General features: G+C 44.6%; 4 protein-coding genes across 5 annotated transcripts; 1 reads left to right on the forward strand and 3 right to left on the reverse strand.

The window, feature by feature from the left end:
• Positions 1-612: 612 nt before the first annotated feature.
• CNGA4 (cyclic nucleotide gated channel subunit alpha 4) lies at positions 613-6,875 on the reverse strand. Its single transcript, XM_073883013.1, has 6 exons — positions 6,814-6,875; positions 6,570-6,671; positions 6,261-6,367; positions 5,301-5,946; positions 4,184-4,533; positions 613-2,488 (listed from the first exon to the last, which is right to left on the reverse strand). The coding sequence occupies exons 1-6, from the start codon at positions 6,873-6,875 to the stop codon at positions 2,028-2,030; spliced, it is 1,728 nt and encodes a 575-aa protein (XP_073739114.1). The 3' UTR covers positions 613-2,027.
• Positions 6,876-11,112: 4,237 nt separating this feature from the next.
• FHIP1B (FHF complex subunit HOOK interacting protein 1B) lies at positions 11,113-33,431 on the forward strand. Its single transcript, XM_025848474.2, is given in 15 exon segments — positions 11,113-11,222; positions 14,714-14,892; positions 15,243-15,406; positions 19,895-20,223; positions 20,351-20,989; positions 21,358-21,516; positions 21,691-21,777; positions 21,986-22,153; positions 25,896-25,975; positions 26,178-26,341; positions 26,787-27,566; positions 29,937-30,115; positions 30,272-30,434; positions 32,907-33,028; positions 33,030-33,431. Coding segments are annotated over 12 exon segments (2,919 nt in total). The 5' UTR covers positions 11,113-11,222; positions 14,714-14,892; positions 15,243-15,406; positions 19,895-20,085; the 3' UTR covers positions 33,270-33,431.
• A 138-nt stretch (positions 33,432-33,569) lies between these two features.
• CUNH11orf42 (chromosome unknown C11orf42 homolog) lies at positions 33,570-38,599 on the reverse strand. Of its 2 annotated transcripts, none has more exons than XM_073882997.1 (3): positions 38,470-38,599; positions 34,155-34,953; positions 33,570-33,784 (listed from the first exon to the last, which is right to left on the reverse strand). In XM_073882997.1, the coding sequence occupies exons 1-3, from the start codon at positions 38,539-38,541 to the stop codon at positions 33,570-33,572; spliced, it is 1,086 nt and encodes a 361-aa protein (XP_073739098.1). In that variant the 5' UTR covers positions 38,542-38,599. The 2 variants fall into 2 exon arrangements, with proteins under 2 accessions (XP_073739098.1, XP_025704267.1); XM_025848482.2 differs by having other exon boundaries at positions 33,659-33,882.
• A 4,876-nt stretch (positions 38,600-43,475) lies between these two features.
• Positions 43,476-44,441, reverse strand: OR52W1 (olfactory receptor family 52 subfamily W member 1). The gene has a single exon (XM_025848480.2). It carries the CDS (start codon positions 44,436-44,438, stop codon positions 43,476-43,478), a length of 963 nt encoding a protein of 320 aa, XP_025704265.1. The 5' UTR covers positions 44,439-44,441.
• Between the last annotated feature and the right edge of the window lie 25,913 nt (positions 44,442-70,354).

Below are 70,354 nucleotides of genomic sequence, written 5' to 3' on the forward strand. Positions count from 1 at the left end.
CCATGACTACACATCAGCAGATGCTCCCACTCATCCTGCCCTGACAGCACTGAGGGCCCAACACTTCATTTTCTTGTACTACCTGTAAGAATCATTCTTGATATTCGGTAATTGATGATTTAGCATCGTGAAATCATGGGCCAACCTGATCGCCAGAGTTGTTTACATCTCCTCTATGGTCTTGCTTTCATGGGTTCTTGAAAATCATATTACAAGCTCTCCAAGCACAAGCTCCCAAATCTTTGCTCCCTGCCCAGTAGGGGATGTCCCCACCTAAAACCTTTCCAGCACTTGTGTAGTAAGAGTTTTTTTGCCCATGTTTTTCCCTTGTTCCTTCTCCTTTCTTACCACCATGGTGCTTCCCTGTGTGGCCCTGCATGGGGAGGGGTGCCCCTTCCTCTTGGGGACTGTAAATTCTTTTTTTTTTTAAGATTTTATTTATTTATTTGACAGAGACAGTGAGGGGGGAACACAAGCAGGGCGAGTGGGAGAGGGAGAAGCAGGCTTCCCGCCGAGCAGGGAGCCCGATGCGGGGCTCGATCCCAGGACCCTGGGATCATGCCCTGAGCTGAAGGCAGACGCTTAAGGACTGAGCCACCCAGGTGCCCCAGTAATAAATTCTTCTTTCAATGACATTGACCTCTATGTGTCATCACTCAGTCATATTGATAAATTAAATCCAAGGTACATTTTAAAATGCCACCTGGCACAGCTTAGACCAAAGACTGGCCAGGCCCTGGAGGAGCTAAAGTTGTGACCAGGGTGAATGTGATTCGGAGATGATACCAGATTCCTCCCCAGAGACCCCACAATACTTTCTCTGCTCCAAGCCTGCAGGCCTCCCTCCAAGTATGCCAAAATTACTTAAAGACTCCCCAAACGCTAATCTCCAGTTGGTCCCAACCAGGATGTTCCACTCCACCTAGTCTCTATCTGCCCCTCTGTATTTTGAAATACCATATAGAGGGAGGGCTGGATTGCTGGCAGCACCAAAGCTAGCTTGAACAACTGACAGGATGGGGCAGGGCCAGGTGAGTGGCCCTATGAGCTCTTCTCCCCTTGAAATCAGTCCCGAACATGGGGTAGCCCTAGCCTCTGGCTCCAGGGCTGGGCCAGAGGAAGGAAGAAGGAGGAAAGGTGTCTGCTCTGGTCCACTAAGCTAGGTCAAATCACCCAGAGTTCACAAAGTTAAGGATACACACTCTGGAATGAAATATAATCATCAGTGTGTATATGTGAATATATCTATGAAAGCATGTGCACTCTTAACAACAGTGTGATGCATAACCTAGCTTTGCCTTGGCTCAGCACTGATTCTCAATTCATCATGTACCCCAGCCCCTTTGAGTCAAACCTACCAGCTACTAAACAGCCCATGCCCCTCGCCCCTGTGACTCAGAATTCAGACAGAATTCATCCTGGCCCACCACTGGCTTCGCCTTTTCCTGTCACTCCCAAAAATGCTTTTTGAGGAAGCAAATACTTTATTGAGGGGCAACTTGCAGGTTACATTTGTGAACTTCCCATATGGGAGGCATTTAAAGGCTATCTTGGAAGAAGAGGGCTCTGGGTGTGTTTCTGTGTGTTCACAAGTGTGTGCACACCTGTGGAGAGCATCTGTGCGTCTATGGTGTGTGAGTCTCAGTATATGGGTCTTTATGAGGTGCATGAATGCATGTGTATATATTACGTGGGTTTAAGACATACCTATGTTTGTGAGCAAGCATATGTGTTCTGAAAATGGAAACTGTGGAGTATTTTATATGGAATGCAGCCTTAGGTGCAGTATGTTTATATGCAACCGTGTGTGTGTGTGTGTGTGTGTGTGTGTGTGTGAGCACGCGCGTGCGCGTGCTCGCTGAGGAGTGGGGGATAAATGGGTGCTATACTCCTATACCTCTAGGTGAGCATCTACACCCCAATTCACTCCCATCTCTGTACCTAGCAGACAAGATGGCAGAGTTTCTGCAGGCAGGTTTTCCTACAACTCTGGATTCCCTTGGAGGAATCCTAGGGCTAGGAAGGGGTCACTCTGGGTCTGGGGGTCCCTCCTGGCCAGTCCTGCCCTCTCCACCCTGAGAAGTTCCCTCCCCAGACTCGCCCTCATCATCGGCTTCAGCCAGGTCCTCAGGCATTGGCCACTCTCGAGTCTGCCACTCGAGCCGTTCGATGCGGTAAGCGATCTTGAGTGCGCCGGACTCCAGCTCCGCCAGGAGGCGAGCGAACTTGGTCTGTAGATCATCGAGTTGCTGGTCAAGGCCTCGTAGCCGGGACTCTGTGGCTTCCTGCAGGGCAATCTCAGCTGCCTCGGCATTTGCGTCCAGCTTGTTCATTTTGAGCAGGATCTCACGGCCCTTTTCCTCCATGACGACCTGGGCCTGGGGATACTCACTCAGGACTTCCCGCAGGTCCTCCTTGCTCAGGCAAAACAGGTCTGAATACCCCAGACTCTTGATGTTGGCTGTGCGGCGGTTCCCAGACATGTTCCCTGTGGCCCATGGGCAGACACAGGGGAGGACAGTTAGGATAGGTGTGGGGGTTTTTCAGTCCTGAAAGTCCCCATCTCCGTATTTCTGCTTTTGGGCCTCTCTATTAATTCTTTCATTCAGTAATGTAACTGGGGACCAGGCCCTGTGCTGGGTGGGTAATAGTGATCTGCCTGCAAGAATTCACAGTTTAGAGGCAATAGGCATTTAACGGGTTAGTTACAAAACAGTGTAGCTGGTGCGGTGTAGACGTGTGCATCCAGTGTTGTGGGAAGATAGGTAAAGAGCCCTTCACAAGCTGGCAGAAACTTTTGACTAGCTTGGGGGAAGTGATGCCTGACGGAGCAGGAGGTCAGAAGGGAAGGGCAGGGGGAGGGGCAGGGTGGCCTCCCAGCAGAGGGATGCGGGCAGGAGCCAGTTAGGTGGGTGGAGCAAACTGTAAGCAGTCCAGAGTGGCTGAAGGACAGGGTGGGAGGAGAGTGGAAGGAGGAGGGGAGGACCGGGCAGGCTGGGTGTGGCAGGTGATGCCAGGGAGTTCAGACCTTATGCTGAGGGCAGTGGGAAAACACTGAAATATTTTAAGTGGTGGAGCTGTATGGTATCATTCACATTTTAGGAAGATATTGATGCGGGGTTGTGGGGAAGATTGATTAGGCTGAATGCTGCAAAGCTCAGAGCTAGAAGGACTCAGAAGGAGCATAGGAGCTGAACACTTGCTATGCACCAGACACCGCCCAGAGGCCTTCCCCACAGAGCTCCTCTGATCCTCACAGATAACTCTTTGGGTGCTTAAAATCACCCCTGTCGGAGAGATGAGAAAACTGAGGCCTCAAAAAGGGAAATGACTTGTCCAAAATCATGTAGACAGCAGCTGACCGCATCCAGGAAGTGGAGCTTGCAGGGTCCTTTGGAGGACAGATGTGAGGCCTTTGGAACTAGTTAGAGAGTGAGATCCCCAGGCTGACAGCCTATGTGGCTTCGGTCAGTGACAGTGCGCTACCCGCCCCCCCCCCACCCCCTTGCCATGTTCTTCCATCTCCTGGAGCCTCAGTGCCTTTGCCTGTGATGAGGCATGCCAACAACGCCTACTGCACAGGCGGATAAAAGAAATCAATGAGCCAGTGTGCAGCACCTGTCCTGGCCTGGAGTTGGTGGAGTGAATGGCAATGCCTTCCTCTACCCTCCTTTCCCCTTGGCTGTGAGAAAGTTCCTTTTACTGACTCCAAGTGTGTGTCCTTATTACCTCAATGCCCTTGGACAGTTTCCCAAACATCTCTGTCCCCCAATTTCCTCACCGTGAAAGTACAGATAATAGTACTGAGTTATGGTGAGAATTGAGTGAGTTGGTACGTGTGAAGCACTTTGAACGTGGCATGTAGTTAGTGTGCAATAAATGTTATCTATTCTTATTCTTATCATCTCTGTCACTTTCCACTGATCTGTTGGTATCTCGGGTTGACACCACAGAGCAGATCTACCTCCTCTTCCCAAGAAGCCACACTGTACACTAACCTTGGCTCAGCTTCTTCTCAGGGGACAGGCCCTCCATGTCCTGCTTCTCTTGTAAGCCCTCTAGTGACTCAGGTCAAGGCCAGGTTTCTGTAGCCTGTAGGCCCTGAAGTACCATTTGGTCTCAGTAGAGGGTTCTGCTGTCCCACCCACCAGCCCTGTCCTGGAACAAACGCTGAGGTGCCCACCTTTGATGTTGATGATGCTGATCTCCCCAAAGTAGAGCCCCGCACCGAGCACAGCATACTGTGTGACGCCATCATCTGCCACCACGGCCAACTGACCCTCACGGATGATGTACATCTCCCGGCCAACGTCCCCCTTGCGGCAGACGTATTCGCCTGGTGAATAGGTCTGGGGCTGCAGCTTCAGCACCAGCTCCTCCAGCAGGCTGGCCTCACAGTTCTGGAAGATCTGCACCCGGCTCAGAGTAGACAGGTGTACGGACACAGCCACTTCTGCCCGCAACCGCTCAGGCAAGTGCTGTAAGATGGCTACCTCGTTGGCCATCTCCTTGTTGATCTGTAGGTGCTGGTACCTGGGGGCAAGGGCAATAGTAGTTCCTCACCAGCCCCCTAATGCCTGCCTCTATTCCTTCCATCAGGGTTCAGCTAAGCTTCGGCCAAGGACCCAATCACCCTGAGATCTCACAGGGGTCATGGGAACACTGGATAGTTGGCTGATGAATATCTTCACTCCAGGATCACTTCACAGATATGTTTTGACCTCTTCTTCCCTACCCAGGGCCTGAAAGCCTCCACCAGTTTACAATGAATAAGACACCCTTTATCCACTGTCAGGTTTACCCCCCCCCCCCACCATTCAGCAACGCCTCATAGCATCCCGCTGATACCTACTTCAATCATTGAACCCTGTATCTAGAGGCCCTCTGCTTTAGCTCCTAACTTGCTGACATTTCCTTTTGTTCATCCTATTGTATGGACACGTATGACATAGTCAACCATCTTGTTGGCCATCCCATGGGAAGTATGGCTCTTCTCCCTTTACCCCTTCCAGGGCCTTCTGAGCCCCCCCAGGCAGTGGCAGTTTTTATTCCAGGTTATCCTTCCTTGGGTATGAGTTCCTCTCCCTATCAATCTCTTATCCAACCCAGCCCCCTAAGTCCAGATGCAACTGGTAGAAGACATTCTTTTCTAAGCCCCACCCAGCAACCCCCCCACCCCGATGAATGCCATGCCCTAGTTGCCCTGCCTGGTCCGCTAGGCAATAAGGACCCAGCCACCTTCCTCAGGCCTTATCCAGAGTACCTCTCCGTGTCCTGGTCTGGGGCCCCAGCATCCTCACCAGTCAATAACTCGCCGCTCCAGCTGGCGGTTGACATTCTGCTGCTTCATGTACTTCTTCACCAGTGCGTGGTCCGGGTAGAAAGCTGCATCTGCAGTGTTCATGTTGTAGATGACAGAGCTCATGCTCCCCATGATGGTGGCAAAACCCATGACAGCCAGCAGGAAGTCGCCCACCATGAAGAGGTACTCTTCCTCCCGCGCGGGCAGCGGTATATCGCCCACGGTGGTCAGGATCAGTGTGGAGAAGTAAAAGCTGTAGAGGTACTGGCGCCGCAGACGCTCAAAGCCAGGCTGCGCGGGGTCAGGGTACACCCAGGCGTCACGCCCGAAGCCCAGGTACCGGGACAGGGCAAAGTATAGGCAGCTGTTCCAATGGATAACAACAAAAATGTAGAGCATCAGCTTGGTGATGCGAAAGACGTTTGGGTAAGCTGTGCGGGTCTCTGTGCGGTCAAAGGCCTCAAAGAGGCGGGGCACACGCAGAAAGCGGTTCAGCCTCAGCATGGGGGTGTGTGGGCCCAGCCACACATAGGCCACATCTGTGGGCATGAGGGAAACCAGGTCCAAGAAGAAGCTCCAGGTGCAAACATAGTGACTTGAAATCCTGCCCTTGTCCTCCACCAGGATGCCCTGGTCCAAGAATCCTGGGGATGGGGAGGCGGAGACAGGCTGGGGTCAAGGATGAGAAGGGGTCAGGTATGGGGCTGAATCAGGCCACCTGCCTGCTGCTGTAATAAGGGTGAGGGTGGGCAGGCCAGGGTAGGACAGGGAGACAGACATGGGGACAGGGTGGGGGTGGGCATAACCTTGCTCCAGGGTTTCTGGAATGGGCACAGGGGTGTTGTGAAGCATGGAGACATGTGAAAGTGCTCTCAAGGAGAGAGTCACTTCCTTGTGACTAAGAGGCCCTCTTTAGGAAGGTAACATGGAACAAAGGGTCAGCCTTGGGCTCACTGACCTGTGTGGAAGTGTACCACGATATCCAGTAGGTATAGCAGGTCACTTGTGTAGTCCAGCACTAACCAGGCCACCAGATAACTGTGCTGCAAGTCAGGAAAGCAGGCTCTGTGTGGCGGGGACAGAAGAGATTGGCTCAAGAGCACCCTCTGTGCAAGGCAATCTCCCCAAGGCACTCAGCACTCTGCCCTGGGCCCTCTCTTCCGTGCTACCCCTCCTCCGGCCTGGCCCAAGGGCCTGCCCCTTTCCTTGGCCTGACCCTTGAGCCCTTATCTCTGCTTAAGGCCCTTCTTTCAGCATCCTTCCGAACCTGCACACGATGATGATGAGGTTATACATTACTGGGAAGACCATCGTGTTTAGCCACCAGTAGTAGTAATCCCCAGATGGGTCTAGGACAGGCAGTGACTTCCTGTGGAAGGAAGAGGAGAAGCAGGGTTTCACTTTTTTCACCAGACATTCATTGTTGAGTTTGTCACCGGGGACATCAAGAAGAATCAGGCTCCATCCAGTCAGGTGGACAGATTGGATGCAGGGGGACCAGGATCTCTCACCTGGTCTTGGTTGGGGCAGAGGGGCTGGACTCCGTCGTCTTCACTTTGCTGTCCTGGCTCATGCTTCCGTGGCCTGGTGCCTGGATGTGGAGTATCCAGGGCCTCTGCCTATGGTGCCTGCCTGCCTGCCTGTCTGGAAGAGGCTGCCCTTGGTCTCCCGCTGTGACTCCTCTGCCTCTGACTTCTGAAGCTCTTAGCAACACAACCAGGGCCAGCCCCTACTGAAGGCGCAGAGGCAGTGTGGCCCCAGCACCCCGCCCTGTCTCCCAGGGCCTGGGCTTACACCTGCCCAGCTAAACATCTCTAATGAGGTCCCTGGAGAAGGTGGGGGTGCATACCTCAGAAGTAAGGCTGGGCCTTGTTTCTTCCCCCACCCTGCCAAGCTGCACGACTTAGGGGTCCTCTAAGTCAGGAGAGGGGGCTGCCAGTATAGGCTCAGACAGTCATTCTGTTTTACTTTGTGCAAGTTCTCTGCTTGGGCCTCATTATTTATTCATTTAACAACTATTGACTGAATGGCTCATTTGTGTCAGGTGCTGAATTAGTCTCTAGGGACAAACAAAGCTTGTCACATCAAATGTGAGCTCTGTTTTCATTATCTGCACCCTTATCTACGTCCATGCCCACTTTACCTCATTTTTTTAAAAAAAGATTTATTTTAGAAAGAGAGAGTGTGTCGTGTGTGTGTGTGTGTCTGCGTGTGTGTGTGTGTGTGTGTGTGTGTGTGTGTACATGGGTGGGGGGAGGAGCAGAGGGAGAAGGAGAGAGAGAATCCCAAGCAGACTCTCTGAGCATGAAGCCCGTTGGGGGCTTGATCTCATGACCTCGAGATCCTGATCTTAGCCGAAATCAAGAGTCGGACTGCTTAACTGACTGAGTTACCCAGGCGCCCCCCTTACCTCATTCGTACTGGATGAGTGTGATGGGGGCCGTTATGTGGAGGTTTTGCCCCATTCCTTTCCTGTTACCTCTAGTACCTGATCCCGTCAGCTATTCAATGTGTTCTCTAGATCCCCAACCTCCTTCAGTTTTCCCTTTCTATGAACATGCTTAAATCTCTCCCACACTAAAACAAACAAAAAAATCCTGAAAATTCTCCCTCAACCTGCTGTCCCTTTCACTTCTATCATCTTTTCTCAGTCAACAGGTCATAGTCGGAACACAAGCCAATATTATGCTCAATATTGGGGATAAAAGATGAATGAAACCCACCCCCTGCCCTCTAGAAACTCAGAGTTTGGTAGGGGAAATAGTCGGGTAGCTAGGCCGTTACGTATCAGTTTGATGGGTACTCTATTAGGTGGATATACATAGGGCTGTTACACTATAAGAAGGGTCCCAGTTGAGCCTGGGTTCTGTAGGATGAATAGGAGTTAGGTCTAGGGAGGGGAGAATGAAGAGCAGCAGAGGCAAAGCGCACAGCGTGTGCAAAGGCGTAGAGACTTTAAAAAACCTGGGTGACGGGGAGACATCAACTGGTTTCTGTAGAGAACGTGAGGGGCTGGGGGTGCAGAAGGAGGCTGAATGGAGGACAAGAGGGCAGCCCAGGGAGAGCTTTCTCAGCCATTTTATAAAGTTGGGATTTATCTTAAAACAATGGAGGACCTGCAAAGTGTTTTGCATAGTTAAGTGGTATGGTCAGATATGTATTTTTGGAGAGTTTCATGGAAGAAATGTCTATAGTCCACAACATTTTATTTTATTTTTTTTGGAATCCTCTTTTCCCATGGCTTCTGTGACACCATAATTTCTTGGTTTTCTGTTTATTTTTTCTTAGTCTTTTCATAAGCTTGTCTGTCCATCCTTTCTGTGTTGGCGTTTTTAAGACCCTGACCTAGGCCTTCCTCTCTTTCCATGCTCCCCGCTCTCTCTGGCCAATCTTGATCGCCCACAGGATCTTCTTTCCCATCTACTGACTCCCTGAAACTCTGAGCTGCAGACCCATCTATACCACTAACTGCTCGCTGGATGTCCTTACTTGGATATACCACAGTCACCTTTAGCCCATTGGGTCTATAATTGAGCTCATTATCTTCCTTCATCTGTTCTTTCTCTTATAATCCCTCTTTCTGGTCTTTCAGGCCAAACATCTAGCACTAGTATTTGTTATTATTACTATCATTATTATTATTATTGTATGACATTATGGCAGTTTTTAAAAATGGTCACAAATTCTTTGACACTCCTGCCTTGTGACTGTTTCAACCAATAGAATATAGCAGGAGTGACTTCTGAGGCTGGATCATAAAAGGCTATGCAGCTTCCTTCTGGTTCACTTGGGAATGCTCGTTGTCTGGAAGCTCCCCATCAGGACACTCCTTCTTGGAACCTAGTTGCCACATTGTGAGAAGTGCAAGCCACAAAGACTAGTCATGTCTCTGTACTGTGTTTGACAGTCCCAGCTGAGCTCAGCCTTTGAGTTGTACCAGCCCAGGCATCAGACATGTGAAGAAGAGTGAAGAAGCCTCAGATTACACTAGCCACCAGCCTCAAGTCACCCCCCAGGCATTCGGGTATCTTATATGAGGCCCCAGGCATCATGGACTAGAGATACACCATTCTTGCTGTGTCTTGGTTGAACTCCCAGAATCTGTGAGCATAAAGAAATAGTCGTTGTTTTACACTACTAAGTTTGGGATGATTTGTTATGCAGTATGGTAGCCAGAACAAACATATATATTAAAAAAGTGCACATTTCCTAAGTATACAGCTTGATGAATTTCATAAAGTGAACACACCCATGTAACCAGCACTCATAAGAACCCCACTCTGCCCCCTTCCAGTCCTTGCTTTTCCAAGCATAATCACTAGCCTGACTTCTAATACCATAGTTGCGTTTTGCCTGTGAATGAACTTATATAAACTAAGCATCAGTTTTTAATCCTTTTATTTTCCTTTCATATGCATCCAGGCATCAAGCCCTGGTGCCCTGCCTTCTAATGTCCACATGTCCATTTCTCTGTAACTTTACTACTTCAGTTTCGGCCTTACCAATTTGACCATGTATAAAATTCTTTATAGTTCTCTGTTATCCCAAGGATAAAATCTAAACTCCTTCACATGGCATACAAATCGCCCATTCCTGACCTCTGTTCATGTCTTCAGCCTCATCGCTAGTGTTTCCTCTGCATGTTGCCTGGGCTCCAGACATGCTGTACTGATTGTAGTTCCCAAAGCACCTCCCCACCTGTTGTTCATTCTTCCTTGCCTTGGTATGGGCTGATCCAATTCTTTTTCTTTTTAAATACTTTTTATTTTAAGCGAATTTCAGGCTTACAGAATGTTGCAAAAAAGGTGCAGAAAGTTCCCGTAAACTTCTTAGCCACATTCCCCTGTTATCATCTTATATAACCAGAGTACAATGATCAAAACCAGGGAATTAACATTGGTAATAGTTCGAACTAAACCACCGACCTGATCTGAAACTTTCATTTCTCTTAGTTTACCATACTCTTGCTTGTTTCTCTGTTGAGACATCATTTACTCCTGAAGGTTTCCCTAAGCCCCTTTTGCCCTTCTTTCCCTTAAGGGCTGAGGTCTTGGAGGGCAGATATGGGTTCTAATTGATCTGGCTGGCATCCTGCCTGGTGTGGAGGTGCTTACTCCGTGTTCCTTGAGTTAATGAACAGACGGTGTCCAAGGCGGATCACGGGGCAGCAGGCGTTGGGGAAGCTAGGAAGGGGCGGTCATCGGCCGGGTACAGTCCAAGCCGTGCGCGCAGATGGGGCAAAAACGACCTAGTCTGCAGTCAGCCCTCTCATGGGCTCAGCTTTTCCACAGGCCCCGCGCACCTACTGACTCCTCCCCTCAGACCTACCTTCCGTGCTAGCTCCGCCCCGTCCAGCCCACTCTTCCACCCTAAGCACCGCCCAGGACCGCTGGCCCCGCCCCTCCACGCTAGTCTTTCAGCCTCTGTTCTCTCCTAAGCCCCGCCCTTGGCCTTTCCTTGCCTCCTAAAGTCGCGTCCCTCCTTAGGTCCCGCCTTCTGCCCTCTGGTTCGACCTTTCCTCCTCAGGCTCCGCCCCCGCCCTACGGGCCTCCGCCTCCCCAGAAGTCTTTCCCTATGACACGCTGGAGTCCTTCGGAGGGGCGGGGTTTACAGCAAGAAGGGGCGGGACCCGGGGAAGAGGCGGTACTCCTCGCTCGGAATGCCGTCGGCGACCCCGCCCCGGCGCTCGGCCGTTGCCAGGAAACAAGCATCGGCGCTCCGGCTCTGGCCGGGTCCAGCCAATGAGCTGGCACGCCACTGCCCAGCGGTGCGTCGCTGGGCGGTTACGTGGGGTGCGCGGGGGCGCGAGTTGCGTGTGGCGCGGGGCGGGGCGCGGCTGGTGCGCCTGAGGAGCGATGGCGGCGGCCTGAACTCACCTAGGAGGGCTGCGGCGCTCGGGCCTGGTCAGGATCGGGGTTCTGTGAGTGAACGGCAAGTATGGGCCGCAGGGCCCGGAGAGGCCTGTGAGGGGCTGAGGGACTGGGGAATGACGGCACCGGATTTGGTGACTGTACTGGTCATGAGGGGACAGGGTGAGGGGCTGGCATGTGGTAAGGGGCCGGGTGTGAGTGTCTAAGGTAGGGGAGCAGCTTAAGAGCCTAATAAGGGTGAGCGGGCAAGTGAGGAGCTGGGCAAGAAGAGGGGCTAGGGATGCTTTTCGAGGGGCCAAGGGAAAGGGACTTGTGAACACGGTTTAGTGAGGGGCTGAGGCACCTGTGGGCAGGGGTGAGGGCAACCCTGGGGCCAGAGTGGGGCCTCTGCGGGGAGGGGAGAGTGAAGGGCAAAGGCGGGAGCGTGCGGGCTGGTGGGGAATGGGTGAGGGTGTTGAGGCTAGGGCATGAGGGAAGGAATGAGGATTGTGAGGCTCGGATAAGGTTGAGGTTGGTTTTGGAGCCTACTTCGATGGACTGTCCTGCCCAGTGTCCTGCCTAGTTTCAGACCGAGTAGGACAGCTTGGGTGGAAATGTTGTGCACTTGGCTTTTGGAGGACAGAAAAATGAAGGCGTCATGGGCAGTAATAATTATGATAATGAAAATTATTTTTGAGGCTTAGTTTTCAACCAGAGTAATCACTGAAACTGCCGGTTTCTCAAGTTCCTCTTTGGGACTCCAAACTTGGAGATGGTCCCTCTCATGGAGGTTTTTTGGGGGGGGGGGGGGCTACGACCGCCTATGTTTGTTTTCTGTCCACTGCTTCTGGGCAGCCTTACTCCGATGCTGCTCCTCACCTGTGCTTAGCTGTGGGGCTCTTATGGTTGTCATCTAAATTGGCCTAACCATTTTCAGTTGCTAATTCTACTTTCATGAGAGTCACATGGTTTGTTACATACAACACTATATTTAGGCTCTCAAACAGAATGGCTTTGCTCTCAGTTTCTTAGTTTAAAAAAATTCCACTTTATTGAGGTAAATTCATATACAATAAACTGCTCATATTTAAAATGTGCGTAAGTTTCGCCATATGTTTACATCTGTGAAACCATCACCACTTTCAAGATACTGAACATTTCTACTGCCCCCAGAAGTTTTCTCCTATCCCTTTGCAACTCATTCCTCTGTCCATGACACATTTTTGGGTTTACTTTATTAGTATTTTGCAGGTCCCTTTCTCCCTGCCAACCCACACTCACACGAACATTTTAAAAGTTCTAGACAGTTGGGTTGGCACTCAGTTATAATGGACCCTTCACTTTCCCACCACTAAATTTTCCTCTCTAGTGACAGTCGACCACAGAGCCCAGATACTTTCCCCCAACCTCTGGGAGATTTAGGCCTTTCCTATCCAGACTGTTCTCTTGAGAATTAGGGGCAGCCCAAGCCCAAGTTGCCATTCTGTTCTAGAGGCTCAGCCTCAGGACCAACTGTTCGGACCCATGGTATGTTTTCATTGCTTCTCTCTGGAGGCCAAACATTTTCATGCTACTGGAACCTTGACCACCTACTCTGATGGGCAGAACCCTGTAGAACCGACATGTATCATAACAGGGTTTGGAGCAGTGATTCCTAAACACTGGGCCAAGGATAGTGCCAGTTCATGGTAAAGATTTCATCCATCCAAGGAGGAAGGAAAGATAACATATGAAACATGAGTTTTTCATAAAGATAAGTTCATTCTGAGATTATTCTTTTAGTGTTAAAGTGCTTTCTGACTGATGAAATAATGGTGACAGTAGATGGTGGGTTTTAAAGAAATGGTCTTATTTGCCAAAATAAGTAACAAGCCTATTTTTAAAATTTTTTAGAAATTATTTTTAATAGTTCCTGAAATGGAGAAATTTAGAGTGATGAAGGCGTGGCTGTTGTTATTATGGTTGAGAAAGCCTGTGTTTAGACTAATTCTGGATAACTTCTGACATTTGAACAGCATTCATTCAGTCTCACATTTCACTGGGTTTACATACTTTGTGAAGTATAGATGATGGATCAGATTCATAAATCAGAGGTCACATAGTGATAAAGTGGCAAAGCTGAACCCAAACTTTGGTTTCCTGAGAGTGGGTGACTTGGGGAAAGAAGGTTTGTAGCAGAGAGTGAGAGCCATGTGGACTAAATGGCACCTTAGGTATGGGAAGAGTTGTGATGATGACTTACTTGGAGGACATTATACTGGCAAAAAGCAATTTTTATGATTTGTAATTAATGTGGTTCCAAAAGAGTTAAAGAGACTTTGAGGGTGACATAGAGATGAAGGTTCTGTTTAATATTGTGTCAATGACACGGGAACAGGTATACTTAACACCTGGATCACACTGTGATAGTGGTAGGATGAGTCAAGTCGTCAGAGCATTCTTAGGGACTGTCCAAATTCTTGGGTGTTCTGGAGAAAGCACTGGGTTTGGTAAGCTACATTGAACTGTGTTGAAATAGTAGTGCAGGAAGTAAAATGGATTTTGACTTAGACATACAGCCCAGTGGTAGATCTCAGAAGAAGTAACATAGAGGGTAGTGATGTATAGATAGAAACATGTTTGGAGTGCTGTATGTAACCATTTTTTCCACATCTGCTATACACCAGGCACTCTGCTAAGTGCTGGGAGAGCAAGTTCATTCATTCATATATTAATTCATTTATTCATTCAGCACATACTTTTTCAGTATGTAGTCTGTCATTGTGAAGTTTACATTTTATGAGATAACAAGATAAATAAGACACGGTCCTCTGAGGTCTCAAGGAATTCTCAGTCCGGTTGGGAGAGGTAGATACATGGGAAGATGATTTCAATTTAGTGAGAGAGAGTGAAATGCAAAAGCATATCATGGGGATATAGTCTCTCCCTGTGTCATATATATTCCATGGTGTACCATATATCTGCACAGGTATTACAGATTTATACATCCAAAACAGCACTCAGTGTCTTTGCTCTGAGAGTGTGCTGTTGTATCACATGCCCTGTCTCAGTCCAGACAAGGACTTCAGTGTCCTCTTCATTCTTTCCACTCCTTAACCCCCTGTTATTTAATCACTCACCAAAATCTTAATATGTTTCCCTCTAAATTATTTTCCTCTTCATCTCCATGGCTACATCTTAACTGTTAAAGCTTTAGTTTACTTCTTCCTCCTCTCTCATCTGGATTCCCTCCCATCCCCCCAACAGTCTCCTGCCTTCAGACTTGCTCTTTTCTAGTCTGTCCCTAGAATGGCCTTTCTAAAAATACAAACGTAATCATGGAGCTCCTCTGCTTAAAAACTTTTGGCTCTTTGTGTTCTGTAGGACAACATCCAAATTCCTTAATATGGCATCATTTGGCCTCAACTCACCTCTCCAGCCTCATCCCCTGCCACTCCCTACTTTGTGTTCTAGCTTGAATAAATTGTTCACAGTTCCCTAACAAACATGTTACTTTTTTGAGCCTTGAGATCTTTGTAATAGCTGTTTCCCTTACTAAGAATACTTTTTCTTCTCTGCCCAGTGAACTTTCCTTGTTCTTTAGGATCTAGTTCATTCTCTCCTCCTCTTTTTGACATCTTCTTTGTCATCATCACCCAAGAGGGGTGGAGAAAGAGCCGTGTGTGACGTGGAGATTCACTGCTGTAAAGGGGAGTCACCGTGTTTGAGGTTCACGTTGTGTAAAGGCTGTGCTGGAGTCAGGTGAGATTCCCTGCAAGAAGCAGAGGTTCTTGAGGAGAGGGGAGGGAGTGAGTTGGGAATGTGTCTTATATGTGTAGGCTGATGGATGGACAAGCAGGGAGGATATGTGTAAGCTGAGCTCTAGGTTAGTAGGCTCCTGTGAGGTACCCCCCCCCCGCCCTTTTGTACTCCTATGAGGTTTTAATCAGATCTTTCTACCTGAGTATTTAAGGTAACGGCTCATTCATGCCTCTTATGTCGGTAATCAGTCATCTTGCCTAGGAAGAACCATTGTACAATGGGAGAGAAACCCCCAGACTTTACTGACCTGTTTTTGAAAGGTCATTTTGGTCTCTCCCTGTCTGCTGTAGGTGTTGCAGGTATATCCCTGCTCTCAGCTCCCTCCCTCTCTTGCCTCTCCCAGGGCAAAGGTTCATAAGGAAGGCTGAACCACTTCCTGCCCTGTGCCTGCTATTCTGAGGTTGGTGGATACCCTTGCTGAAAGTGCCTGTAAGGCTGTATTTTGTGCTGTAAGGTGAGTGACTGACCTTGGCTGTTTGTGGGTCTAAAGATCAGTTCTTTCTTCCCCCTTTTCCCCTGTGGCTGAGCCTGAAAATAAATCTGGGAAGAGGGGTCTACTCTTTTTTCTAGACTTTACAATGAGAGGAAAGGACACAGTAATAGGGTGGTGATTCCATTCTCTTTGTCTCGTTTTGAACTTTGCACAGTTAACAGGGAATGAGAGTCTTAAGTAGGTGACAGGAACACCAAGCTATGGTCTTCTTTTGTGTTTTTGCAGTATGTGAAGGGGGCCCAGGTTAAGTGTTAGCTTTTGTGTTCTGAGACACTGATTTCAGTGTCGCTCTTCTCTTTGAGGTCTTTGAGAGTTGGAGATGTGGGGATGAAGAAAGGTCCTGGAGGCTATCCCCTTTGGGTCTGTGAGCAGTGCCCTTTGTTGGTCAAGCAGTGAAGCAGAAGTGGGCACCCCAGTTATATTGCAAGGTAGGAGTTGGTTGTTATCTTTGGAATTGAGTTCTAGGAGCAGAAGGCAGTTTAGTTTTGGACATGTTAAGGCTTGCTGAGACTGGATGCTTGGTTCTTCTTCAGCTCATCAGAGTATGAGTGTGGGGTGGTAGGGATGGACATGTGAGAGCAGGTTAGATCTCCTCTCAGTCAAAGGTGAGAATACCTTGGTCAGATAGGATCAGGAGAGGGAAGGGAGAAAGGAAAATGTTATGTACCGAGCACCTGCTTTTTATGCCTTGTGTGTTACATAGGTTATTTTGTTTTTTAAAACCGTAACAGTACTTCATCAGGAATTTATAGATAAGGAAACTGAGGCTCCCATGTGTGAAGTGATTTATTTAAAGTCACACAGCTGGAAAATGGTGGACTGAGATTCAAACTGGAGCTCCTGTTTTACCTACTACTTTGTGTTACTCTTACTTGACCTTAGGGCCTCTATTTATTTTCAGTCCTCAAATGAGATATGATTGAAAAAGGATTCTCTAACCAGTAATGCTCTTGTATCAGTTAGGGTCCTTGCACGGGGCACATCGCACACATTTGGTTTGGGAAGAATTTAATAAAGGGATTATATTTACAAAGGCATGGGTAGAGTTTAAAGAAACCAGCAAGGGGGGGACGCAGTCTCCCAGGGCTACTAGCAGTGAGAGTGCTACTAACAGGGGACCTTTCTTACCAGTATTCTCAACTGTTGGCTTTGCTCTCCCCAGCTCGTGCTTAAGGACTTGGGCAGACAGAGAAGTACCTTTTCCAGTACAGCCCTGCTGCGGGTAGCTACTAGAGTGTACGACTGTTGGATGGTTTATAGGAAACCGTGTGTGAAAGACCGAGCATCCGTTCTGTGGCTCCACCGCCTTCTCACTCCTCTTCTTTGCCACCCCCACTCTCTTGGGCGAGTGAGTGAGGGGAGGTTCGGTGGGTGGGGGGTGGTAGGAGATGTTAGCGTCCCTGTTTCAGATTTCACATTTACCTGAACTGGCACCCATCCTTTATTACTACTTCCCTCCTTTCTCAGAGAGGGTTACCCTCTTTCTCAGACGAGTCCTGTGTCTGTCTGATTTCTCTGGCAGTTATCCCCATCTGATTTATCCACAGCCCGTTACTTTCTTCATACTTCTTTTCCTCACTTGACAGACATACTTGAGGCTCTCCATCCTGAAATAAAACAAAACTAAAGTATAAAAACTCTTTCTCTTGACTCCTTACCTCCGACCCCTCCTAGCTTCTTTAAGCTATTGCCCTATTTTCATCCTTTCCTATGTCACTCACTTCCCTGTATTGCATGTTACACTTCTTTGGCTCTTAGTCATTCTTTAACTAATTATTTTCCTAAGTTTATCTAAAACTTGATTGCTAAAACTGATCATTTTAATCTTCCTTCTGCTTAGTCTCTTTGTAGACCATACATTATGGCAATCTCCACTTTCTTGAAACTTCCTTACCTTGATTTCTAGGTTATCATTATTTCTTGGCTTTTCCTTCCATTTCTGGCTAGCTTCACAGTCCTCAAAGACACTCCTCCTTTGCTTTCCTAATTTCTGGTTTTCCCCAGGATGTCACCCTCAGCTCCCTTCAAGGTCTGCTGTTGTCCTTGGATGATTTCATCCATCTCCATAGTTCCATCTATCACCTATAAGCTGTTGACTCCTGGATATATATCTGTAGCCTTGATTTCACTCTTGAGCTCAAGTGGAATATTTCTATTTGCTTTCTGGACATCATGGATATCCTATAGGTGTCTCATAGCATAACGTGTCTCAAACCTTAACAAAGCTTATTCATCCTTTTTTCTAAAACACCTTTGTTGTGTGTTCCTCACCTATTAATGGCATTATCTTTTATTGAATCTCTTTACTTCATATTAGGGTCTTCTCTTATCCTCCATCCATTTGTCAGGTCTTGTTTGTTCAGGCTAAGTGAATGCAGATGATCTGCATTTGCATCCCAGCCTTGCTACTTACCAGTTGGCTAACTTTGACAGTATATTTAACCTTTGTAGGTTTTGACTTTCTCATGTGTAAAAAGGAGATACTAGTACATCTCGAGTTTTAATGGGGTTTAAATGAGCTACTACATATAGTGCTTAGAGTAGAGCCTGCCATGTAGTTAAGTGCTCAATATATGTTGGCTATAATTATTTCTCATTTAGCATTCAGTTCCACAAGCATTTTTGAATGCCAGGCACTGTTGGCACTGTAATTGCAAAGAAGAATGAATGGTATGGTCCCTTTTGAGGGAGCTTGCTATTATTGGCAGGGATATTACAGGTGTAAATAATTTCATTATCACCTGGGACATGCTAAGATAAAGGTGAATCTCATATTTATCTTTTCTAATCTTGCTCTTACCACCTTACTTGATCTGTCATCTGCCTCTCGCTGTTCTACCTTAGACTGCTATCTGACATCTTTTTAAAAGCGAATTTGATCTTGTCCTTTCCTGGTCTAAAAACCTCCTTTGTTTCCGGGGTGTCAGTAGATAAAACTTAAACTTTTTAACATGATACTCAGTGATAATTATAACCATCACACATATTTACTCTTCAACTCAGTAATGTTTCTTCCTTCTCTAAGTACTCTGTGATTAGGCCACCCCAAACTTGGAACGGATTTTCAAATTTGTCATGTTCTTTCACAGTGCCATATTTTTGTACATACTGTTTTTAATATGAAGGCCTTTCCCTCCGCTCTCTTTGTGGCCAGTATCTCATTGCTAAAGGCTTAAGTCAGATATCACCTCTTTTCTGGAATCCTGTTATAATGTCTCAGGCAGAATTAGTTGCTTTTTTTCATGTCCCTGTAACTCTTTTGTAAATACCTCTGTTTATAATAATCATTGGAGTTTTTGTTTATGCTCCCCCATCCAACTGTTTTTATCTGTCTTCATATTTCCATTGATTATTTAGCAGAGTACTCAGTACTTTATCAGTATGGATGTACTTGAGTTAATCGGTGAGTGAGCCCTGCCCGCTGTTTAGGATTGGCCCTGCCCTTTATTGTAAGACTGTCTCCTGTTCTATAGGTTTCCTTAAGCCTAGTTGCTACCTTCCTTTAGTTGTGAGTTGGTAATGGTGAGAGAGCCTATCTGGGTGGAAAGGGATTGTGTTAACATAACCCGAGGGCAAAGTATGGGGCTGGTGCCAGGTCTCTGGGTTCCTTCAGCCTTTGTTGAGCTTAAAGAGGAAGGACAACTGAACCACACCTTTCCTCTGAAATTTTTGTACTTGTGAGAGATAATAATGCTGAGGGGGTGAGGGGTGCGATGGAGAAGGAGCTGTGAGTTATTGTCTAGGCCAACAGCCGTTTTGGTACTTTTCCCCTTTCTCTAGTGAGGGTGTCCTGTCATGTCCCCAGGAATGAGTGTTGGATATATCTGGCAGGAGTTGGGTATATGTGTGTGAATGTGTCCCTGTGTTCTTTGCGGGAATGAAGATTGTTCTGCTCTTTTGGTTTGTTCTGGATTTCCGCCTTTTATGTGTGTATTCAGCTAGTTAAGGGTCTGTTGGGTTATTTCCTACTGGGTAGGCTTCTAGGGAGGGACAGTGATTGGTAGAAAAAAATTTCTTCCTCAGTATTCCGAGGTGGCTGGAGTCAGATCAAGACTGTGGAGGGGGGTGGGAGGCAAGACTGGAAGCATGGAGACCAGATTGGAAGCTATTACAATAGTAAGACATGCTTTGAGGGTATAGGTGATAGGGTTTGCTGATGAACTGGATATTGGAATTAAGGAAAAGAAGAAATAAGGATGATGCCCAAGTTTTTGGTCTGAGCATGTAGGTGAATGTTGGTATCATTTCTTGAGATGGAGAAGGCTGGAGGAGTAACAGGTTGGGTGGTAGAAGTGAGTTCTGTTTTAGACACATGACATTTAAGATGCTATGTGTGTGCATGTGTACGTGGAATTCTCAGTGGATTGGTGGCTCTGGGTTCTTCCTGTTGGGGAGTGGAGAGAGACAAACTCCTGTTGATCTCTTCCTTTCTCTCTCTCTTTGAATTAGATTTGCAGGTCTGGACTGGGCAGTGACCTCTGGGCTCACTTCTCCAGCCTGGTGTATCCTTTGGCTCCATGGCCAGCTACTGGCTCCTGCAGGCCGGATGAAGCAGACTAGAGACACAAGTGGAGAAAGCCTCCGGCTGGCAGACTCTCAGAGTGTGGCCCTCTGGCCGCTGGCCCTGCCCAGCCTGCCTCATGGAGAGGATGAACTGGCTGAGCAGACTGGCCTCCCGGGGCCCTGGGCACCGTGTCCCTCAGGGGGCCAGTCTGCAGACCCCCGTCATGGCTGACCCTGAGACCTGCCTCATGGTCTTCAAGAATCACTGGTCCCAGGTAGGAGATTCTATGCCAAATGGCCTGATCTACTGGCTGCCTGAGTCCTTCCAACCTTCCGTGTTCTCTCACCATCCCATTTAGTCATATCATCTTAGATTCCTGCTCTCTTGTCCTGTTCCTCTAGGCGGTGCGAATCCTGGAGCGGCAAGGTCCTCGGGCAGCTCCTGGGGGGGCAGATGATCTCAGTGCTGTGCGCAACCACACTTACCAGATGTTGACACTGCTGGTGGAAGATCGTGCTGTCCCCTCAGCCCCCACGGCCCCTGGGCCCTTGCTGGAGTTTGCTCTGCGTGAGGACCTGCTAACCCGTGTGTTGGTGTGGCAGCTTCAGTGGGATGAGCTTGGGGACGGGGTTGAGGAGCGGCGAGCTGAGCAACTGAAGCTGTTTGAGATGCTAGTGAGCGAAGCTCGCCAGCCGCTGTTGCGACATGGACCGGTTCGTGAGGCTCTGCTGACCTTGCTGGATGCCTGTGGCCGCCCTGTGCCCAGTAGCCCAGCACTAGATGAAGGCCTGGTGCTACTTCTCAGCCAGCTGTGTGTGTGTCTGGCCCGGGAGCCTTCATTGCTGGAGTTCTTCCTACAGCCACCTCCTGAGCCTGGAGCTGCCCCCCGTCTTCTCCTCTTTTCTCGCCTCGTTCCCTTTGTCCATCGAGAGGGCGCACTGGGCCAGCAGGCTCGTGACGCCCTACTCCTGCTCATGGCTCTGTCAGCTGGGAGTCCCACTGTGGGCCGCTACATTGCAGATCACTCTTACTTCTGCCCGGTCAGCACCTCCTGGGATGGGGGGGTGGGGTATCGTGTGTAGACATTGTCCAGCACCTTGCTATCCAGAAGATGTGGAGGGGCTATGTATGGGGTCCTCCTTTAGGTAGTAGCCCCCTAGGTTTGAAAGCAGCACCTGGAGTTGGGGTGGGGATGAAACATGGCTTAGGTGGATAGCATAGGTACTAAGGCTCTTCATGGGCCAGTGTTCCCAGGGCCAGTGTTTCCAGCACATTCGGTAACTAAATATCTGCTTTGGGAATAGCTCTTTTCCCACTCCTGTCAAAACTCTGGGTTAATAACTCCCCTGCTCCCCATTTTTTATATTGTCTGAGCTTTTGGTAACCTGTCCTTGGTGATGGCCCCCAGGTGCTGGCCACAGGGCTGAGTGCCCTGTATTCCTCACTGCCCCGAAAGATTGAGGTTCCAGGGGATGATTGGCACTGCCTGCGACGGGAGGACTGGCTAGGCGTGCCAGCCCTTGCGCTGTTCATGAGTTCCCTAGAATTCTGCAATGCAGTCATTCAGGTGGGACTCGGGTTCCCAGGAGGTCTGGTGTTTGGTCATTCTGGGCAGATGGGGGGAGGGGCACATTCCCTGGAATTCTGCTATTCTGCCATCGTGGGGGTAGGGTATTCTGCTACTCCCTTCCAGGCAGTGGCCACCTCACATTCCTCCTCCCTCTCTCTTGCACCCCTACAGGTGGCTCACCCTTTGGTGCAGAAGCAGCTAGTTGATTATATCCATAATGGGTTTCTGGTGCCTGTCATGGGCCCTGCCCTGCACAAGGTGAGAGTTATGGGTGGCAAGGCAGATTAGGGTATTAGGCTGAGGGGTGGTGACCTGAATGCCAGGACCAATGTGGGAGGCAGTGGGCTGGGTACCCCTCCCTTTTTCCCTGTCTGCTCCTGCTTCCTCCTTAGAACTCAGGGAAAAATGACTCAGTGTATGTGCAGGGAAGCCCTAAATCTCCAAACTTTCCCTTCCCTTCGTCCAGACCTCTGTGGAGGAGATGATCGCCAGTACCGCCTATCTGGAACTTTTCCTACGGAGTATCTCAGAGCCTGCTTTGCTCCGTACCTTCCTGCGATTCCTGCTGTTACACCGGCATGACACCCACACCATCCTTGACACCCTCGTTGCCCGTATTGGCAGCAACTCCCGGGTATGGCCCCTACCTCTGTCCTGGCTTACCTGGGTGAGCCATCTTCTCTCTCTGACCTTTGTTCTGGGAGGGTACGCCTGCCCTTCTTTGGCCTTTGTCTCCAGCAGTCACTTCAAAGTTAGGTGGCATTTCCTTTCCAGTATTAAACTTTTGACCATTTTGGGTACAGATTTTAGTCTGCTCCCTTGCTTTTGTAATATATGAATCTAGAACACAGTTACTTTTTCTGGATAGCTGGCTGCTCATCATGACTAGAGGTTTTGCCATTGTGCTATACTTGCAGCATTGGCCTGAGGTTCTCTTTAGCTGTGTATTGTTCTGTGGCCTGCTGTGGGTGACTCGAGATCAGTTCTCCAGGTTTTGTGTCTGTTTTGATAGGTGATCCTGCTGCTTCTGGTATGCTTAGCTTTTCTCCCCTGTGGATTTGCTGCATTTGAACTATAACTCGGGGCACCCATCCACCCACCTACCTACTTAAACATTCCCTTTTCCTGAACATTTATACTGAATGTTCACTACATGCCTTACTGTTTTCTCGTACAAAGGATAAATGGTAAACAGGGTAGACATGGTTGCTGACTTCATGGAGCTTTCTTTAGAGATATACAAACCCATTAATAAAATAATTAAAAATTGTGGTCGTTGTTATGAAAAAACTAAACAGCGTGCTTATAAAATAATAGGGTGGTCAGAAACCTCTCTGAGGAGGTGACATTGAGCTAAGACCTAAAGGTCATGAGGGAGTTGGCCTATTGAAGAACAAGTGGAAGAAGAGTCTGGGCAGGGGGAGCAACATGCAAAGGATATGAGATGGGGGTGAGCTGAATGTATTTGAGGACATGAAAGACCAGTATGAATGGAGGAGTAGTGAGCAAGGGGGAGAAGGAAATGAGATGAAAGTTGAGAGGCAGGTAAGATTCAGATCATGCATGGCCTTGTAGACCATGGTGGGAGGTTTGGATTTTAACCAGTAAAAATATATATGGAAATGGGAATGAGTAGTTTCCAAGTAATGAAGACCCAGAGTCTTTCTAGGGGAATAAAGCATTCGTTTAGTCATGGATTTTATGGCATTTGAAGGAAACAAAAATGGTTCCAAGGGGCGCCTGGGTGGCTCAGTCATTAAGCGTCTGCCTTCGGCTCAGGTCATGATCCCGGGGTCCTGGGATCGAGCCCCGCATCGGGCTCCCTGCTCCGCGGGAAGCCTGCTTCTCCCTTTCCCACTCCCCCTGCTTGTGTTCCTTCTCTCACTGTGTCTCTCTCTGTCAAATAAATAAATAAAATCTTTAAAAAAAATCAATAAAATAGAAGTTCTTGGATTACTAAAGATTATGGAAAACTGTTAAGATAATTGAGATACCTTGAGATACCTGTAGTCAGCCTCGTGGTAGGTGAGGTTTCAGGAGAGCTATGAATGACGGAAGGGTATAGAATAACTAAGGGTATCTGAAGGGTATCTGAATAACTAAGGGTATGGATGAGATATTCCACAGTGGATGAGACCAGTGTTTCTGAACCAAGTGCACGCTTCAGAATTTGAAAATGGCAACAAGGACAACATACTCTAGGCTCTGCCTTAGCTCTCTTGAATTGTAATACACGGGGCATATGAAACTTTACAACATGCCAAAAAATTATGGTACATGCCTGGATTAATTAAGTATTATTGGTAAAAACCCAATAGGGAATAGGTGTCAAAGCTTTAATCTTGTAAAGTTAGCCAAAAAGGTTTATTTCTCATTATGCTAAAGTTAAACCATGGTGTTATATCTGTTTGGCCTGATGGAATGTTCTGTTTGTGTTTTGCGACCATTGATTCCCTTCTTGAGGTTGATTTTTTTTTTTTCCCTATGCCAGGCTCTATCTGTCTTGCTTTTGTCTTAATCTTGTCCTCATTTCTTTGATTCTCTCTCATTGTCTTTAGTCTTTAGCATTTGTTTCTATTAGTCTTGCATTTGGTCCTCTGGTCTCAGGTCCTTCATGTTCTTGGGCTATTCCTTCTTGGTTCCTGCTTCTTGGAGGAACCAGATTGCTTCTTATTTCAGGATGCCTGTGTTAAACGTGCAATTGCTTTTCTTTCCATTGTTTGGCCTTTTTAGGCATGATTCTGTTGCCCTGACTTTGAACTTCTTTAAGCTTGTCTTTTGTGGCTTAAAGTGAATCATGCTAGGTTGTCTGTCTGCATACCTGTAATTTCCTATTGCTGTCATAACAAATTACCACAAACATAGTGGCTTAGAACAACACAAATTTATTATCTTGTAATTCTGTACATCATACGTATGACACGGATCTCATCAGGCTAAGATCAAAATGTTTGGTGGGGCTGTGTTCCTTTCTGGAGACTCTAGTAGTAGATCCATTTACTTGCTAGGTAGGGTTGTTGGTAGAATTTGTTTCTTGCAGTTGTAGGACTGAGATTCCCATTTTCTTGCCAGCCCCCAGCAGAGGACCATTCCCAGATTCTGAGGCCAACCAAATTCCTTGGTTCATGGCCCCCTTCCATCCTCAAAGCCATCAATGGTGGATCAAGTTTCTCTCATGCTTCAGATTTCTTTTCCTTTTTCTTTCTGACCCAGCTGGAAAAGGTTCTCTGTTTTTAAGGACTCATGTAATTTGATTGGGCCCACCTGGGTAATCCACCTGCTCTCCCCATCTCCGATTCCATAACCATAATCATATCTGCAAAGTACCTTTTGTCATGTAAGGTAAAATACTCACAGGTTCTGGAGATTAGGACCTGGACATCTTCGGGGGGCCATTTTTCTACCTACCACACAACATCAAGGAATGTTTTCCTTGCTAGTTAAAATGGTCAGTTAGGGTAAATCTGAACGTTTGTGCTGTCCAAAGTGTGAATTGCTATCTCATCTCTTTCCCATCGTAGTTGACTTTTAATCCTCCCACAGTCGTTTAGTAACTGATGAGCACCTAGACTGTGCAGTGGTGCCCTGGCCTAAGACTCAGTAGTTGGTCTTCAGGGAGCTCCAGGTATACTTGCCATGAGGGAAGTAGAGAGAAGGTGCTGTGGGGATTTAGAGGAGTGAGGGAGTGCTTACACATGTCTCTTCTCTTCCCCTCTCTTCGCCGAGCCACAGAAGAACCACCTTATTTTCTAAAACAAATGGTTTCCTCTATTCTGGACCCACCTATTTTTTTCCTTTTCCTGTCAGCTGTACTTGAGCTTCTCTTTCTTCTACCTTCAGAGATACACAGTGTTGGAGAGGTGACTCAGACTCCCTGTTCACATGCCTGCCCACTTCCCAGCTGGGATGCTTCCAGGTTCCCTCTGGCTTCTTGTTGGTAGGCATTTAGTTACTGTGCTGCTGTGGTCTCTGCCGACAGGCATTCACTCAGTTATCATATTGCTGTTGTCTCCTGGTAGTCATTCACTCAATCCCAGTATTTCTTAGGGTCTCTCTTCATGGGTTCTCATTCCATTAAGTACTGCTGGAACCTCTGCTGACTGGTGTATATAGCCAGTGTCTGCTGACGTGTGTAGTCTGTAGAAATACAGAATCTGACACATGGTTCATTCCTATCTGAACAGTGAAGTCTTGCCTATAAAGATCATATGAGTCTTTATTTAATAATTGAAGGATTATTATGTGCCAGGCCCTGTGTACATTGTTACTCTAGGAGTGGTTGGTTGGGCCTGGGGCTGGGGGTTCCCATTTGGTAAACATCTTGGAGGGTAGAGAGCTCTTATGGTGACTCCCTCCCTCCTCCCCCACCTCCCCAGCTCTGCATGGTCTCTCTGAGTCTCTTCAGGACCCTACTGAACCTCAGTTGTGAGGATGTCCTGCTGCAGCTGGTTCTCAGGTACCTGTGGGGGCAGGGCTGAGGGATGGCTGATCCTGAACCCTCCAGGCCTTGTGCACTGCTGGGTGATGGGTTGTATTGGGGTTGCTCATGTGTTTCCTCTTGGAGCCTGGCTTAGTCATGTAGTTCCATTGGCTTGATGTTCTCCCAGGTCCTGTCCTTCCTGATCTATCCTGTGTCCTTTTTCTGCTGTCTTTCCCAGGTATCTTGTCCCATGTAACCATGTGATGCTGAGCCAGAAGCCAGCTGTACGTGATGTGGACCTATATGGACGGGCAGCAGACAAGTTTCTCTCCCTAATCCCACGCTGTTGTCGGCATCGTGCCCCTAGCCCACCCCATCCAGAGCATGCCTCATGGGCACGAGGTGGGCCTAGCAGAGAGGCAGGGAGAAGGGAGGACACCACGGGTATGGCCTGGGTTCTGGGGAGCCAAGCAAGAAGGTGGGACTAGGGTGGGGGGAGGGAGGTTGTGGCCATGAGTGGCATTCCATCTTTGGGGAGGTCGATGAGGGGTCTTGCAGGGTGGATTCTTAACTCCACCAAAGAAATATAGCTTCTGAGTAAAGCTGCTCCTCTTCTTCATTCCTGTCCTGTATTGTTTCTATTTTTCATTGTTTCTTTGGTGTTGGGGGTAGTGAGAGGGGGTGGTGGATGCTGAAAAGCTTAATTAGGAGGGTGGAGAATCAGCTGCCTGAATAGGTCACATGTCTTTGTTGCTTCATTGCCTTCTCTATTAGTCTCCGTAGGTGTCTTATCCTTCCTCCTAGCCCTCTGTCTCTTTGATCGCTCTTATGTTTTTTCCCTCTGTAGGCCCTGGAAGCCCAAGTGTTGACTCCTCTTCTGTGGTGACAGTGTCCCGGCCCTCCACACCATCTCGACTGGCCTTCTTCCTGCGACAGCAGAGTCTGGGTGGCTCGGAATCCCCAGTTCCAGCCCCTCGCTCACCAGGGCTTGCTGCATCCCCAGCCTCCAGCCCTGGCCGAAGGCCCAGCCCTGTGGAGGAGCCTGGTGAGCTGGAAGACAATTACCTGGAGTATCTGCGTGAGGCACGCCGTGGTGTGGACCGGTGTGTCCGAGCCTGCTGTACCTGGTCTGCCCCCTATGATGGCGAGCGGCCCCCTCCTGAGCCCAGTCCTGTTGGCTCCCGGACTAAGAAACGCAGCCTACTGCCTGAGGAGGACAGGGACAATGTGGGGGAAGGGGAGGAGGAAGAGCTGGGGAGTGGGGGGCTTGCTGGGGGTGCAGGGGAGGGCCCTGGCCTCCTGCCCCCTCCCCAGCTCAATGGGGTGCCAGGACCATGGCCTGAGGGGGCCAAGAAGGTTCGTCGGGTGCCTCAGGAGGGAGCTGGGGAACTGCCAGAGGGCACTTCCGAGGGCATGGCAGGACTAGAGGGCTTTGGGCAGGAGCTCCGGGAACTTGAGGTGGCATTGAGCAATGGGGGGGCTGGCTCAGAACCCCTGCTAGAGCCTCCACTACCTCTTGAGGAGGAGGAGGCCTATGAGAGCTTCACCTGTCCCCCCGAGCCCCCTGGCCCCTTCCTCAGCAGCCCTTTGCGGACTCTCAACCAGCTGCCAAGCCAGCCCTTCACTGGTAAGCTACTTAGCCTAGGCCTTCTCCTTTGTGTACTCCTTGCATGTACTTGACATGTTTGTGCTAATATCTGAGACTTCTTGGCCATGTCGTTTCCGTGTACTTGCCTAGCTCCTCATCCATTTTGCTTGGGTCCATTCCAGATACATATTCTGTTGTACTTATGTCTCTGTGTTTGTGTATACGTCTTCCATGCTTGTGCTGGTTTGAGTATTGATTTATGTCTGAGCCTTGTATGTCTGTCCAATGTGCATGTTCCTCCTCTTCCCTAGTCTGGCCATTTCCTGGGATTGTGATCAGGATGTTTTGTGTTTGGTGTTTCCTGGTGAATCACAGCAATATATCTGAACAATATATATGGAGTCATACATGCTATTCTGTATGTGAGGCACCTGTAAGCCATGCTGTTCCATGCTGTTCCCGTGTTTGTCTTGGGTGTTGGGTCTCCTGTCAACTTTTCTGCCCAGGATCAGCTCTTCTGGTGTTTTTCCTGTACTCTGCCCTGGCCTCCTTTCTTCTCCCTGTCTTCTCAGAGAAGGACTCAATTTCAGGTTTTTCCGGTTCTCTGTCCTTGTACCTTGTTGGTTGCTATGACTACCCAGTAAGACTTTCTTCAAGTCTTACAGTTAATAGTAAGGACTGAAGCAGATAGAGTGAAATACCTCTTTGAGGGCAAATGACAAAAGTGTGGCCCTGAGCTCCCGAGCGGAGTTCTTTTGGTCTTTCCAAAGACCCTGGAGCTAGACCTGACCTGAGTGGCCGGGCTAACTCCTCTTTGGTTTTTGTTTGAGAGCCGGCTCAACCATTCCTGCTCTTACCTGGTTCTTATCCTTACTCTCCTTACTCTAGGGGCCAAAAAACCACTTCTAAGAAGCAACGTAGTGCTTTGGACTAGACATACCTTGAATTAGTGTCTGTTCATATCACTGCTGCATTTAAACAACTTACCGAGATGCTGGTGCATTGGGAGAACTCAGCACATGGTAGCTTTTTACTAGGATTATCATCTCTTGGGTGCATGGCAGATGTAAGTTGACCAAGGTATCCACCCTTCTTCTGGTTGTTTGCAGTCAAGTTATCATGCCTTGATCAGTCCATGTCCTAACTGGGCCTGGGATATTCTGCCATCCTTCTTGTACAACACCAAAGCTTCTGCTCGAGAGTCCTGACAGTTCCCTCTTGCAGGCTACAGAAAATGGCTTTCCATTTGTTTAGGCTTTGCTCCTTCCTGCTCAGTACCACCAGAAGGTGGTATGCAGGTTTTACCACATTGTTGAAGTGTCCCTTTTCTTCTTTGTAAACTCATCTGAGCTTTTTGAATTTTCTCTTGCAAGAGAGTCTCAGGAAATGAGAGAAACAGAAGGACAAAGTTATGGGGTATCTTAGGGACCCTGTTAAACTAGGGTTGTATGGAGCTAAGGCTAATCATGTGCATCTGGAGTGGAGAATGTTCTAGGATCTTTTTCAGAATTCACTGCCTCTTTCCCTTCATTGTTCTCCTGTCTTAGTTCATAGTGCAGTTCTTAGGTATAATCCCTTTTCCTCACAGATCCCTGGTCAGACAGACTGTGATGGTTCTAGTAGATCATTCTAATCCCTTCTGTTTTCCTCTTCCCAGCACTTTGCTTAATCAATTTTCTCTGGCTCTGAACTAAACTCTTTTACCTTCTTGGTTCTTAGTTCCTGAACAGAGCTGATTTCTTCTTTGGCCTTCCAGAGATTTCTCCCCCTATCTTGAAGTTGGCCTGTGTAGTAACCTTTGTCTTTGCTACAGTTCATTCTTGCTTTCTTCTGACCTAGGTGTAGTGCTGTCCTCTGTCTTGTGTGTAACCTGATTCTTCTTTTGGTCCCATTCACTTTCTTGTTCTTTTTCTTTTGTGCCTCTTGGGTGAAGCTTTTTTAAAAAACTGAGAGATGTTATGTAGCTTATAGTTATTACTGAATACGTATAATTTGCTAGATCTTGGGCTAACTGCTTTATAGGAATATCTTTTGATCCTTTTAGTAATACTGTGAGGTGGGTATATTTCATTTTGCCAAGTAGGAAACTATGCTTGGAGAATTTTGATTCATCCAGTAACCTGTCAAAGATAAACCTGGAATTTGAAACCAGGTCTTTCTGACTCCAGAGCCTATGATCTGGCTCTTCATCTGAAGTGTGTGTAAAGCTGGCATCTGGACTCTTGTGGGTCTATCTGGTGTCTGCCATTTCATCTCCAGAGTAGGTGATCACAGGATATTTAAACATACCCAGAGACTGACCTACAAGTAATTTTCATCTAGTGGTTGGGGTGGTCTCTTGGTTTTGGGAAGAATGAGCACGATGTGCATTGTGTTTAGGCCTTGTATCCTTGTACCCACCCCTCCCAGGCCCCTTCATGGCTGTGCTCTTTGCCAAACTCGAGAACATGCTGCAGAACTCCGTCTATGTCAACTTCCTGCTGACGGGGCTGGTGGCCCAGCTGGCCTGTCACCCCCAGCCCCTGCTCCGCTCTTTCCTGCTCAACACCAACATGGTCTTCCAGCCCAGTGTCAAGTCCCTGCTGCAGGTGTGCGATGCATGCATGCATGGGTGCGTCTAGGCTCCGTGGTGGGCCAGGCCCGCAGCTGGAGTGGCCCTGGGGGGCTGGGAACAGGCCCAGGGGGACTAGAAAGGACTGTCAGTCTAGAACTACACAGAAATGTCATGAAGTTGTGCTTCATAGGTGCTGGGTTCTGTGAAGAATAAAATTGAGAGCTTTGCGGCCTCCCAGGAGGACTTCCCAGCACTGCTATCCAAAGCCAAGAAGTACCTCATTGCCCGTGGCAAGTTGGACTGGGCCGAGGGCCCTGCAGCAGGACCTGCCCCCCGCCGCTCCGATCCCCTAGGTGAGGCCTATCCCACCACTCCACCCCTCTCCCTGCCTTCCCTAGACAGCTAATTAGTCCGGGTTAATTAGCTCTTACTAAGGGTGAAGTCTTGTGCCATGAACTGAGGAGTTGCAGAAAATTGAGTCTTGATGTTTGTCGTCTGGCTCTAGTCAGAGGGTAAAATACAGTTATGTCCACCAAGAGCCAAATTAGCACCAGCAAAAACTGTTCTAGGAGTTGAGGATAGGCAAGGGGACAGAGTGGTCTCTAGGTTGAGGTATGGTTACGGCTTGGGAAAGGACATGGTATTTGACATGGTCCTTGAGAGATAGGACTTGGGTAGGCAGAGGAGTGGGGTGGCTTTATTCTTTTGTCCAGGGGACCACATGAACTATTTAGCTGGAGCAGGGGATTTAGAAGGTGGTGGAATAGCTTATAGTAAGGCTGGAAAGATTTGGCCAGAGCATTAGGTGCTCAGATTAGAAGTTGGGCTGGGTAGAAGTTGTGATCTTTTAGGCAGTGAGAACCCATTGGAGGTTCTTAGATAGGAGAGTGGAGAGATAAGCATGTTAGTTCACGTGCACCCAGGAGAAAACAGAGTGCAGCTGTGACCAGCAAGGCTTGAATTAGAATAGTGGAAACAGAAAGGAAGAATTAGATAAGGTAGAAATGGGAAGAAAGTATTGGCAGAGTTTGATGAATGGTTGTGGGGTACAAGGAGGAAGGAAAAGTTAAGTATGACCATGCAGCTTTAAATCTAGATCTTCCATCAGCAAGTGTCTGAGTACTTGCCGTATTTGCTCTCCATTGTCTTTGGTACAGGGGACTCGGGGAGTGGTACAAGGACTCAGAGAGTAGGTACAAGATGAGACCTTTGCTTTCTAAGAGCTGACAGTCAGTCTAGAGGAGTGACTAGAGAAGTGTCATTAACTGAGAAAGGAAGGTCCCAAAATGTGGTGGATGTAGTGGGATCCAGTGTACCAGGACAGGATTAACTTTGGATGGGAAAGGTTTTTTTTTTCCCCCTTTGAGGCAAATGAGGGATAGATCAAAGGAGGAAGTGATATGTATCCATGGAGTTGTGAGGTGCAGAGGGGAAGGACAGGAATTGAAGTACTTTATTTGCTAATCAAAGTAGGAGGCAAAATAATATGCTAAGAGCAAGAGAGCAGGGGTGAGCTGGAGGATCTTGAGAAATGTGGGTTGGGAAGACAGTACCAGAATGGTTCTTGCACAGCTGCGAAAACCCAGCTGATGTTCCTTAGCATGATTTCCTCATGGTACAGCACTGTGAATGTATCTTATTTCCATAGTTCTGGTACTGTGTTCACTGTGGAGGTAGATAAGAGTCTGAGCCCTTGAGCTCACAGATTACTGTATGAGATAGAAGACCTATACACAAGCCATTACAATACAGTGTGATAAAGGCGGTGAAATGGGAAGGCAGTGGACGGCAAATCAGAGGAGGTTTCTCAGAGGGGTGGGGAGAATGAGATTAGGCCAAGGATGAAAACAGTGGGGAGAGTAGAATTAAGGCAGAGAGGGCTACAGAAGCATAAAAAGAGCCTGGAAGGTTTCAGGAAGAACAGATAGGTATGGGTACAAAAGCAGAGGAGGGTGTGAAGGGTTTGGAAGAAGGGTTGGAGGGGCATGTGAGCCTGGTTGTGAAGGGTTTTGAATGCCATATTTAGTAGATTTGTGTAGCATATTTCTGTAACCAGTGTTCGAGATAGAGAATGGGAACTGTAGCATGATCTAGAGACTAAATCCCTACAGTCTAGGCCCTATATATTGGGCAAAGATCCAGAACCAGTAATCTAGGAAGATAATTAGAGGAGAGAGGGCAACATTTTAAATGGTTCATTTGAGTCTAAGCTGAGGTGAAGTTGTCTGGCCACATGAAGTTGTCTAAGCTGACGTGAAGTAGGAGGTTGGCTTTGGTGGATATAGGAGGGGGGCTGGTGGTAGGCGAAGTGGTGGCGCAGGAGAACAGATTTTGGAAGGGTAGTAGAGTATGAGACAGGGGGTAAAGCCCCGGAACTGTGATTGCATTTATGCCCTGTGGGTGTGGAAGGAGCAGAGGATGTGGGTCATGTGTTATAGAGAGGCAGAGGGAAGCTGGAAGTGGTCGGCTCCAGTTCAGGAGCATAACGTGAGGGTGTGTTACAGACTGAGGAGACATAGCTTAGAGATGGTAGAATAGCGTTTGGAGAGGGAGGAGTATTAAGAGTCCCTCAGGGTGAGAGCGCGTGGAGAAGGGGTCTTGGTTGGGAATGAAGTGGCTGTGGTGTTGACTGACAGAAGACCGAGGGTGCTGGTTGACTGGGTGGGGAGGCTGGATAAAGGGAAGAGGGCTAGGCAGGCAGCATTTTGGTTTTCGAGTCCTAGTTGAGATGTCCCTGAACCCAGGGAGGGGGGCATCTCTCTCAGACCGAGGGAGTGTGCCTGACCCCCGCACCTTCATGATCCCCAATACCCATTTATTCCCAGTGAAGAGCCGGAGGCCGTCCTTGGGGGAGTTGCTCCTGCGGCACGCGCACAGTCCAACCAGGGCCCGGCAGGCGGCACAGGTGGTTCTTCAGCCTGGGAGAGACGGCGCAGGACTTGGCCTGGGGGGGGGGCTCCCCAGGGGCTTCAACTCCGGTTCTGCCCCCTCGGGGTGGGGCCCCTGAGCGCCAAGGTGAGGCTCTGCGAGTCAAGAATGCGGTCTACTGTGCAGTCATTTTCCCTGAGTTTCTCAAGGAGTTGGCTGCCATCTCCCAGGCCCATGCTGTCACCTCGCCTTTCTTGTTGGATGCTTCAGAGGAGGGATCTGGCCCTCCTTTCTCAGGCTTCGGGCCCCTCAATCCTTAACTTTCTTCCATGGACAATCAGGGCCTCATGTGGCTTGGGCCGGGGCCGCCGGTGTAGGCTCCTTTTTATGTTTGGAGGCAGTGGCAAGAGGACTTTTTAATTTATTTCTGATGAATGTTTTATGGAGAACTTGTTGCAATATGTATAAAAGGGAAATCTCTATTCTGTGCTCATTCTTCTTTCCCACCCTTTTTTCTGGGGCTGTGGTCCCAGGAAGGTTGTACATAAATGGGGAGGTCAGGGGTACTTTGTCTCTCGTGAGGACATTGGTGCCGAGGTTTCGAGGTGCTTCTCATGCCCTTAAAGGGTGAGGGGGTCATGGGGCCTAGGGGAAAAAAGTAGGGACTCTCCATCAGCCCCCAGAAGGAAGAAGCAGCATGGGCCAAGGATGGTTTTGGGGAGCAGCAGCTGATGTTTATTGGGGACCAGTATCCCTATGCCAGATATTGGGGGCCTCGCCCCCTGCATCTCTCGCTTCAGCTTCATTCGTCGCTGTCGAACTCTGAGGACAGACCCTGCAGCAGGGGCAGGGACATGGAGTGCCGGTCGGGGTCCCCGGGGCCCCCACCCTGGACTCCTGGTGGGGGGCTGCGGGGACTGAAGAGCCAGTTCTCTGCCAGGGTTGGGGATAGTCACAGCTTGACTCATGCCCTGGTCTTTCTGCCTCCCTGGTCCCTCCCTGGCCCTCTGCGCTGTGCCCACCCCCTCACCAGGACCATGCTTCCCCCTCGTTACCCCTGGCTCCCTCACTCCATCCCCCTCACTGGGATCCAGTGTGGAGTGAGGGGTGCCCCACACATTCCTGGGCACACACTCCTATATTCCCCATGCCCTCTCCCCTTTACCCGATCTCATCCCTCTCAGCTTCATATCCTCTAGCAGTACCTGACAACATCTGGGGCCCCCTGCGGAAGGGGTTTCGGCCCCTGTAGGAGAATCTGGTGGGCCTGCCCTCTGGCCCTTCCTGAGGAGGTGGTGTAGGTGGGGCTGGGACAGGCGGGGGTACATCAGTAGCTTCAGGGGTATCGGCAGCGACTGATGTGGGGGCCAGAGGTGGCATGATGCCGAGGTTGGGTCTGACCCAGTTGGCACCGTGGGGCAATGGATCTTTGGTCAGAGGCTTCTGTGGTCCCAGCACTCCTTTGGGGTGCAGTGAAAACTTGAGGCAGGAGAAGGCAACAGGCAGTGACCGTTGTAACCGGAGCAGCTGGGGCTCACGGGCTGTAGGCAACAGCTCCAGCTGTAGCCAGGAACAGGAGAAGACCTGGTAGATGACATAGATGCTGTGCGTACTTCGGAGCCAGGGAAGGTTTTGCTGTAGGCTCACCTGCCCTGGCGGCAGTAGCAGGAAGGCCACCTTCTTGCGCAGGCCACCCATGTGCAGGCGGATCCGGCAGGGCTGCCCATCCAACAGTCGCATTTCTTCATAGGGTATCTCTGCTCGGCCGTTTGGTGAGTATTCCCGAGTGCAGTGGGCAAAGGCACCCTCAGACCCTGCCTGCTCCAGGAGGTTTGGTAGTGGCCCCACTGGTTGTAGTGCCCGCCGACCCTGCCAACCTGGTAAAGCCAGGCGGATGTGGGCTGGGCGGGACTGCTTCACTAGCACACCCAGTAGGTCATAGCAGGCTGCATCCGACAGGAAAGGTACCGCCACTACATTGGGCCCAAAGCGCTCCTCGATAACCTGCAGATGGCCAGTTTACAGGTCAGGGACTGAGTTAGGGTCAGGAGTTACCTGGTAGCCTATTCTAGATTGACCCTCCCATTGTTCACTGTGCAATTACATCTCCACAACGTGCTCAGGCTGTTATGCTTTCTGCTTATTTTATAGTTCTGTCCTGTAGCAAAACCTTGAATGTCTACTATGTGTCAGACCCTGCTGGATACTGGGAGTACATAAAAGCATGAGGCTTTGACCATGTCTTATTATAGCTCAGTCTAATGGAGGAGATGAAGATGTAGACCGTAGTCAGCTAAGTAAAATAATAGAGAGCAAGGTTAAATCACCAGAAGTGATTTAACAGCCTTTGTCTTTGATAGAAGAGGATCAGAAGATTTCTAGTTTCTAGGTGGTAGTACTTGAGTTTTGAAGGAAGTAGTTAGGTAGGAGGATGGTCAATCCAGGGAGAGGATACAGCCAGTTAAAAAACCTGAACTTACAAACCAAGAAGGGCACATTCAGGAACACATCATTTCGTAGTACTTAAACATAGGGTCTGAAGAGCGACAGGCACACAGGAACTAGACGATGAAAGATCTAAAGTGTGCTAACTGACAGGAATTTGATCCTGAGGGCAGTGGAAAGCCATTTGAAGGGCTCTGGGTGAGAGGGACGGGATCAGAAAGGTGCTTTAGAAAGTTACTTTTGAATAGCAAGACAAAATAAGGAGAGGAAGATCGGGTAAGAGTATTGTATAACTGCAAGCAGAACATGGTGAGGCCTTCAACTGAAATAGAACTTTAGGTTATAGAATTAGTAGAACTTGGTCAGTTAAGGAGTATGGGAAAAGGAATCATGAAGGATTAGTCTTAGATGATTGGTTAGATGATTGATGTCGTTCACTACAATGGGTATACAGAGATAGGTTTGGAATGACCATTCTTCAACATCTTCTGCCCTGGCTACAGGGAGTAGTTCTTTTAGGGATTTGAGGCCTCATCCTTGTAATGCTGTCCCAATAAGCTTTTAGGGATTCTAGTTCCTCTTGGTTTTGTCCTTCTTGTCTTGGCTTTTTTGGTTTGATAATCCAGTTCTCCAAAGTTTAACTTCATGACCAACTGGGAAACCTTGTAAGATCCTCTCTAGTAATTGTACGCAGGTATGATCTCGACTCATTAAAGATATTGCTGGCCGAGACTTCTGGCTCTGTGTTCTGCTAGGGAGTACATAAAATTCCCTCTTTGGGTCCCTTTCGTGTTTGAGATCTATTCTGAAAATACTCTGTTCTACTCCCCTTCCTCAGCCCTGAATTCCCACATGTCTGTCTCCCTACTGCTGGCATTGCCCACTTTGCTGGTCTTCTGGTAGAATTCATCAATGATCCCTTAAGGCCAATCTGTTTTTTTTTTTTTTTTTTTTTTGCTACATAGAGCTGTTTTAGAAGTGCTGCCCCACAGCGTAAGAGGAGGATAGCTAACTGATGGAGTTGTGTCTGCACTTTGTCACCTAGCCAAGGAAATAAATGGTGCTCTTTCTTAATGTGCATGGAAGAATTTCCCATCATTCCTGTGCTTCATTGAGACATGGAATACTTTCTTTCTGGTGGGGGCGTCAGGCTGAAGAACAGGACTCTGAGAAGGTTCATTTGGGTTTCCCAGGGGTGACAACAGGGCACTGGTGGGTTGGCATTTTTGTATAGAATGCTCTGTCCCATGACAAAAAAAGCGTAGTCACCAAGTATAACTTCAGAATCCTACCCTAGCTGCTCCTTTGGTCCCTAGGATCCTATACAAATAAGACAAATATAGGAGTGTCCCCAGGAGGTATCTCTCTAATAGGATTTTGAGAAATACCTGGTTCTTATGGTCTAAGTGTCTGCTAAAAGGTGAATCCCTAATTTAGCTGGAGGCTTTTTCCCAGAATATAGACATGAATTTGCCTTGGGGGTGGGGGACGGTTATTAGGCCCTATTTCTTACCCTTGAGGCCCCCAGTAGTTATCCTAAAATAGGGAAAATAAGATTTCTATGCTAGGGTGACTGTTCTTGGTAGAGTCATCATTTGAGAACACTACTTGTTGTTCCCATTGCAGTTTTATTTCTGGGTGAAAGTTCTATGGAACATAGAGGCCTGCAAATTTAGATCTCTCAGGGGCAGCCCGGGAAAATGAAAAGATAGTGAGGAAGACTATCTTCCTGGATGTACCTTGGCTGGTTTGAATTCTGAATGAGGAGCTCTTGAGCCACATTCTTGTTAGCTATAGGTTCTACAAAGTGCTCGGTAAACTCTCAGCAGTTCTGGAGGGAGGAAACCAGGTCACTCAGAGGTGTCCTGCTCCTTGAATTTGCCACATACGACAGTGATTTATTCTGAATCTCTGCCTTTCCTGACAATTTTCCATTTAAATAGGGAATTTTTCTGATGCTGAGAGATAGTGTAGCTTTCTACTAGTTGATGATCACATTTACTTTCAGCCTAATGAAATGCTTGAGCTTGTCCGGACCAACCTTTTACACTGCTGAAGCCAGGTACTTTGATACTTGGGAGGGCCTTTACTTTCCTGTTTCTCCTTCCCTGGGAAGCTGACCCTCGTGGTGAGCTGCTGCTTCATTTCAAATGGGAGCCACGTGAGCCACATGCTGTTAAGGCTGCTTTGAGTCTGGTCGGCACTACTTTAAGATGGTGGTTTTAAACTTGGTGGGCTGCCTTCCACTAGTGCTTGAAATTCACTATCCTTCAGGTTACATAACTGGAACCTGATCCCCAAATTCTCCAAGTTCAGAAATTGTAGCCATCTAGATTTGGTGGGATTTGTTGGGTACCTGCCACTCAGATACAGCTGACATCTGCCTGCTCCTAAAAATCTACATATTTTGCTCAAAACCCAAATTTCCCATTCTGTGGAAGTTAAAGGTGGAGGAGGTATCTGTGAAGAGGTTGAAGTTCCTTTAGAAAGTTTAAAGGGCCCTTCTTGATCAGCCCCTGTACCTTTTTGACCTCCTTTTCACTACCCATTTGAACTCTATTCTAGAGGATCATTTGCCGTTCACAAATATGCATTTTTCTTTTTCCTCTCCTGGCTTTTGCATATGCTCTACCTTTAATTAGGACACCGTTCACTTACCCACACACCCACCTGCTCATTAACTCATTTAGTTGTTTAGTAAGCACCATTTATGAGTCAGTAATTCCTTTACCCTGTACATGAGAATAATTTCTATTTGCCTAGCTAGAATATCACTCCCCAGGAAATCTTCCTGACCTCCTAAGCCCTACCCTGACTTAGCACTTGTTTCAGTTTTCCTCGATTCCAGTTGCCTTTCAAGGAACCTCTTACTGTTTTTCCAATTGTGATGAAATTGGACACTGTATGCAAAGCACTTCGTGCAGTGCCTGGCATGTGAACAAGCCCTGAGTAAATATTAGTTGTTATTATCTTCAGGCTTCCCACCCCTTCCTACTCATAAGTTGCTCAGACCCATACTCATGCTCAAGGATGATGGGCTGGGGTCTGGGGTCACTTTCTTTTTGGCCCTCTTACTTTATCCTTGATGAGGGTCCAGGTGGCATCAGCTTCATCCAGGGTCAGCAGGTGGGGGGTACCAACCAACATGATGGGGTGTGGGAGGGGTTAGGCAGGGCAGTGGCTGCTGCAGGAACCCCAAGTTGCCTAGGGAGGTGAGGCCCCAGGCCTTAGGCTTTGACCTACTACAGCATGAGGTCATAGAGGTCCTGTAGATAATGGGGCCTTGGGTGGGGAGAGGGCAGTTACTTTACTAGCCTCACTATGCCCACAGCCCGGGTCCATATCCATAATCTTTTTAAGAACAGAAGTCCTTATCCATTCTCCTCCTTAGGGGAGAAGAATGCAGGTCTGTTTGGGTGCATTTGTATATGTCTGTGTGTGCTTGCATGAGTGCATGTGTGCATGTGTATGTGTTTTTTTCTTGGTCTGAGTTCTTTAAGGAAGCAGAATCAGGCTTCCCTCTTCAGCAGCCTCCTGAAGCAATTTACTGTGTTATCTTATCAGCTGCAGATAACTTCTTTGTGAGGCTAGATAGGGGTCTTGAAGGACGTGGGAGAAGTTTAAATCAGGACTTAAGACTGAGAACCAAGCAGTAGTTCTCAACCTTGGTCATATTTTGGAATTACCTGGGAGCTTTAAAAACTATAGATACCTGGATCCTACCCCCCAGGGATTCTGATTTAATTGGTTTGGAGTGTGCCTAGGCATCAGGATTTCTAAAAGCTCCTCAGGCAATTCTGATGTGCAGCCTAGCTTGAAACCCATTATTAATGAGTGGGTTACAATTGCAATGAAAACCAGGTGTGTGTGTAGGAGGGTGCCATATGAGTGGTGACAATGTGGAGGATAAGAATCTAATTGGGATAATGTTGCCTTAGTAACTGGAGAGGACTTTCAGGAAGCCAGAATTACCCAGGTAAATTTGAGGAAATTTTTTTTCATGTGCCACTCCCTGTCCTAGGCTGATCTGTGTCTACCTGGCACTCTCCTCCTACAGTCCTAATCTGTGTGTGATTTTCCCCTTGTGTCTCTGTCCAGAGATCTCAGCCTGGTGTTTGCTGGAAAGTGGTTTTTCCTTGGAGAACCACCACTCTGGAGAGCCTTTCTAGTAGCTACTCTCCCACTCTGCCTCTTACCTGTCCAAAGAGTCTTCTCTTGAGTCCCTATGGAGAGTCTCCTGTGTGCCCAGGAAGACCGTTTCTGTATGGGGAGCATCCTTTCCTATCCTGGCCCAGCATGTAGGGCTGTCCCATAAAGTTGGCCATCATCTGAACTAGCTGAAGTGGTATGAGGATAAGGCATGGGGAATGGTCCTACATGATGTAACTGGCCTCAGGGGAGGGTAGGCCTCTGTAGACAGAACTAACTGTATGGGTGCTAGGTGTTTACGCAAAGATTTGACAGTGGGCATGGGACTGTGCTCCAGGAGAGGACTTGATATCAAATATTTGTTGAAGTTGTGTATGTTAGGGGCTATGCCAAACACTTTGAATCCATTATCCTGGTAATTCCTTTTAGTAACCTCTTGAGGTAGGTACTATTATTTCCTCATTTTACAAGTGAATTAACAGGCTCAGAGAGGTTAAGTAGATTAGTGCAAGCGATACAGTGAGTTAATGGAGGATCTGGGATTCAAATCCAAGTCGGCCTAATTCCAGCTTTTAAGTTAAAATTTGAATGGTAGTTCTTTTTGGTGAAGGAAGAAATTGCTGTATCCCTTCTGTTCTCTTGAGTGTGTGGTGGGAGGGCGCCTGCTCAGTGGATATGCAAAGTCGTGTAGTGAAAAGGAAGTGGGCAGGATGAGAGAAATGCTGCAATAGGCCAATCCAGAAACCCCAAGCATCTTTTCAGGGCAGGCAAAACCAAATTTCTTCCTCTAGTGCCCTCCTAGCCCTACACCAGGAGAGGTCATCTGGTGTAGTATAGTTGGCACTTCTGTTCCCTCCAGAAAGGAATCCTGAGTGAGGTAGACAGCAGTGGGGGAGAGAGACATACACCAGGACAAGGGACACAGATGTGGGGCAAAACAGACAGTGCAAGGAGGCAGAGATGCAGAGATACAGAGACAGAGAGTTACTGATAAACACAGGCAGAGAATGATGTACATCCATATCCTAAGGGGATTCCAGAATGAGAAGGGGGTGGATAGGGGAGGGACAGGGATGATGGGCTGTTGGTGAAATGTGAGGAGGATCTCTTTCAGATTTTCACAGAGGGGCTAACAGGGGGGAAATTGGGTATAGATGAACTCCTCAGTCAGAAGCCCATATCTTCATCTCTTCTGATGATGATTCTTTAAGCTCCCTGCATTCCACACTGCCCTAAGTGAGACTGTCTTTCCCTTTGGCTCATAGAGTCAGATTGAAAGTTGCTTAAGGAAAACAAATGACAACTGAGTTCTGGATGGGGTTGAGCCTAGGAGTGGGCTGTTTGGTCATAGCCTGCTCATGGGGTTGCCTCCAGTGTGGCACATTCTGGGGTTTCCCTGGACACAGATCATCTGCAACATATCTGAGTGGTGCCTGGATTGGAGAGCATGAGAGGAACAAACAGGCAGGGCTGGTTATTTAGGGAACATGGGGTTCTCTGCAAAAACCTCTAGAGTAGTATAGAATAGTGTTGATAGCAGAGCCTTTGGAGGGATAAAGAGTCTTGACCAGTCTCTTCACTTCTCTCAGGCTACAGGGATAACTGTACAATCCCTGATCCCTTATTTGAAACCTTTAGGGATAGATGTGTTTTGGACTTCAGATTTTTTCAGATTTTAGAAAGGGAATATAGTGCCTTTATCATATATAAAGGAATACTCCAGTGAGGTTTAGGGCAGTGCCCTATAATCAAACATCAATATTTCTGAAGCTAAATGTATGAATATTCACACCAAGTAAGATAAATAAATACTATAAATACCATCCTGACGTTTCAGGTCAGGTTTTGGACCAAAGTTATAAAAAAAACTATTGTTTCTTCAGAGATTTTTTTTTTTTATTTTGGAATTGTGGATAAGGGATTATTCTCAGGTTATTGTGAGGAGTAAGGGAGTGCTGGTAGTCTTCTAAACATATCACATGGTAGGTGTGTATCTCAATCCAAAACAAAATACTCATGTCCAAGGGGGTGGATTTTTGGCTTGAAGAAAGAAGGTTCTTGCAATGAACAATGCACAACTTTGGAATCAGCTGCCTTGAGGGGCTGTGCACAACCAGGGAATGAAGGTGCCTTAGACAAGAGGTTTCCTGTGGTGGGAAGGTGACAGAATTCATTGCTTATGAACATTGACTGCCTAGGATTTCCCTTTTCATGTACCAGAGGGGAAAGGCAAAAAATGTGCGTGTGTGTGTATGTGTGACACAGGACATCACATATACATTTCTTTATAATAATGTTGTAATAAATATCTTACTGCATACATCTGTGTTTACATCTCTAATTATTTTGTCAGGATAGATTATTGAAGAGGAATCCCCGAGAGAAGGTTATGGACGTCTTAAAGACTCATGACCAGTTAGGGTTAGGATTTTGTCACAGTTATCCACAAAACCATTGCCTGAGTTTTTTAACTCAGAACCTCATGAAAAAGATTAGTCTTGAGAATGACTAAGCCCACACTCAAGGACAACTGTAGATCTCAGTGTGACAACACCTCTGAAAATCCTGCCAAGTTTCTGCACTGTCTCTTCAGCTCTGCGCTAATGAGGACCTGGTAAGACCCCACGTGGCCCTAGAGAGGATATCACCTGCTTTTTTAGATCTGCAGCCTCCTCTTCTGTGTGGTGTCCCATGGTGTTTGGTCCAGCTATCTGTGCTGAGTGGTCAGCACTACACTTGCCTTTAGGTCTTCATGGCTGACTCCAGTACCTGTGGTTATGATAGTTTTCCCAGAGAGCTTGGGTCTGCCTGTGCAGCGTGCAGCTTTCTCCGACCTTATAATGGTGAATCCCTGTGTTTTGCCTGAGATTATATTCATTCTCGGCTCCATGCTGGTGTGAAAGATCTTTTGTGCAATGTCCCTTCCAGTGTAGAGTCTTAGCCGAAAGTCAGTCCGCTGTTGGGCAACACCGTGACACTTATTGTGTAATATCTCTATTTTCTGTTAGCCACAATGGAGCAAAATATTCCTATTTAATCATATTGTACCAACATCATGTGCTTCTAGTGATGTTGACCAGGACAAATGGGGGTGCTGATGTGGATTTTATTTGGGAATTCAGCGTTCTTGGCTGAGGATGCAGAGAAGAGCAAACTGGTAAGAGACCACAGTGACTGGACCTCAGGCAAGCAGGTGAAGTGGTTATGATTTCCTGGGATATCAAAATTTCTTTCAGTTGGACCTCTGACCCCTATGGCTGTAGGCCCAGGAGGAGAAGTTCTAGCAATTAATTCTTGAGATATTCACAGGAGAGTGGGGGTAGGGGAAATAGTAATTACACATGAGACCAAGAGGATTCTCTGGACTGGGAATGGCAAAGATCAGTGTGCTGGCCAAATTTGGGACCCCAATCTGGGCACATTATCCAGAATAAGCCTGTAACTCTTTCCTTAAGGACAGGCTGAAAATAGAATCTGGCTGTAGAAACGGAGAGGGCTGTGATCCCAGACAAGTAGACAAAGACTTGCCTCCTGAGGCAGTGTCACTGTTCCCAGACCCCCAGGTCTAGCATCTGTAGAGGAGCTTTTGTGTGGAACCATGGGGAGACTTAGGTTAAAATGATGGAGGTGGGGGGGGAGAGTTTTCTTTAAGTTAAATCTTGTGTACTATGAACCATGGTAATTCCTGATCTTATTTTCCTGCATGGTAACGTGTAGCCCCCTGCCTCCTGCCTCCCGAGCAAAATACGTGGATAGGCCAAAGCCTGCAGATGCTAGTGATAATGTAGAGACTTCACAGCAAATATTTGCTGAGTGGTTATCATAGTCATATGTATGTAGTAGGTAAAGATGATATAATCCACATCTCTAGGCCCTAGACTCTTCTGTATGTCCCCTCACCTCCACCAGCAGGCTCAATTGTTTTCTGCCCATTAGAACTGGCTTTTTCTGACTGTGAAGGTTTCCAGGAGCCGGTCCCTGATTTGCTTGGTGCGGACCCCATAGATGAGTGGGTTGAGGGCAGGTGGCAGCAGCAAATAGATGTTAGAGAGAAGAATGTGCACAGGCTTTGGGACGGTGTGACGACCAAAGTGGTGTGTGAGGTAGGAGAAGAGACCAGGTACATAGAAGGCCAAGATGACACAGATGTGAGAACTACATGTGCCAAAGGCCTTGGCCCGGGCCTCCCGGGTAGGCAGCCGCAGTACAGCGTGGGCAATGAGCCCATAAGAGGCAGTGATGCCCAGGAGATCTATACCTGACACGGCCAGTGAAAGCGCCAGCCCATACAAATTGTTGGCCCACATGGTGCCCACCACAAGCTCTACCACTGCCATGTGTGCACAGTAGGCATGATCTATGGTTTTGGCTTGGAAGTGCTCAAATCGTGCCACCAGCAGAGGGAAAGGCACGACAATAGCCATGGCTTTCAGTGCCAGTGCCAGTGCTGCATAGCCTACACGGGCTTTGGTGACCAGGAGAGGGTAATGCAGTGGACGCCCTACCGCCACAGCACGATCACAGGCCATGGCCAACAACGCACCAGATTCCACAGCAGTCAGTGCATGCACAAAAAACATCTGGGCCAGGCAGGCAGCATATGGCACAGGCCGGGGCCCGAGCCATAGCACAGCAAGCAACCCCGGGGCTATAGATGTAGCTAAGCCCAAGTCTGTGGCTGCCAGTGTGGCCAGGAGTAGAAACATGGGCTGCTGCAGTGTGGAATCTATCTGCACCAATGCCAGTAGTGTTCCATTGCCCAGCAGGGCCAGCAGATACATGGGCCCAAAGACAAGTGTCAGCCAGGCCTGGGCACCCCCTGGCCCTGGAATGCCAGTCAGTATGAAGAAGGTTGGGCGTGGGAAGGTGGAGTTGGGATGTGGACCTTCTGCCATCCTGTGGGGGGCAAAACTTTAAGGCTCATGGGGGCATGACTTCTGATAGGGGAGAGACGGGGAGAGATTTTGGAGGGTGTCACAGTGACACAGACCCATCCATGGGGTATGTGTAGGGGTAGTGCAGGGTTGGGGGATCACAGGGTTATAACTTTTGGTTGGGGTTTTGGATGGATAATCAAGGTCACTACCCCAGCTTGGATGGGAGAATCCTTTGTGCCTGAAAGCCCATGAGTGTTATAAGGGAAGAAATGGGGAGACACCAGTATTGAGAAAGGAAGGCCTCCCTGTTGCAGTGGCTGCTATAACTGGAGGTCACCTGAGAGTTGGGGCTGAGATGAATGTTTTTCTTCCTCAGGATCCAAAGTAGAGTCCGTCTCAGTCTCTCTAAGGTGGGGAGAAAGCCAGAGCTGGTTGGGGATCAGGCCCCAGGCTGCACTGTCCTTGACTTACATCCTTAGGCAGAGCTCCTGGCCTCAGCTTCCTCAGCTCCACACTGGGGGGTGGACACAATGATTGTAGTGTTGTCCAGCTTGAACATTCTGGGCATCAGCCCTCAGAGAAGAAGAGTAGAGAGAAAAGGAGAAACAGGAGGAGGAAGATTGGACCTGGAGTGAAGCTGGAAGCCTGCTGTGACAGGAGAAAACCTGCTGCATTTTTGGGCTGCTTACATTATTCTTAACTTGATGCTAAAGGAGTGAACCTGAACACTGGCTGGAGAGTTGAAGTTGGGCCTGGGAAGGAACAGAGAGAGATGACAGCAAAAAAAGGGAGCTTCGACGTCTCCCTTCCTTCTTCACGATCCAGAAAGGGGTCCCACTAAAGGCTTATTCCTGGGGTGCCAGAGGGAGTGGAGGTGCCAGAGGGGGAGGAAATGGCACTCAACCCAGAGTAACAGCCACCTGTGGAAGAAGCGTCTCTGAAGTTGGAGGAAGCAGGGTGAGTAGAACTGATTCCACCCAGAATCTAGCTCACGGCAGAAGATTAATAAACATTGAATGGATAATTGAACAAGGAGGAAAGCACCAGCAGAAGACTTGACCGGAGAAAGATCTGAGCACTGTGTGTTGGCAGCTTCTCTTCACCTTGGCCAATGCCTCTGGGGCCCTTTATGAGGCTGTTCCACCTGCTTCCCTCAGGGCCCTTAGCCCTCCCACCTGTGCTGCATTAACTCTTCCCTGTGCCGCGTTAACTCTTTCCTGTGCTGCCTCCTTGCTCAGTGTGAGACATGGTAACTCAGGAAGTAGAGACGAGGACAAGGAAAGAGACTGATTTATGGGAGTGGAGAGATCTGGGAAAGAAGAACACTTCCTCTGGGAGTTCCTTGCTGACACCCTGAAGTCTAGAGAGAAGACCTTGCTGTATTCTTGGATAGCATCGGTCCCCCTCTATTGTAATTACTTCTCTGCTCTCTCTCTCTAGCAGTGCTTCCTGTTAGCCAACATCTCCACGGCTCAGTGCCTCATATGTAGTTGTCTATGCGTAAATACTGCTTTTAATTATGTGGCAGTACTGATGGCCAGGCAGCATTCGCTGACTAACAGCGGCTCCTACTGTTCCAGGAGACTTCGGGAGCCACGGGGATGAGAAAGGAAGCTATTCACCATCAACCACTGGGTACGATTCTGCTCCAACGACACATATCCTAAATCACACTATGCAAGATAATGTAATAAAAAATGGGGCTTGCGGGAAGGGTGGCATTAGGGTACAACGTTCAAAAACTTTGTCAGTGACACATTTAAAAAAAGGATAGGACCCTAATAAAAATGGTGGCACCGTTTTACACACGTTAACTGGTTAGAAAGTGCATAAATACACCAATAAATATGACACGTTACCTTGAAAAAGACCTGGAGTTTTCCTTGTTAGAGGCAGTGGGTGAATAATGGAGAAGCGGTGGAAGGGGAGACTACGGTAGTCCCCCTTATCTCTGGTTTCGCTTCTGCAGTTTCAATTGCCTGCTGCCCTCAACCACTGTCGGGAAGCAGACAATCCCCTTTCTGATGAATCGTCAGAAGGTCAATCGTAGCCTAACGCTACCTCACAACCCTGCGTCATTCCCCTCACTTCACGTCCTCGCTAGGCATTTTATCCTTTCAAATCATCACGGAAAGAAGGGTGAGTATAATGCAGTAGGATATTTTGAGAGAGGGAGACCACGTTCACATAACTTTTATTACAGCATACTGTTACCATTATTCTTACTATCAGTTACCGTGAGTCTCTTGCTATGCCTGATTTATAAATTACACTTTATCACAGACATGTATGTATAGGAAGACACTGGTACAGGCATACCTCATTTGATTGCACTTTATCTGATTGCGCTTCACAGATAATGTGTTTTTTACAAATTGAAGATTCGTGGCAACCCTGCCTCTAGCAAGTCTGTCGGTGCCATTTTCCCAACAGCACTTGTTCGTGTCTGTGTCACATTTTGGTAAATCTCAAAGTATTTCAAACTTTTTCATTATTGTTATATTTGTTATGTTGCTCTGTGATCAGTGATTACAACTCAATGAAAGCTCAGATGATGGTTAGCATTTTTTAGCAATAAGGTTTTCAAAGATTATTTATTTTAGAGACAGATTGAGCTGGGGTGGGATGGAGGGAGAGGGAGAGAATCTCAAGCAGATTCTCGGCTGGGTGCAGAGCCTGGCATGGGGGCTTGATCTAATGACCCTGAGATCGTGACCTAAGTCAAAATCAAGAGTCAGATGCTTAACAAACTGAATCACCCAGGCGCCCCTAGTAACAGTTTTTAAATTAAGGTACTCACATTTTTTTTTTAAGACAAAATGCTATTGCACACTTAATAGGCTACAGTAGTGTGTAAACATAACCTTTATATGCACCGGGAAACAAAAATTCATTTGACTTGCTTTATTGCTATATTTGCATTATTGCAGTGGTCTGGAACTGAATCGGCAGTATCTCTGAGGTATTCCTGTATATATAGGGTTTGGTACTATCCGAGGTTTCAGTCATCCACTGGGGTCTTGGAATGTATAACCGGCAGATAGCTGGGGACTACTGTAATCTGAAATTGGGTGAAATGTAACACCGGATATGGATGATGTGGTTCATAACCTAAGTGGTGATAGATGTTTCAGGTGTGTGCATGTTGGATTTTCCTTTGCTGCTGTGTTCAGCAGTTTTGAATGCAGTTTTGTGCATTCACCTAGTTCCTGGCAGAGGGAATCACACATAAGATAACATGAAATTCACATTATACTCCGTTCCCCAATGTGTCAATTGGTTGGAACAAATTTGCTTTTCAAAACCAATTTTATAGCGATCTAACTGAATCTCTGTTGTACCTGGCCCTGTACCATATGGTGAGGATACAGTGGCAATAACAAGACCCTGCTGCCCTCAAGGAGCTCACTGTCTAGTGGACACAGTGATGCAAACAGTTATTGGAAGGCTAGAATTGCGTTAATTCAGGTTAGTACAGATATGGTGGGAGCACAGAGAGAGGAGCCTTTCTCTCTTCCTGGGGAGTCAGGGAATTCTCTGAATTAATAGTAATGGCTACATCCTATGGAGTTTCCTATGTGCAGGCACTGCTCTAAGTCCTATTCCTACCACATGCATTTGCGGTAAGTACAATGATTTACCCCATTTTACAGATAAAGAACTAAGGCACAAACTTGTCCAAGGTCACACAGTTAGTAAATAGCAGTTAAATACTAACTGGATCTGGCCCTAGCATTCTTGCTCTTAGCCACTGCTTTAAACACTTCTGCTGATATTTAGCACATGAATAGTTTTCTAAGATATTTGGGCCAAAAGGATCTGTACCTGGGAGGAAAAGTTCAGGTTGTCCTAGGATTACTGAAGAAGGAGAGGAGCACTTGGGAGCTGGGGGGCAGTGGGTGGAGAGCCGTGAAGGGGATGATTGTGAAAAAATGCCCTTGAGTGCCATTACATTCAAACTAATGGGATTTTTGGCTGACATATGCCTGTCCTGGGCACCAACTGTAGAAAAGATTATCCATAAGATAAATCACAGATCCTTTAAGCTCAACCCAATTGAAGTCATTAAGTTCCTGCAAATCTTCTGTATTCTGTGTTGCTCACTGTCTATTAATTCAGGATGTACTGGGGGATATCATTGACTTATCTCTAGAAAAGTTCCTTTGTTGGTTTCCTAGGCCCCAGTCCAACATTATAGAAGCTTTCTGAACACATTTGGGGTCACCTGGCTGGTCTTTCCCTGAGACATTGGGAGGAGTGGATCTGACATTACACCTGTGACCTTGTGGAACTGTATGCCAGAGCCTGCCCCCCAGGGGTGGGATGTCAGCCCTGTAGGGCAGCGAAGGTAGAGTGGGAGGAGGAGGGGGGCTCATTGGACCTCTCAGTTGCTTCTTGACTGGTATGGGAAATAGGGTAAGAGGGCTCTGTTTGGGAATTGACCCTGAATTTCTCACTTCTTTGACTAATGCAGCTACCACCACCATTTGCTATCAAATAGGGTTTCTGGAGATCAGCTTGTGTCCATGTAGGCTTGTTCTGATTTTCTGCTTACAGTGATCAGTGAGCAACAACATGTAGCAGTAAATTACCCATTTATACAATAGATTACAGATTAGAAAATCTTGGGTACTAATGGTGCCACTCAACACTAGATCCTCTTCTAGAAACCTCTTAAGGCAAACTCTCAGTTGGCCAAGTCTCAATTCCCAGTTGAGTATGAGACCCCTCTCTGATCACTAGTACCACAATAGCCCAGGCTTCACTTTCCCTCAGTTTCTGGAGGGATAGAGAGATTCTCTATAAGCCCAAGGTAAGATCAGGTGGCACTCCATATCCTGTGGAGATGTGGATGACATGAAACCACCACACCACTCTGTTTTCTAGGTCTTCTAGCTTCACTTCCCTCCTCCATCCAGTCCTTCCATGAGAATATCTTTAATAATCCATTAAGCTCGGGGGATACTTCCCCGATAGTAGGATAGTGGATATTCTGGCACTAAGGTTGTAAACTTGTGAGGGGAACTGTTCTCCCTATTATAATAGGATCTGGTAGAAGTCAGGTTCTGGTAGGGTTATGGAATAGCTCAGATCTACTTTTTTTTTTTTTCTTTAAAGATTTTATTTATTTATTTGACAGAGACACAGAGAGAGAGAGGGAACACAAGCAGGGGGAGTGGGAGAGGGAGAAGCAGGCTCTCTGCTGAACAGGGAGCTTGATGCGGGGCTCGATCCCAGGACCCTGGGATCATGACCTGAGCCAAAGGCAGACGCTTAACCGACTGAGCCACGCAGGCGCCCCTCAGATCTACTTTTTATCAGTTCTCCTGTAATACTGTCTGCTGTCCTTATCCATTTTCCCTTCCTCTGCAGTGGGGTCAGTCCTTTGGGTTGACTCTATCTTTGACCATAGATAGTGGTGACTCTAGTGTTCTCTTGCATGCTGAGGTCGCAGTCCTTGTCTCCCAGGTGACACTGTAAGACAGAAAAATTGGGTTATGATGCTGAACACCCCCCCACCGCATGCCTTAACTTGTCCAATCATTCTTTCCCTTCAATGTGAGCCATGGAAGAGGCATTTTCTGACTAAGTCTCTCTGACCAATAGTGGCTAAGGAGACCAGTGCTGGGTAGTCTTCCAAAGACTTTCCTTGCAGAAGATGAGTAGTTCCCTCCAAAGGTTCTCTAGCATTTAGGAGGGGACTTTGGAACTGACTGCATTTGTTGGGGCCATCTTTTGAGAAATTAATTCCCTAAAGTTCTATTCTGAGGTAATAGGTAGCGCCTTTATCTTTTCCACCATTACCTCCCTTCCTCTAAGCTCACATTGCATGGCTGAGACTCTTACAGCCAAGAAAGTACTAACGTCATCCACGGAATCCAGCAAACATTATTAAGAACTCGTTACATGCCAAACATAGTATTATGAATGGAGAAACACCCTCTCTTGTCATTACATTCACACAGCCACCGAGGCCCACTTCCTTAAGAGCTCATGTATCTGTTTCCTTTCATCCCCACGGCATATGTCCCACTGTATACCCCACAACCTTATTTTAGAATATTGCAGCAGTCTCACAACTGATACCCTTGTTTCTAATATACTTCATTGTACTTTCTTTTTTCGTCATACCTTTATTTGAGAAGTGGGTAATATATATAAAAGTACAAAGAATAACAAATGCACATGTTATCAAGACATCCAGAACTGATCATTATTACCGTTTTGTCCCACTTGCTTTCAGTTCCTTTTTAATCAAGGCAATAAACGTTAAAGATAAAATTAAAGTCTCTTTGATCTCCTATAATGTTTCATTCTCACCTTAGAGACGGTAATTAATCATGAATTTGGTATATCTTTCTAATTCAGTTTTTACTGCTTTTGCTGGTTGGTGCTTTTAAACATTTACATAAATTATTTCCTACTGTATACAGGAAATTATGTTTTGAGTTCTGCTTGTGCAGCTATACAGATCTTTATCATTCCTTTACATTTCTACATAGTTTTATAGCATATGATTATGCCAAATATTATTTATTCATTGGTGGACTTACTGTTTCTGGCTCTTTTGCTATGTATACTGCTATTTAATATTTTTGTACATGCCTCCTTTTTCACATGTATAAAAATTTCTCTATACATCTAGAAGTGGAATATCTGGCTCATGAGATATGCATATTTTCATCTTTAGCAGATTAGTTCTTCAAAATGGTTGTTCTACCTTGTATTCCCACTATCAATTTATGAAAGATCCTGTTTTTTTAACATCCTTGACAACACTTTATATTATCAGACTCTTACCTTTTTGTGAATCTGATTAATTAGAACTATTAGCTCATTATTTTAATTTATATTTTTAATATATTTATTGGTCATTTATATTTATTCTTCTATAAATTGTCTGATCATTTCTTTTGCCCATTTTTCTGTTCAGTTGTCTTCCCCCCCATATATTATTTTGTACACTTTCTCTGTATATTCTAGATACTAATCCTTTGTTTTACATTGGAAATATAACCTTCTAGTCTGTTAATTACCTTTTAATTTTGTTTATGGTGTGACTTGTCTTACAGAAAATTTGAATTTTAAATAAAAAGCACATATAGGCCATGTACTTTTGTGTATTATTTAATAAATTCTTTCCTACCCTGAGATTATAAAGATATTATCCATTTTATGGTGTTTAGATATTTTTATGTTTAATTCTTTTAATCTATCTGAAATTTATTTTTGTGTGTATGACATGAGACCAGGATCTAGTTTTAGTTCTTTGTTTTTCTTAAAAGGAAACTTAGTTCTTCCAGTACTTTTCTGCAATGATATACAATTATTACACACTAAGTTCCTGTATATAATAGATTTAATCTAGGCTATGTCTTTATTACATTAATGTTATTTGCTAATTCCTCACCAGTAATAATTACTATAATTGTCTTTATATCTGGCAGGCAAGTCACTCTTTCTTATTCTTCTGTGTGTTTGTTTCTAGAAACATCTTGGCTTTTTTTGTGCCTTTATTCTTTTACTTGATTATTAGAATCACTTTGCTAAGTTCCATGAAAAATCCTATGGGATCTTAGTTGGGAATGAATTTAGTTTTTAGATTAACTTAATTAATATCCTTCCAATATGGAATCTTTCCATTCATAATATATCTTATCATTTATTCAAGTCTCCTTGTATTTTATTCAATAAAATTTAAAGATCTCTCCATGATGATAATGCACATCTTTTGGAAAATTTATTCTCAGTTTCTTATAGCTTTAAAAATCAATTTATTGGGGTAAATGCACCCATATTAAGGGTATAATTTGATGAGTTTAGACAAAGGTATACACTCATATAAGCACCATCCCAATCAAGAAATATAACATTTTTATCATCCCAGAATGTTCCCTTGCTACTCTTTGCAGTTAATTCCCTATACTCCTGGCCCTAGCCCCAGCCTCAGGCAGCTAATGGTATACTTTCTGTTCTTATAATTTAGTTTTACTTTTTCTAGAATTTTTATAAATGGAATTATGTAGTATGTACTATTTTTTATATGGTTTCTGTCACTTAACATGTTTTTGGGAGTCATCCATTTTGTTGCAGGTATCATTAGCTCATTCCTTTTTATAGGTGAATAGTGCTCCATTGTATGACTATTCCACAATTATTTATGCATTATTCCTTTGACAGACATTTCAGTTGTCTTTATTTTTTAACCATGATTAATAAAGCTATAGTGAACACTTGCATACAAATCTTTGTGTAGAAATATTTTCATTTCTCTTGGGTAATGAAACTTAGGAATGGTACTGGTATGTCATGTGGTATGTGTATGTTTAACTTTATAAGAAACTAACAAATGCTTTTCCAAAGCAGTTGTACTATTTTGCACTCCCAACAACATTGTACGACATTTCTAGTTATTCTACACCCTTGCCAACTTTTGGTATTGTCTGTCAAGTTGTGATTTATTGAACACTTACTGTGAGTCAGGCACTGGACTGAGCACTCTCCATGTATCATCTCACTCAATATAATGTCCCTCGGAGGTATCTACTATCATTATTTCCATTTTACAAATAAACAGACTGAGGGACGTCGCTCCCGTGGCTAAGTAAGTGGGGGGTGGAACCCTCGTGGGACGGTGTGGTCTCAGGACCCTCGGGGTCACAGAAAGACTGGGGGTGCCTGAGTGCGGCAGAGCTCCCAGGTATCGGAGCGGGGGAAGCCGGCTGCAAAGACGGAGCTGAAGAACAGGCTCTCAGCTGGGGGTTGCCATAAACTGATCTGCGGCACAGTTGGGCCACTGCTCTTCCAGTAGGGACCCAACAAGTGGCAGATCCGGGGAGACTCCCCTTCTTCCCCTGGGAGGAGTGGCGCGGGAGCGCACCGCAGGGATCTGCTGGGTTTGGAGACTCCACACGGGGTCATGTGCCAGAGATAGAAACGCTCAGTCACAGGCCGGGTGAGCATGGAGTGTGGCCAGAGACCGGGGAGACGGGAGTGAATGACTGCTTTTCTCTGGGGGTGCACTGAGGAGTGGGTCCCCGAGTTCTCGGCTCCTCTGGGGCGGAGATTGGGAGGCCGCCATTTTCACTCTCGTTCTCCAAAGTTGTACGGAAAGCTTGCAGGGAACAAAAGCTCCCAAGAGCAAACGTGAGCAGATTACTTAGCCCTGACTGGCAAGGGCAGGGCAATTCCACCTCTGGCAAAGACATTTGGGAACCACAGCAACAGGCCCCTCCCCCCGAAGATCAGCAAGAACAGCCAGCCAAGACCAAGTTTACCGATCAATTAGAACAGCAGAACTCTAGCACTAGGGGAATACTGCACATAGAAGTCATGGCTTTTTTTTTTTTTACCATGATTCTTTAGTCTTTCAAAGAATTTTTTTTACTGTCATTTTTTTTATTTTTTATTTTTTCCCTTTTTCAACCAACATCTTATCAATCCCGTTTTTAAAAAACATTTTTATTTTTCATTTTTAGAGTCATATTCTATCCCTTCATAGTAGTTACCCTTATTTTTGGATATATATATATGTTGTTCTCTCTTTAAAATTTTGAGATACGGGGCGCCTGGGTGGCTCAGTTGGTTAAGCGACTGCCTTCGGCTCAGGTCATGATCCTGGAGTCCCGGGATCGAGTCCCGCATCAGGCTCCCTGCTCAGTGGGGAGTCTGCCTCTCCTCTGACCCTCTTCTCTCTCGTGCTCTCTCTCATTCTCTCTCTCAAATAAATAAATAAAATCTAAAAAAAATAAAATAAAATAAAAAAAAATAAAATAAAATTTTGAGATACACTTTCTTCTAACAGATCAAAATATACCCTAAATCTCTAGTGTATGGCTTTGTTCTGGTCTCCTGCCTGGTCATATTCTCTCCCCCCTTTTTTTTTGTCTTTTTTTTTTTCTTTTAAATCCTCTTCTTTCTTTTTTCAAACAACTTCTTATCTTATCAATTCCTTTTATAAAATTTTTTATAACTTTCATCTTTACCGTCGTATTCCATTCCTTCATCGTATTAACCCTTATTTTGTACATATATAAGTTTTTCTTTCTTTAAAATTTTGGGAGGCACTTTCTTCTAACAGACCAAAATACACCCAAAATCTAGTGTGTGGCACTGATCTATGCACCAGCCTGATCATATTTGATCATATTCTGTTTTTGTTTTTATCTTTTTCTTTCTTTCCCTTTCTTTTCCCCCAGTTTCAGGTCTTTTCTGATTTGTTTAGAGTATATTTTCTGGGGATGTTTTTACACTGTTAGCATTTTTTTCTCATTCATCTGTTCTCCTCTGGACAAAATGACAAGATGGAAAAAATCATGTCAACAAAAAGAACAAGAGGCAGTACCGACTGCCAGGGACCTAATCAATATGGACATTAGTACGATGTCGGAACTAGAGTTCAGAATGACGATATTAAAGATACTAGCTGGACTTGAAAAAAGCATGGAAGTTATTAGAGAAACCCTTCCAAGAGAAATGAAAGAACTAAAATCTAACCAAGTCGAAATCAAAAAGGATATTAATGAGGTGCACTCAAAAATGGGGGCACTAATTGCTAGGATAAATGAGGCAGAAGAGAGAATTAGTGAATATAGAAGACCAAATGATGGAAAATAAAGAGGCTGAGACAAAGAGAGATAAACAACTACTGGATCATGAGGGCAGAATTGTAGAGGTAAGCGATACCATAAGACGAAACAACATTAGAATAATTGGAATCCCAGAAGAAGAAGAAAGAGAGAGAGGGGCAGAAAGTATATTGGAGCAAATTATTGCAGAGAACTTCCCTAATGTGGGGAAGGAACAGGCATCAAAATCCAGGAGGCACAGAGAACCCCCCTCATAATCAATAAAACTAGATGAACACCCTGACATCTAATAGTAGATCTTACAAGTCTCAGAGACAAAGAGAAAATCTTGAAAGCAGCTCGGGGGAAGAGATCTGTAACCTACAATAGTAGAAACATTAGATTGGTAACAGACCTATCTACAGAGACGTGGCAGGCCAGAAAGGACTGGCATGATATCTTCAGAGCACTAAATGAGGAAAATACGCAGCCAAGAATACTATGTCCAGCTAGGCTGTCATTGAAAATAGAAGGAGAGAAAAAAGGTTTCTAGGACAAACAAAAACTAAAGGAATTTGCAAACATGAAACCAGCCCTACAAGTAATCTTGAAAAGGGTCCTCTAAGCAAAGAGAGAGCCTAAAAGCAACATAGACCAGAAAGGAACACAAACAATATACAGTAACAGTCACCTTACAAGCAAAACAATGGCACTAAATTCATATCTTTCAATAGTTACCCTGAATGTAAATGGCCTAAATGCCCCAATCAAAAGACACAGGCTATCAGATTGTATAAAAAAACAAGACCAGTCGATATGCTGTCTGCAAGAGACTCATTTTAGAACCAAAGACACCCCCAGATTGAAAGTGAGGGGGTGGAAAACGATTTACCATGCTAATGGACACCAACAGAAAGCTGGGGTGGCAATCCTTATATCAGACAAATTAGATTTTAAAACAAAGACTGTAATAAGAGTTGAGGAAGGACACTATAACCTAGTTAAAGGGTCTATCCAACAAGAAGATCTAACAATTGTAAATATCTATGCCCCTAACATGAGAGCAGCCAATTATATAAGCCAATTAATAACAAAAGCAAAGAAACACATCAACAACAATACAATAATAATAGGGGACATTAACACCCCCCCTCACTGAAATGGACAGATCATCTAAGCAAAAGATCAACAAGGAAATAAAGTCTTTAAATGACAGAGTGGACCAAATGGACTTCACAGATATATTCAGAACATTCCATCCCATAGCAACAGAATACACATTCTTCTCTAGTGCCCATGGAACATTCTCCAGAATAGATCATATCTTAGGTCACAAATCAGGTCTCAACCGGTACCAAAAGACTGGGATCATTCCCTGAATATTTTCAGACCATATTGCTTTGAAACTAGAACTCAATCACAAGAGGAAAATTGGAACGAACTCAAATACATGGAGGCTAAAGAGCATCCTACTAAAGAATGAATGGGTCAACCAAGAACTTAAAGAAAAATTAAACAATTCATGGCAACAAATGAAAATTAAAACACAACTCTTCAAAATCTTTGGGATGCAGTAAAGGCAGTCCTAAGAGGAAAGTATATAGCAATACAAGGCTTTCTCCAGAAACAAGAAAGGTCTCAAATACACAGCCTAACCCTACACCTAAAGGAGCTGGAGAGAGAACAGCAAATAAAACCTAAACCCAGCAGGAGAAGAGAAATAATAAAGATCAGAGCAGAAATCAATGAAAGAGAAACCAAAAGAATAGTAGAACAGATCAGCGAAACTAGGAGCTGGTTCTTTGAAAGAATTAAAAAGATTGATAAACCCCTGGGCAGACTTATCAGAAAGAAAAGAGAAATGACCCAAAATCAACAAAATAATGAATGAAAGAGAGATCACAGCCACCACCAAAGAAATACAAACAATTATAAGAACATATTATGAGCAACTCTATGCCAACAAATTAGATAACCTGGAAGAAATGGATGCATTCCTAGAGATGTATCAACTACCAAAACTGAACCAGGAAGAAACAGAAAACCTGAACAGACCTATAACCACTAAGGAAATTGAAGCAGTCATCAAAAATCTCCCAAAAAACAAAAGCCCAGGGCCAGATGGCTTCCCGGGGGAATTCTACCACACATTTCCAGAAGAATTAATACCTATTCTTCTGCAACTGTTCCAAAAAATAGAAATGGAAGGAAAACTTCCAAACTCCTTTTATGAGGCCACCATTACCTTGATCCCAAAACCAGACAAAGACCCCATCAAAAAGGAGAACTACAGACCAATATCCTTGATGAACATGGATGCAAAAATTCTCACCAAAATACTAGCCAATAGGATCCAACTACATTAAAAGAATTATTCACCACGACCAAGTGGGATTTATCCCCGGGCTGCGAGTTTGGTTCAATATCTGCAAATCAATCAACGTGATGCAACACATTAACAAAAGAAAGAACAAGAATCATATGATCCTCTCAATAGATGCAGAAAAAGCATTTGACAAAGTACAACATCCTTTCTTGATCAAAACTCTTCAGAGTATAGGGATAGAGGGTACATACCTCAATATCATAAAAGCCATCTATGAAAAACCCACAGCGAATATCATTCTCAATGGAGAAAAACTGAGAGCTTTCCCCCTAAGGTCAGGAACACAGCAGGGATGTCCACCACCACCACTGCCATTCAACATATTAGAAGTCCTAGCCACAGCAAGCAGACAACAAAAAGAAATGAAAAGCATCCAAATCAGCAAAGAAGAAGTCAAACTCTCACTCTTGGCAGATGATATGATACTTCATGTGGAAAACCCAAAAGACCCCACCCCAAAACTGCTAGAACTCCTACAGGAATTCAGTAAAGTGGCAGGATATAAAATCAATATACAGAAATCAGTGGCATTCCTATACACCAACAAGACAGAAGAGAGAGAAATTAAGGAGTCGATCCCATTTACAATTGCACCCAAAACCATAAGATACCTGGGAATAAATCAAATTCAAGAGGCAAAGGGTCTGTACTCAGAAAACTATAAAGTACTCATGGAAGAAATTGAGGGAGACACAAAGAAATGGATAAACGTTCCATGCTCTTGGATTGGAAGAACAAATATTGTGAAGATGTCAATGCTACCTAGCGCAATCTACACATTCAGTGCAATATCATCCACTTTTTTCAAAGAAATGGAACAAATAATCCTAAAATTTGTATGGAACCAGAAGAGGCCCCGAATAGCCAGAAGAATATTGAAAAAGAAAAGCAAAGCTGGCGGCATCACAATTCCGGACTTCCAGCTCTATTACAAAGCTGTCATCATCAAGACAGTATGGTACTGGCACAAAAACAGACACATAGATCAGTGGAACAGAATAGAGAGTCCAGAAATGGACCCTCAACTCTATGGTCAACTCATCTTCGACAAAGCAGGAAAGAATGTCCAACGGAAAAGAGGCAGTCTCTTCCACAAATGGTGTTGGGAAAATTGGACAGCCACATGCAGAAGAATGAAACTGGACCATTTCCTGAAACCACACACAAAAATAGACTCCAAAGGGTTGACAGACCTCAATGTGAGACAGGAGTCCATCAAAATCCTAAAGGAGAACACAGGCAGCAACCTCTTTGACCTCAGCCACAGCAACTTCTTCCTAGAAACATCGCCAAAGGGAAGGGAAGCAAGGGCAAAAATGAACTATTGGGACTTCATCAAGATAAAAACTTTTGCACAGGTAAAGAAACAGTGAATAAAACCAAAAGACAATGGACAGAATGGGAGAAGATATTTACAAATGACATATCAGATAAAGGGCTAGTATTCAAAATTTATAAAGAACTTCTTAGACTCAACACCTAAAGAACAAATGATCCAATCAAGAAATGGGCAGAAGACATGAACCGACATTTTTCCGAAGAAGACATCCAAATGGCCAACAGACATATGAAGAAGTGCTCAACATCGCTCAGCATCAGGGATATCCAAATGAAAACCTCAATGAGATATTCCTTCACACCAGTCCGAATGGCTAAAATTAACAAGTCAAGAAAGAACAGATGTTGGCGGGGATGTGGAGAAAGGGGAACACTCCTACACTGTTGGTGGGAATGCAAGCTGGTGCAGCCACTCTGGAAAACAGTATGGAGGTTCCTCAAAAAGTTGAAAATAGAGCTACCCTACGATCCAGCAATTGTACTACTGGGTATTTACCCCAAAGATACAAATGTAGGGATCCTTAGGGGTACATTCACCCCGATGTTTATAGCAGCAATGTGCATAATAGCCAAACTGTGGAAAGAGCCAAGATGTCCTTCGCCAGATGAATGGATAGAGAAGATGTGGTATATATATACAATGGAATATTATGCAGCCATCAAAAAGAATGAGATTTTTGCCATTTGCAACGATGTGGATGGAACTGGAGGGTGTTATGCTGAGTGAAATAAGTCAATCAGAGAAAGACCTGTATCATATGACCTCACTGATATGAGGAATTCTTAATCTCAGGAAATAAACTGAGGGTTGCTGGAGTGGTGGGGGGTGGGAGGGATGGGGTGGCTGGGTGATAGACATTGGGGAGGGTATGTGCTATGGTGAGCACTGTGAATTGTGCAAGACTGTTGAAGCACAGATCTGTACCTCTGAAACAAATAATGCAATATATGTTAAAAAAAAAAAAGAGAAGATAACAGAAGGGGAAGAATGAAGTAGGGGAAATGGGAGGGGGAGACGAACCATGAGAGACGATGGACTCTGAAAAACAAACTGAGGTTTCTAGAGGGGAGGGTGTTGGGAGGATGGGTTAGCCTGGTGATGGTTATTAAAGAGGGCACGTTCTGCGTGGAGCACTGGGTGTTATGCACAAACAATGAATCATGGAACACTACATCACAAACTAATGATGTATGGTGATTAACATAACAATAAAAAATTAAAAAAAAAGAATATTCAGAGAAAAAAAAATGAGGCCGGATTTGAATCCAGGTCAGTGTGAGTCCAAAATGGATTCTTTTAATGACTATATATATCAGGGTTATGTTGGCTTCATAAAACTAAATCCGGTTGGCTTCCATCTTATCATAGGTAATTTCATTTCTCCTCAGCCTGCATTTCTCCTTCCTTTCCTAGACCAATGCACCAGTTCAAGTTGAAGGACCAGCCACCTTGCTTTGCCTAAAATCTGTAGGTAAAGAAGATAGCTTTTCTCCTAACCTCTAAGTTTACTTGAATATTCTTGCATTTACCCAAATCAATGCCTTCTTTTTCTTCATTACAGCTTCTGTGCATGATGCTATTTCTGCCCCTCCTCTGTAGTTGCCATTGTGAATTTTATGTCAGACAGTTCTTTCCCCAAAGACCTGCAGCTGTGCCCTCCAGCTACCCTAAAGACACACTCAATGTTCCCTAACTCCCTGGCCAGCATCCCTTCTTGTCTTCCTTCCCTTGCTCACTGAAAGCATGTAAACCCCCCCTAGAAGTTGCTACACTCTAAGTGTGTCACTCACCTGGGCTGAGGATTCATTGCAAATGTCAGTTTTGTCTCAGTTTTCACATCACTCAAATCTGTTTTCTCTGCAACGTGAACCGTGCTGGTGCCACTTTCTGTATTTGATAGTCATTTTGTTTTGTGTTCCTAGCCCATCTTTCTCCCTTTCTGTGTGGAGGGTGCAATGCCATAGAATTGTCTGGTAGTCTAGGGAGTCTGGGTGTGGACTGTCTCTTGAGTCTGGTGAATATGTTGTTACAGCGTTCTCTTCCTCATTCTTATTGCTTCTTGTGCTTAGTCTGTCGTCACTGAACCTCTGGCTTTCTTCTCACCTTGGGGTCTCGCCACCACTTCCTTGCAGATAAGAGCCGCATTTGCCTCATTTTGCAAACTTTGTACCATTTGAATATCAGTGTGCTAAAAGCATCCTACAGTCATATTCATACATTCATATTCTTTGACTTTCATTGTATTGGGTTGTTTGCTTTTTTCCAAAAATTGAAAAATATTTTAAAAATATTTTTTCTTAATTGTCTCTTTCCTAAATCTTCAGATTTCACAGGTGCTTACTGTAACCAGAATTATAAAGACGTATAAAGAAAAAATTTAATAATCTCTCTTCATCTTGCCCTCTTTCCAACCCCTGCTCTACTCCTAAGTAATTTTTGCTAACGTCCTGCATTCTTTTATACTTTTCTCCATGCTCATATGTACTTACACAAACACTTAGATTTTTAGTTTTTAATTTTTATGATTTTGGGATCAAATAGTATATTTTATGTATTTTTTTTGTTCATTTGACAGATTTTTATTGGAGCATTTACTTTTATCAAGTACTACCCTTAGGTGCTATTACTATTGTTAATTACTATTAATATATAGTATAATAAGTTATTACTATTAATAGTAATATATTGTATATTTTTCAGGTCAATGGATATAGTGCTAATGTAGTCTTTTTAAATAGCTGTATATGCACATATACAAACACAACACATTTTTGATTTTGAGATAATTATGTATTCATATGCAGGTGTAAGAAAATATACTGAGAAATCCTGTGTAACATTTATTCAGTTTCCCTCAGTTGTAACAACTTGCAAAACTATAATGCAATATCACAAAAGGAAGCTGACATTAATACAGTCAAGATGCATAGCAATTTCATTACCACTAAGATCCCTTTTTTTTGCCCTTTTACAATCACACCTACTTCCTTCCCTCCTTCCTACATCCCTTTCTTAAAACTCCTAGCAACTGATTACCTCTTCTCCATTTCTATGCTTTGTCATCTAAACAATGTTTTATAAATGGCATCATATAGTATAGTACAATCCTTATAGTATATAGTATATAGCAGTCCTTTTGGGATTGCTTTTTTTGACTTAGCATAATTCCCTCGAGATTGTTGTACGAATCAGTAGTCCATTCCTATTTGTTGCTTGAATGATATTTCATGGTATGGATGTACCAAAGTTTGTTGAACCAATCATTATTGAAGGACACCTGGGATGTTTCTAGTTTTTGGCTATTACTGATAAAGTTTCTATGAACAATCATGTGTGAGTTTTTGTGTAAACATAAATTTTTATTTGTCTGGGATAAATGCCCAAGAGTTCAATTGCTGGGTCATATGGTAGTTGCATTTCTAGTTCTATAAGAGACCGCCAGACTGTTTTCCAGAGAGGATGTTCCATTTATATTCCTACCACCAATGTATGAGTGATTCAGTTTTTCTCATTTTTGTCAGCATTTGGTGTTGTCACTATTTTGTATTTTTAGCTGTTCTAAGAGGTGGGTATTGAATATCTCATCATGGTCTTAATTTGTATTTCCTTCATGGCTACTGATGTTAGACATGTTTTTTGCGCTTATGTACCATCTGTATATCCTTTTCAGTGAAATATCTCTTCCTGTCTTTTGCCAATTTTGAATTGGATTGTTATTTTTACTCTTGAGTTTTGAGAGTTCTTCATATATTCTAGATGCCAGTCTTTTGTTAAACATGTGGTTGCAAATATTTTTCTCCCAGTCTGTAGCTTGTCTTTTTATCTTTTTTCACATGGTCTTTTGCAGAGCAAATTTTAAATTTTGACAAAGTCCAACTTATTTTTTCCCCTTTTATGGACTGAGATTTCACCTCTAATAACTCTGCCTAGACCTAGATCCCTAAGATTTTCTCCCATGTTTTTTCCTAAAAGTTCTTATAGTTTTATGTTTTTTACTTGCCTGTGATCCATTTTGAGTTAAATTTTGTGTAAGGTTTGAAATTTAGGTGGAGTTACTTTTTTTTTGCATATGGATATACAATTGCTCCAGCATCATTTGGTAAAAAGGCTATTCCACTGAATTGCTTTTTCACTTTTGTGAAAACTCAGTTGGGCATATTTGTGTGGGTCTGTTTCTGGTTCACTCTTCTGGTCTATTGATCTATGTGTCTATTCCTCTGCTAATACCACCCTGTTTGATTACTACTATACTATAGTAGGCCTTAATAATGGCTAGAGTAATTTTTCCTACTTTATTTCTCCCTTTTGTCAAGACTGTTTTAACTATTCTAGATTCTGTATCTTTCCATATAAATTTTAGAATAAGTTGTTTATGTCTACAAAGAAATCTTGGATAAGATTTTGATAGGAATTTCATTAAAATTTATGACCAATTTGGGGAGAGAATTGTCAGCTTTAATGTATTCTGTCTTCCAATTCATGAACACAGTATGTCTCTCCATTTATTTATGTTTTCTTTTTTTTTTTAACAAGCATTTTGTAATATTCTGCACATACATCTTACACATGCTTTGAGTTTACCTAAGTATTTCATTTTCTTTGGAGTGATTGTAAATTGTATTTTTTAAACCAGTTTTTTGAGGTATGGTTGACATGTAAAAAGTGGTGCCTATTTAATGTATACAACTTGATGAGTTTGGGTGTAAGTATATACCAATGAAACCATCACCACCATCAAGGTCATAGACGTATGAATTTCCTCCCGTAGTGTTCTCTTGTCCATTTTATTATTATTTGTGTGTGTGGTAAGAACACTGAACATAAAATCTACACTCTTAGCAGATTTTAGGTACATAGGACAGATTGTTAGCTCTAGGCACTGTGCTAAATGGTAGATAAAGAGAAATTATTTGTGCCGGATGGTAGATATATAGAAATAATTTATCTGCATGACTGAAGCTTTGTATCCTTTGACCATCACCTCCCCATTTCGCCCACCCCAGCCGTTTGTAACCACCATTTTATACTCTGAATCTATGAGTTTGACTACTCTAGACTCCACATATGAGTGAGAGCACACAGTGTTTGTCTTTCTGTATCTGGCTTATTTCACATAGCATAATACCCATTCATGGTGTTGCAAATGGCAGGATTTCCTTCCCTTTTAAGGCTGAATAATATTCCATTATATGTTTATAGTACATTTTCTTTATCAATTCATCCATTGATGAACATTTAGGTCATTTCCACATCTTGGCTATTGTGAATAATGTAACAAATATGGGAGTGTAGCTATCTCTTCAAGATCCTGGTTTTAATTTCTCTGGATAAGTATCTAGAAGTGGGATTGCTGGATCACATGGTAGTTCTATTTTTTATTTTATTTGAAGCCTCCATATAGTTTTCATAATGGCTATACCAATTTATATTCCGACCAACAGTGTACCATGGTTCTCTTCAAATTGTTGCCAACACTAGTTAGCTATTGTTTTTAAAATGCTATCCATCTTAACAGGTGTGAAGCGATATCTCACTGTGATTTTGATTTGCATTTCTCTGATGATTAGTGATGTTGAAAACCTTTTCACACACCTGTTGGCTGTTTGCGTGTCTTCTTTTGTGTTTTGTGTGTATGTGTGTATGTGTGTGTCTTCTTTTCTTTTTTAAAGATTTTATTTTTTATTTATTTGAGAGAGAGAGAGAAATCAGGACTGGGGGGTGGGGCAGAGGGAGAGGGAAAAGCAGATGCCCTGCTGAGCAGGGAGTCCGATGCGGGGCTCCATCCCAGGACCCAGAGATTATGACCTGGCAGGTGCTCAACTGACTGAGTCCCCCACATACCTCTGTGTATGTCTTCTTTAGAGACATGTCTATTCAAGTCCATTGCCCATTTGTTACTTAAGCTGATTCTTTTCTTGCTATTGACTGTATGAGTTCCTTATATATTTTGAATACTAACCTTTCATCAACTATATGGTTTGCAAATATTTTCTCCCATTCGATAGATTGCTTTTTCATTGTTTTGATTGTTTGCTGTTCAGAAGCTTTTTAGTTTGATGTAATCCAATTTATTAATTTTTGCATTTGTTGACTGTTTTTGGTGTCATATACAAAAAGTCATTGCTAAGACCAATATCAAGGAGATTTTCCCCTATGTTTTCTTCTAGTAGCTTGTGGTTTCAAGTCTTACATTTAAATCTTTAATCTACATTGACTTGACTTTGTTTATTATGTAAGATAAAGGTCCAAGTTCATTCTTTTGCATCTGGATAACTAGTTTTCCCAATACCAGTCACTGAACTTCTTTTCTCAATTTGGATTTTTGGCATCTTTGTGGCAGATTAGTTGAGTATATATTTATGGGTTTTTTTCTAGGGTCTCTATTCTGTTCCATTGGTATATGTGTCTGTTTTTATGTCAGTACCATACTGTTTTATTACTATAGCTTTATAATATAATTTGAAACAACTGCAATGCCTCCAGCATTGTTCTTGCTCAAGATTGCTTTGGCTCTTTATAGTCTTTTATGGTTCCATATGAATTTTAGAATTGTTTTTTCTATTTCTGTGAAAAATGCCATTGGAATTTTGATTGGGATTGCACTGACTCTGTAGACTGCTTTGGATAGTATGGATATTTTAAAATATTAATTCTTCCAATCCATGAAGATGGGATATATTTCCATTTATTTGTGTCTTCTTCAATTTTTTTAAATCAGTGTTTAATGGTTTTTAGTGTATAGATTTTTTACCTCCTTAGTTAAATTTATTATTAAGTAGTTAATTCTTTTTTTTTAAAGATTTTATTTATTTATTTGACAGAGAGAGAGACAGTGAGAGAGGGAACACAAGCAGGGGGAGTGGAAGAGGCAGAAGCAGGCTTCCTGTGGAGCAGGGAGCCCAATGAGGGGCTCCATCCCAGGACCCTGGGATCATGACCTGAGCCGAAGGCACACACCTAATGACCGAGCCATCCAGGCACCCCAAGTAGTTAATTCTTTTAGATGCAACTATAAATAGTATTTTTTTCTTAATTTCTTTTCTGGATAGTTCACTGTTAGCATATAGAAATGCAACTGATTTTTTTTTAAGATTTTATTTATTTGAGAGACAGAGAATGAGAGAGAGAGATCATGGGGGGGGAGGGTCAGAGGGAGAAGCAGACTCCCTGCTGAGTAAGGAGCCTGATGCGGGACTCAATCCCGGGACTCCAGGATCATGACCTGAGCCGAAGGCAGTCGCTTAACCAACGGAGCCACTCAGGTGCCCAAAATGCAACTGATTTTTGTATGTTGATTTTGTATCCTGAAACTTTACTGAATCCATTTATTATTTTTTGATTTTTTTAAAAGATTTTATTCATTTATTTGAGAGAGAGAGAATGAGAGATAGAGAGCACGAGAGGGAAGAAGGTCAGAGGGAGAAGCAGACTCCCTGCCGAGAAGGGAGCCCGATGTGGGACTCGATCCCGGGACTCCAGGATCATGACCTGAGCCGAAGGCAGTCGCTTAACTAACTGGGCCACCCAGGCACCCCCCCATTTATTATTTTTATCAGGGTTTTTTTTTTTTTTGGTGGAGTCTTTAGAATTTTCTATCTATAATATCATGCCATCTACAAACAGGCCATTTTACTTCTTCCTTTCTGATTTGGATGCCTTTTATTCTTTTTCCTGAATGATTGCTCCAGTGAGGATTTCTAGTACTATGTTGATTAGAGGTGGTTAGAATGTGCACTTTGTCTTTTTCCTGATCTTAGAGGAAAAACTTTCAGCTTTTCACTGTTGAGTATGATGTTACCTGTGCCTAACATATATAGCCTTTATTATGTTGAGATACATTCCATCTGTATGTAATTTATTGAATTTTTAAAAAATCATGAATGGATGTTGAATTTTGTCAAATGCTTTTTCTGCAACTATTGAGATGATCATGATTTTTATCCTTCATTCTGTTCATGTGGTGTATAATATTGATTTTGCATGTGTTGAAACATCCTTGCATCCCAGGAATAGATCCCACTTCATCATAGTGTATCATTCTTTTCATGTGCTGTTGAATTCGGTTTGCTAGTATTTTGTTAAGGAGTTTTGGTATCTATCTTCATCAGGGATATTGGCCTGTACTTCTTTTTTCTTATAGTGTCCTTATGTGGTTTTGGTATCAGGATAATGTTGGGCTGGTAAATGAGTTGGAAGTGTTCCCTTCTCTTCAATTTTTGTGGAAGAGTTTGAGAAGATTGGTATTCTTCTATAAATGTTTGGTAGAATTCACCAGTGAAGCTATCTGATCCTGGGCTTTTCTTTGCTGGGAAGTTTTTGTTACTGATTCAACCTCCTTACTCATCATTGGTCTGTTCAAATTTTCTATTTCTTCATGATTCAGTCTTGGTAGGTTGAATGTTTCTAGGAATTTATCCATTTCTTGTAGGTTATCCAATTTGTTGGCATATAATTATTTGTCACCCTTTGTATTTCTGTGGCATCAGTTGTAATAGATCCTCTTTTCCCCCTTATTTTGTAGGTTCCTCTTTCATTTCTGATTTTATTATTAAGTCTTCTCTCTTTTTTTCTTAATGTACCTAAGGGTTTGTCAGTTTTGTTCATCTTTTCTAAAAATAAACCCTAAGTTTTGTTGATCTTTTTAAATAGTTTTTCTGGTCTTTATTTCATTAATTTTTGCTCTAATCTTTATTATTTCTGCTAACTTTGAACTTCTTTTTCTAGTTCTTTGAGGTATAAATTTAGGTTGAGATTTTTTTTTCTTGATGTAGGGGTTTATTGCTATAAAATTCCCTCCTAGGACTGAACATCCCATAAATTTTGCTATGTTGTGTTTTCATTTAATTTGTCCTAAGCCTTGAGTTTCTATCTTCATATTTGAAGAAGCAGTCACCTTCTCCAGTCTTTGCTGACAGGCTTCCGGAAGGATCTTCACCAGTCGGCCTGGTCAGAGATTCTAAGTGTCTCTAAGACCTTTCTAAGGATGTGTCTGCTCCATTTTTCTTGTTCTGTGTTGAGGAGAAATCCTTAGGATTGTGTGTCTTCTCTTGATCCTGCCAAGCCAGGCTGGGTGCTGAGAGTCTCCCATTTATTTTTCTTAGGGTGGTACCCTGAAGTATTGTGTACCTTCTTCCATGCCAGGAGAATCTAGTTGCCTGCTGATATCTGTGTGCCATCTGTGGAGGTTCATACATACCATCTGCAGAAGAGTGCAGGGTGCTGGCTATGGGGGGACTCATGGAATGCTGGGGCACACACTGACTACTGTGGGGGAGTCCACAGGTGAAGTGTCCTTCAGGGTTCATGGATGGGCTGTTGGTGGAGACTGCAAGCCAGTTAGTAGGAATATTGGCTGAGATTGTTGAATTGGTGGTTAAGAGCCTCTTTCTTTCCTGTGCTCATAGCTGTCCCCAGACTATTCATCCAAGCTGATCTCCTTATGTTCTGGACGGGGCAAGGCAGAAGTGGGCCTCTTCTTGGGCAGTGTCCTACAAGGCTGGGGAAACTGGGTGCTGACTTCAGCTCTCTCTTTTCTTGTGGGAAAGATTGTGAACTGAGGGGGGTCTCTCTTGGCACTGAGCTATACTGTCTTGGGGAAGGAATGATGTAGTTAAAGTGAAACTATTATTCTTACCCTCTTTAATGCCTTTATTCTTTTTCTTTTTCTTTTGCTTCAACAGGGTGCTGGAACCTTTCAGCTGGATTCCTGAGCTCCCACAAAGGTATTTTCGTCTATGGGTGGCTGTTAAAATTGGTGTTTCTATGGGGTTTGAGGGTTGAAATCTCCTATTCTAGCATCTCAATGGTATTGTGTTTTTAATTTTGGTTTTCACATGTTTTTCGTTAGCATATAGAAATATGATTGATTTCGGGGTGTTGATATGATATTTTAAAACTGTTGAATTCACTTATTCATTCTAGGAGTATACATATTTTTGCAGATTCCTTGGGATTTTGTATGTATACGATAATGCCATCTGCAAATAGGAACAGTGTTATTTCTTCCTTTCCCATCTGCATTATTATTATTGTTATTATTATTATTATTATGGTTATTTTGGTCTTATTACAGTGGCTGGAACTTCAAGTATGATGTGAATAAAATTGGTGAGAGTAGATATCTTTGCCATGTTCCTGACCTACAAGGAAAGCATTCAGTCTTTTAGCTTTGATATGATGTTAGTTGTCAGTTTTTGTAGATATCCTTTATTTATTTGAGGCTGTTCCCCTCTATTCAATCCTAAGTTGCTGAAAGTTTTTATCATGAATGGATACTGAATTTTGCCAGATGCTTTTTCCTGCTTCAGTTAATATAATTATTTGATTTTTCTTTTTTAGCCTTTTGGTTTGATGAATTATACTGAATGATGGTTGAATGTTGAACTAACCTTGTATACCTGGAAAAAATGTTACTTGGTTGTGGTGTATGATTTTTAAAAATATATTATTGGATTTGATTTGCTGGTATTTTGTTGAGGAATTTTAAGAGATACTGATCTGCAGTCTTCTTTTCTCCACTGTCTTCATCTGTCTTTGATTCAGGGTAAAACCAGCCTTATAATGACCTGGGAAGTGTCCTCTCCTTTTTTATTTTCTGGGAAGGATTTTGTGAACATTGGTGTTAATTCTTCTTTAAAATCGGTAGAAATTTGCCTTAAGATTTCTTTTTCAAAAAATTTTTAATGAAAAAATAAATTTTCTCTATTGTTAAGAGTCTCTTATGGTTTGTTTCTCTATCTTCTTTTTTTTTTCTCCCTCCTGGGCTAGATGGATGATGGATATTAAGGAAGGCACCTTATATATTGAGCACTGGGTTTGTATGTAACTGATGAATCACTGAATTCTACTCCTGAAACCAATATAGTGCTGCATGTTAGCTAACTAAAATTTAAATAAAGATTAAAAAAATTCAATTTTAAAAAGAGTTATAGTGGAATTGGTCAGTTTCTTCTAAATAATCAAATTTATGAGCATAAAGTTGTTCATAATACTTCCTTATTATCTGTAGTAATAATAGAATTTATAGTGACATATTCTCCATTTCATTCCTGATACTGGTGATTTGTATTTTTCAGTTCATATCTTTGTCAATTTTGCTAGAGATTTATTAATTCTATGGATTGTTTTTGAAGAACCAGCTTTTAATTTCATTGGTTTTTCTCTATTTTTCTCATTTTCCATTTAATTAATTTCTGCTCTAAACTTAGTTATTTTCTTCATTCTGTTTGCTTTGGGTTAACTTTTCTTTTCCTCCTCTAGTTTCTTGAGATAGAAACTTAGATTCTTGATTTTGAGATCTTCCCTTTTTTTTTTTTTAATGTCAGCATTTGATGCTATAGAAATCCCTCTTATCCGTTGGTGGATGAATGGATTGAAAATGTGATACGCACACACTGGAATAATATTCAGTGTAAAAAAAAAGAAGGAAATCCTGCCATTTGTGACAGGATGGATGGATCTTGAGGGCATTATGCTAAGTGAAATAAGTCAGACAGAGAAAGACAAATACCTTATGATCTCAGTGATATGTGGAATTCGAAAACAAAACAAAACAAAAACAAAACAATAAAACTGAACTCATAGATACAGAGAACAGATTGGTGGTTGCCAGAGGTGGAGAGTAGGGGATGGGGGAAATGGG

Source organism: Callorhinus ursinus, unplaced genomic scaffold, assembly GCF_003265705.2.
Source record: "Callorhinus ursinus isolate GAN/ISIS: 27379988/994484 unplaced genomic scaffold, GSC_fseal_2.0 scaffold49, whole genome shotgun sequence".
Classification (NCBI taxonomy): Eukaryota; Metazoa; Chordata; class Mammalia; order Carnivora; family Otariidae; genus Callorhinus; species Callorhinus ursinus.

Coding starts and splice junctions, on each gene's coding strand:
- CNGA4 (XM_073883013.1), bottom strand. CDS start 6,875: ATGAGCCAGGACAGCAAAGTGAAGACGACGGAGTCCAGCCCCTCTGCC. Junction 6,672..6,813: donor TCTGCCCCAACCAAGACCAG/GTGAGAGATCCT, acceptor TTCCTTCCACAG/GAAGTCACTGCCTGTCCTAG. Junction 6,368..6,569: donor CTCATCATCATCGTGTGCAG/GTTCGGAAGGAT, acceptor CCCGCCACACAG/AGCCTGCTTTCCTGACTTGC.
- CUNH11orf42 (XM_073882997.1), bottom strand. CDS start 38,541: ATGTTGGTTGGTACCCCCCACCTGCTGACCCTGGATGAAGCTGATGCC. Junction 34,954..38,469: donor GGACCCTCATCAAGGATAAA/GTAAGAGGGCCA, acceptor GGCCATCTGCAG/GTTATCGAGGAGCGCTTTGG. Junction 33,785..34,154: donor GGGGCCCCAGATGTTGTCAG/GTACTGCTAGAG, acceptor CCCCTGCTGCAG/GGTCTGTCCTCAGAGTTCGA.
- OR52W1 (XM_025848480.2), bottom strand. CDS start 44,438: ATGGCAGAAGGTCCACATCCCAACTCCACCTTCCCACGCCCAACCTTC.